Source organism: Leptodactylus fuscus, chromosome 4, assembly GCF_031893055.1.
Source record: "Leptodactylus fuscus isolate aLepFus1 chromosome 4, aLepFus1.hap2, whole genome shotgun sequence".
In the NCBI taxonomy this organism is placed as follows: Eukaryota; Metazoa; Chordata; class Amphibia; order Anura; family Leptodactylidae; genus Leptodactylus; species Leptodactylus fuscus.
In genome coordinates, this window is record NC_134268.1 from 9983900 (window position 1) to 10055988 (window position 72089).

Consider the following 72089-nt stretch of genomic DNA (forward strand, 5'->3'; position numbering starts at 1 on the left):
TGGTAGATGGTGGCTCGGGGGTTCACACTACAGATGTGTCCTCTTGGCTGGACATGCCATGAAATGAGCAGTGTTTTGTGATATAATTTCACAGAGTAATAGGTAGGGTTGAGCAATCGGGATCGGAAAAGATCGGATCCTGATCGGCGATCGAGCAAATTTCATCAATGGGAACGGCTGGAAAATGATCGGAAATCAGATTTTAAAATTGATCCTGAAATCTCAAAATCGGCTATCTAAAATTGGAAAATTTGTAGTAAATTCAACTTATTATGAACCAGTTCATTCAATTCTAATAGTGATTTGTTACCATAAGGTAGCCCTTGATGCTATTGGTTGTTATGGTCATGTATATGTGGTTGGCACTAAGCTCACTTATAGCCCGAGTGCCCTTGTTCTTCTAATTTCCTTCAAACAATCCTTCAGGTTCCTCCTTCTTCAGGCTTCCTTGCCTTAGTAAGGATGTGCTGGAATTACCAGCCATGTCCATCGTCTTCTCACTAATGGTTACTAGTCTCTAGTATTGGGGGTCGTTGATCATTGGTCATTTGCTGTACAATTATTCTACCTTCATGACTCTTGTACAACGTTCCACTAAGCTTGGTACCTGGGATGTTCCCATGGACATCACAGGCCACACATCATGGCTATAACACTGAGGACACCTTATCTTGATTCTAGGTTGCCTACAGGTCTCCATTCCTCCATTACCTATGCCATGATTAGTGCCATGATTGGGAATTAAATCCCAAGAGGAGGGAATCCTACAGGGGGACCAGCAGGGAGCTTGCTCCCTGATTGCTCCCTGCTGGTCCCCCTGTAGGATTCCCTCCTCTTGGGATTGAATTCCAAAAAAAGCAATCTAATAAAGTATCTCTAATATCTTAAGACGAATGCTTGGTGGCCCCAACCCTTACAAATGATCTGTGAAATTCTACGAATTTATTTTTGCAATATTTACTAATGAAGCGGTTCCAGCTCTAATTTTTTTTTTCCTCATCATGTTTCGAAGTGTCTTCATCGCTTTGAAAACACATCATAATACCAGGCTCTATTTTCCTGGATGCCAAGTGTATATTTTCACATCTCCTTAATCGGGTGCCAAAACGTCTTAAATATATTTTCGTAACACCTCATGGCTCCAGTTTGCGTTGCCAGACACATTTGCATTTCTATAAAGATCAAGCACTTACTATGGCTGAGCCAGCAATCCAATAAAACCTGGACTCAGTGACTGTGGCGTCCTTATCTCTCCGTTACCTTTCAAGTATTACACCGGGGTCGGCCGGTGAATCACAAGCGTGAAAACATTACGAATTATAGAGCGACACTAGAAAACCAAAAATCGGAACTGACGGCCTCCAATGTGGCTCGTACCATGTTTATCCTACTAATGATGATACCATATCCACATAATAAAGCAGAAAATTGCCCCCCGGGCTACTGAAACAGAACCGTTGGAACGCGTTGTAGGAAGTTTCCCGTTGCCGCATTTTTATCCTCGGTACATAACGCGCCGTGCCAATTGTAAAGCCGGCAGAGATTACAGCTTGGAAATACCAGGTTTGTGATGCTCAAATTCTGGATTCAGCGAGAAAGATTTACATGCCATTAAAAAGAAAAAAAATTGTTTTCTGTTTTCTCCTGAATTCATTTTTTGTAGAGGACCAGCGGCGGCGGCGGAGGAGTCTGCCAAATGGAAAAACGAAAGACAAGGAAACAAATAATACAAGGATAGAAATGGCAGCGAAGAGGGAGAGGGGTGCTGGTTTTACTGATGTGTGTTGGAGTTCGAGGATTTGGGTAAAAAAATAAATAAAATGTAACAAATGAAATACAGTATTTAAGAAATTCTGAGTTAATGTAATAATATTTTTCCGTTTTTTTAGGATTTTTTTCCCCATTTTGTGCAATAATATTTATAGCATTCAAATAAAATAATAAATTATGGAAATAGTTAAAGGGGTGGTCCAGGAATTGGAGCGACCCATGGGGAGGCCGGGGGAGGTGGAAAAAATAAAATAAAATAAAATACCAGCACAATACATCACAAAATAAAAATTTAAGAAAGCCTACCTATAGGGTGGGCAATACAAATAGCAAAAAAAAAGGGGGCGCTATAAATGTGTGAAAACCATAAAGTGCTCTAAGGAGACAACAATATTAAGAAAATGAAGAAAAATAACACCAAAGTATAGCGATGAATGAAAGATAAAGACCACAAGAAGCCTCGCACATATCGCTACTCAGCGCACCTTCATCAGGGAACCTTCTTATTTTTTTTTTTAAAGTAGATTATGAGCCCCATATAGGGATCACAATGTACATTTTCCCCCTATCAGTATTTCTTCGGAGTATGGAAGGAAATCCATGCAAACATGGGGAGAACATACAAACTCCTTACAGATGTTGTTTGTAGCAGGATTTGAACCCAGGACGCCAGCACTGCAAGGCTGTAGTGCTAACCACTGAGCCACCATGTCGCCCCGGACCCCATCCTATTACTCCACACCACCACATTCCTTAGGTGTCTGGCTACCATTACCAGCCCACAGTGTTACTCGCTAGGACTACGTCATACTCAGTCTACACAGTGATAAATATGCCGGCACGAGAAAAGTATAAGGCTCTCCAGAGACCTCAGAGTATAATGCGGAGCGATGTTATCGCACCCAAGACAAATCTCCATTTGTTCTGTTTCGAAAAAAAAAACTATTTGGAATATTTGGGTTGAAACTGGCTCGCTACAAGTTGGTTCGCCCATCTCTAGTTAAAAGGCCATTTCCAAAAAAAATTGAAGTCCATAATTTTATAATGAGATTGAAGGCAGTTGACAATCTTCCCAGGTGTGAACATCCCAGAAATTTCACCCCAAGATCAGAATGTGCAAGGCTCAGAGGATTTGTAGAAAACCCAAGTGCTACATCTCAGACTCTACAGACCTTAGTCTGCAGTGTAAATGTTCATGTGGATGACAAAAAGTCTGAACAAGTCTGGCTAGTGTGGAAGCGTTGTCAGGATGAAGCATCTTCTTCCTAAAGTACATGGGAGCTCGGCTGACATTTACAAAGTTGCAACTGAACAAACCACAAGACTTCTGGGACAATGTCCTTTGGCTAGAGGAGAGCAAAGTGGAGATTCTTGGCCATAATGTACAGCATAAGGTGAAAACCAAACCCCACATAGCAGCACAAACACCTCATACTGACTGTCCGACACAGTGGTGGAGGGAAAGGATTTGGGCTTGTTTTGTAACCACACGACCTGGACACCTTGCAGCCATTGAGTCAGCCATAAATTCCTCTATGTGCCAAAGTATTCTTGAGTCAAATGTGAGGCCAACAACTAATGGTTGGACAAAACTGGGTCATGTAACAGGACAATGATCCCGAACACAGCAGCAAATCTACAACAGAATGGTGACAAAGAAAAGAATCAACATGTTGGAATTTCAGACATTCCAGACCAGGAACTCAAAGAAAATGCTGTGGCCGAACCTTAACCTCTTTATGCACCAGGGCAGTTCACTTCTAAGCCTGCAAGGATATACCCATACGGCCTTGTAAGGTTAGCCTGCTGTACAAAATCACACAGCTGTGGGAGCAGGATACCAATTGTTAGTACAGCAGAACATCCCATAGGGAAGGCAGAGATGGTTTATCACTGTCCCTGCCTTCCCAATCGCTACGTACACAGCTATGAGATCCACCATAATGGGAACTCCAAGAACTGCTGGGCCATGGAAGATCCAGATCAGCTCTAGAGTACAGCATAGGAGACCACTGCATTCCTCCTGTAACTGGAGCGGTATATATCAGCCCCAGCCATAGGAGAAATCATCAGCACAAAAAAAAGTACCTGCCACAATCACACCCCTGTCGCAGGTTCTAGCCACGTCCCATAGTCACAATAGTAGATGGAAGTAAAAATGACCGTTATGAATAGGGAAAATTATTCAAACAGTTTTTTACACTTTGTGTTATTTAAAATAGAACACAAATAATATAAAGAGCAAGAAATTTTGCTACTTTTTTGTTTACATTTTATCAAATATTACAATAAAGAAAAAAATGTAAAAATAAAAACAAGATTTATCGCCGAAAAAAGACTCGAAAATTAACCTAATAACCCAAGGGTGTTGTACCACTCAAACTCGCATGGAGGAAAAAACTCAAAAATGTGTCCGGTACTGAAGAGGTTAAGAGAACGGTATAGAAGTGAATGGCCAAAATCTCCAATGAACTGAAGCTACGATGTAAAGAAGTGTCGGCCAAAATCTCTCCAGACTGATGTGAGGGACTAATAATGGTAGGAGTTTGGTTCCATAAGCTGTTGCTTCACGGGCAGGCACTTAGATTTTGCATACGTGACTTTTCTATTTTGGCTTTATTTTTGTTAAAGTGGAGTCTGTAGTTTGAGGTTATTCATCTTAAGGTTGGATTTCCCTAATTTTAAGACCTTTAAAGGGATACTATCATTTTATACCCTTTTTTTTCTCGATAACACGTCGGAAAAGCCTTAAGAAAGGCAATTCGTCTCCTACCTTTAGATGTTTTCTCTGCGCCGCCTTTTGATAGAAAACCGGGTTTTCTTCGGTATGCAAATGAGTTATCTCGCAGCACTGGGGGCAGACCCCAACACTCAAACAGCACTGGGGGCGTCCCCAATGCTGCGAGAGAACTCTCTATCGACGCCTCCATCTTCTTCAGGAACCGGTCTCTCTGCACATCTTCTTCCATTCTGGGTTTTCAATTTTCTAGGCCTCGGGCAGAGCCGACTGCACATGCCCGGGCCACAAGAGAATGGCCACTTACACAATTTACAGTGTCTGTTGTGATTCCTTGCTTTAGCTTTTTGTTGCTGTGTATGAATACAGCCCTATTCTGTCATCTCTGTAACTGATTTTCCACCACACCCATCTCCTTCTCCTTGGTTTCCCTTTAAGTTAATCTTAGCTATACCTGTGTTATTGATGACCGATCTACCAATCATGTCTGGGGCTGGTTCTGGACATCCTATAAATAGGTCATCAGTCCACTTCTGCTTTCCGGCTATTTTACTTTATTACTCTTGCTATTGTATTACTGACCTCTGACCTTTGGCTTCCCTTGTGACTACTCTTTTGGATTACTAGTCTGTACTGTTTTGTCTCTTTGGTTTGACCCTTGGCTTGCTGATTCCTCTTCTGTGTTGTTTGTCTTGTTCTATTCTGTGCATCACTTATTCACAGAAGGGACTGTCACCCAGTTGTCCCTGTCATTGGGACAGTTGTGCAAGTAGGTAGAGACAGGGGCTGAGTCAAGATTAGGACTTGTTGTCTCTGTCTTTCCCTTCCTTGGGTTCAGCAGCAGCTCTGGGGAATTGATCAACTTGCAATTCTCTTACAACCAAATGAGGGGTTTTTTTAGTCAAAGAGGTTGAACTTTTTCTGCAAACCTTCAAACTATTAAGCCCCTGTTGTTGTGAATTATTCTGAACCCCTGTCAATCAGACATGGATGGAGCTTGTCTGTCATGTGCCCCCTTAGAGTCCCCCTTTATGTAGCTTCCTACCTGCCGTCCTATATTCCGCACATTGTACTTGACTACAATATTCTTTTTCTTCTCTTCTTCTCTTTGTTCTATTTTATACATTGTCATTTTTTTTTTCCTCTGAAATTTCCAGGAGTTAAACAACTGTGTAATGAGAGCAATAAAAGGCATTTAAAGTGGGAGAAAATATAATGTTTCCATTAAAAAATCAAGGTGATTGGTTTTCTGCACATAAAGATTTTTCAGCAGCTTCCTAAACTTCATTTAATGGGGATCGCTCAATCTGAATTATTCATATTTAACTGGAAATAGACAATAAAACATATGTTCTGTGCCCTGAGATCTATGGATTGTATGGCAGTGTATTCAATACGTTCCCCAGATGTCTCCCTCTAAGGCCAGCTTCTCTGCCATATGGTCACCATACAAATCACATCTCTATTAAAGTCTCATTTTACTGAGAAGGTAAAATAAAATAGAAGTTACTTAATATTTCCTGAGGATAATCGAAATGATTTACACGACTTATTAAGAGCACGGACGTGAATGAGGAGGAAGGTGCGAAAGCTTCCAGCGCGAATTCAAAAAATCCTTCGAACAAAACACTTTCAAAAATGATGACAAAAAGCGGATACAAATCTGAAAAAATATAATAAATGGTTGTATCACATGACCTAGTTGGGGTTGGGAAACTCAGTCCATGTATCAGCCAGTAAATGTACAGATCCCAGAACTTCTGAGTCCGCAGAAACATTGTAACAGTTTAGAAGACGGAATCAGATCAGAAACCTGCAGATCCATCCTTGTAGAGATCTATCTATTGAAGTCAATGGATCAATAAGATCAATAAGCAGCTAAAGTTTCCAGATGGAACATAGAACGGCAACATGGAAGATAAAATGGAGGGAAAAACTTGATGTGAACGGCTCCTTACAAGGAGGATTGATATGGAATACAAATGGATGAGCTTTGAAGGGAAAGGCTCAGCAAAGGTCCAGGACATGAATATCTATGAATACTTAGTAATGGTCGGCTTTTATCAAAGGAACAGATTCAGAAGAGCTACAGTCTGGTCATTTACATGTCAAAGTGAAAGAGATGATAGAGATGAGCGAACAGTAAAATGTTCAAGATTCGATATTCGTTCCGAATAGCATCTCAATATTATACTATTTGAACGAACATGGAACCCCATTATAGTCTATGGGAGAAAATGCTTCGTTTCAGGGGATCCCAACATTCAACTCAGGAGGGTCACCAAGTCCACTATGACACCCCAGGAAATGATGCCAACACCTCTGCAATGCAACTGGGACAGCAGGGGGAGCATGTCTGGGGGCATCAAGTACCTTTATTATGTCGGGATCCCTGTCAGCTTGCCAAATGCCGGAGCTGACTTTTTCCCATAGGAATGCATTGACCAGCGTTGATTGGCCAGTGTACTGCATTCGGCCAATCAACGCTGGTTCTGCCTGAGGAGGTGGAGTCTAAAATCAGTCCACAGCAGTTTCCATTCTGGTCCGATTTTAGACTCCGCCTCCTCCGGCAGAACCAGCGTTGATTGGCCGAATGCTGTACACTGGCCAATCAACGCTGATCAATGCATTCCTATGGCGAGATGAAGCAGAACTAGCTGTGCGGTTAGCTCGGCTACTCCGGACACCGGAGATGAAGCAGAGCTCAGCTCTGCTACATCCAACCATCCCTCCAACTACTCCTCCTGTCACACACACAGCTCTGCACTACTGCCAACCATCCCTCCAGCTACTCCTCCTGTCACACACATCTCTGGTGTAACAGAGCTCAGCACACATTCAGCTCTGCTACATCTCTACACTCTGTTGTAGAGATGTAGCAGAGCTGAGTGTGCGCTGAGCTCTGCTACACGCGAGATGTGTGTGACAGGAGGAGTAGCTGGAGGGATGGTTGGGTGTAGCAGAGCTGAGCTAGGAGATAGATAGATAGATAGATAGATAGATAGGAGATAGATAGATAGATAGATAGATAGATAGGAGATAGATAGATAGATAGATAGATAGATAGATAGATAGGACATGGATAGATAGATAGATAGATAGATAGATAGATAGATAGATAGGACATAGATAGATAGATAGATAGATAGATAGGAGATAGATAGATAGATAGATAGATAGATAGATAGGAGATAGATAGATAGATAGATAGATAGATAGATAGGAGATAGATAGATAGATAGATAGATAGATAGATAGATAGATAGGAGATAGATAGATAGATAGATAGATAGATAGATAGATAGATAGTAGATAGATAGATATGTAGAAATAGATAGATAGATAGATAGATAGATAGATAGATAGATAGATAGATAGACGATAGATAGATAGATAGATAGATAGATAGATAGATAGGAGATAGATAGATAGATAGATAGATAGATAGATAGATAGGAGATAGATAGATAGATAGATAGATAGATAGATAGATAGATAGACGATAGATAGATAGATAGATAGATAGATAGATAGATAGATAGGAGATAGATAGATAGATAGATAGATAGATAGATAGATAGATAGATATGTAGAAATAGATAGTGACATATAAATATAGATAAGACATTTTACAGATGAGACATATAATATAATATAATATAACATAGAATGATATAATACAATATTCAGCATGAGGTTGGTTTATGTGATAGGAAAAGTTTTGAGAAAAATAAAATCCTGTCCCTTGTAAAACTTTTATTTGATTTCCTCCCTTAATAGATCACATTAAGCTTTTCTGACATCTGTTAAACCATTTATTTTCCTAAAAGCAAATGAAAGAGATTTGCTAATTCCACGCGCCACTTCATGAATATAAAACTCGTGAGAGACGGCGAACAAGGAGAGACATATTAAATCTCTGCGGCTCTTCAATGCTGAAGACTTTTCAGATCTTTCTTAAACTAATTTAATTCCTATTTGCATAATTTAAAATCTGACAGATTTTACAAATATTGACAGAGCATATCGGGAGGCGAGCGGCAGTGGACGGCGCCGCGCCACTTCAAACACTTATCCGGCACTTTCAGGAACACTTTAAGCTGCCACTAAGTTGCGAGTGAACATCACTAATGTCTGCGCTTCTCTACAGATAATTCTCTAATACATACACAGCATGGAGGAGCAAAACCACTGATGGCCCCAATATGGAAAATTACCATCTTATTAAAGGAGCTGAAACGCAGAAAGTGGCAAATTGTTACAAATCTAACATATTGGAGATGTAGAATGTGATGTATCAGAGCTTATATATGTTCATTAATCAGTTACATTGCATGGATCTATCTATCTATCTATCTATCTATCTATCGATCTATCTCCTATCTATCTATCTATTTATCTATCTATCTATCTATCTATCTATCTCCTATCTATCTATCTCCTATCTATCTATCTTTCTATCTATCTATCTATCTATCTATCTATCTATCTATCTATTTATCTCCTATCTATCTATCTATCTATCTATCTATCTATCTCCTATCTATCTATCTATCTATCTATCTATCTATCTATCTCCTATCTATCTATCTATCTATCTATCTATCTTCTATCTATCTATCTATCTATCTATCTATCTATCTCTTATCTATCTATCTATCTATCTATCTATCTATCTATCTATCTATCATCTATCTATCATCTATCTATCTATCTATCTATCTATCTATCTATCTCCTATCTATCTATCTATCTATCTATCTCCTATCTATCTATCTATCTATCTATCTATCTATCTCCTATCTATCTATCTATCTCCTATCTATCTATCTATCTATCTATCTATCTCCTATCTATCTATCTCCTATCTATCTATCTATCTATCTATCTATCTCCTATCTATCTATCTATCTATCTATCTATCTACTATCTATCTATCTATCTATCTATCTATCTATCTATCTCCTATCTATCTATCTATCTATCTATCTATCTATCTATCTCCTATCTATCTATCTATCTATCTATCTATCTATCTATCTCCTATCTATCTATCTATCTATCTCCTATCTATCTATCTATCTATCTATCTATCTATCTCTTATCTATCTATCTATCTATCTATCTATCTATCATCTATCTATCATCTATCTATCTATCTATCTATCTCCTATCTATCTATCTATCTATCTATCTATCTATCTATCTATCTATCTCCTATCTATCTATCTATCTATCTATCTATCTCCTATCTATCTATCTATCTATCTCCTATCTATCTATCTATCTATCTATCTATCTATCTATCTATCTCCTATCTATCTATCTCCTATCTATCTATCTATCTATCTATCTATCTATCTATCTCCTATCTATCTATCTATCTATCTATCTACTATCTATCTATCTATCTATCTATCTATCTATCTATCTCCTATCTATCTATCTATCTATCTATCTATCTCCTATCTATCTATCTATCTATCTATCTATCTATCTATCTATCTATCATCTATCTATCTATCTATCTATCTATCTATCTATCTATCTATCTCCTATCTATCTATCTATCTATCTATCTATCTATCTATCTCCTATCTATCTATCTATCTATCTATCTATCATATACAGTATTTGGTGAACCTGTTTTGTTACCTTATTGTATCAAACATCTTGAAGTGATTGAATGCGGTTTAATGGCCCCCTCCCCCGCACACTTGTATAATGTCATCTATCTGGAGCCGTCACTCATCCACTTTCGCTGTCTGCTTATGTTCCTGTGATTAATACTTTGTATTCAGTCAGGATTTGTTCTCCTATTAAATGCTGACCATCAATTATACACAATGTGACTGCTCGTCTGTATAAATTGATTTGTAACCGGCCATGAATTATTACAGCGGAAGCCTAAATACATTGTTTTTACTCTGATCGGTAAATTAATGAGATGATTTTCTGTTCCAGGTTGTACTAAATAATCTATGACATTGAAAACGCAGAAAAGTTCCCTTCCAAAATGTTCACCTCCTTCACCTCTGAAGCCGGAGAAGACTGGACGTCCTCGTAGCCCTAAGTGTGAAAAATTGATTTCATTTTGATTCTGTCACCGCGGCCGCGGAACGTACAACAGGAAACATCAGGTGATAATAACACAGGACCGGATGTGCGGGAAGTTTGTGTCCAAAAAGTTGGATATATGATCATAGATTTTAGTTGGGGCTTGTGGACGTTGCTACTTTACATCACAGAGGGTTCACCATAAGCAAGGTTTCCAAGATTGTCCTGGGCGTCCCCAACCTAAAGCTGGCCAGACATAGCAGATCTCCATTGGCTGTAATGGCCACGTGTAGAATACTGGGCATCATTTTGGGTACCTGTATATGACTGAACTAGATCAGGTGCAAAGGAGGCCACCAAGGTATGTAAGGGGATGGGTGGATTGGAGTATAAGACAGATTGTCAAGCTTGGGGTTGTTCAGTCTGTAAAAAAGACGTCAAATTATGACGTAGATATATACAAATGGACAGTCCAGAGATCTTTCTGAGAATCTCTTCACACTTAGGTTTGTAGGACAAGGCGGCATTCTCTGCACATCAAAGAAAAAAGGTTCTACCAAGTCGTAGGCAGGGATTCTTTACAGTAAGAGCGGACCATGGAGCTCACTGATGTCTGAGAACCTATAGAAGATGAAGAGGGTCCTAGATGACGTTCTTGAAAGTAACAATATTGGGGGTAATATTTTGGGGTAGAAATTTTTGAGATAAGATGTTGGTGCAGAGACTTAGTCCAATTCTCATATTTGGAGCTGGGACAGAAGTTTTTCCTCCGATGGGGCATTTGGTATCACTCTCGTGAAGTTTACTTTCCTTCTACCTGGATCATCTTGGTAGGTTTACAGATTGATGGACTTATATCTTTTCCCAACCTTATCTACTTTGTTACAGTGTAAACAATGGCTAGCCATGTAACTATAGACTTACTCTGCCAAAAACATTGGTCGTGCCGAATATTTTTGGGTGACTAACTGTGTTTGGGACAATTGGACACTTTTACTCATCATCCGCCAAGCAAATTCTTATTCACTGACTAGTCAATGGTTCTAAATCTTTTGTGTATGGCCGACCTCAACTTCTCAAGTCTTTCTAATTCAAGTAGTTGCCTCCTCCAATAAGATAAGATAAGATAATCCTTTAATAGTCCCACAGTTGGGAAATTTCAGCATGTTACAGCAGCCTTGTAATACAGATACAGGATAATACACAGTAATATATTACAGGACACACATAAGCTGAGAAGAGAAGATATACTAGGAGTCCATAGCAGCTAAGGAACAGAAGAAGAAAGAAGGAAGACTTCATAGTCATAATCATTAGTTCTCTGTGCGGAGTGTTTTCGCTTGGACTGATGTAGATTATACAGCCTGGTCATGGTTGGAAGGAAGGACTTGCGATAGCTTTGTCTTCTTTAATCCTCCAATAGAAGTGGCGTCAGGTGACAGCCTCTCAGGGCTCGTTCACATCTGCGCCCGGGGTCTCCACTTTCAGGTTTCCGTTTCCTGCCTGAAACTGGACAGGAGACAGAAACCTGCATGCATTTTTCAAACCCATTCAAATGACACAAAGTCGGACGGAGACAGGACGCTGGTATGAACCCAGCGTCAATTGCATTTTCCTGTCTTAGATCTCACATGCAATGGCACAGTGAAGGAGTGAGGATGTAATGGAAGTAAATAATACCAACATTATTGTAGCTGACTTTATTTGCTTGCATGGCCCAAGTTTCTGATCTTTGGTGGGTCTGTGCTCAACTTGGCCAAACCTAGGGAGAATTCACCGAAAATGCCATTATTATACTCCGGGCGCTCTTCAGACTGCACAGTATAATGGCCCAGGGAGTGGAGTGGGCCTTATAGGATAATACGAGAAGAGCCTTCTAAAGTTTTAAAGTTTTATTAACCCAAGATGGTCGATACCAGTCAGCCAGAAATACATAAAGATATACCCTGGCAGTTACAAGCTTATACGGTTACAGAAAGACATGATACAGTACAATAGGGTAACAAGACTAAAAGATTAGAAACAGAAACAGTCCTTAGGCACATGGCACTTCTGCAGCTAGCGCATGATATCTATAAGGCAAGAGATTACAGTCCAATAGTGCCCATGGTGGGGGCACATACAGCTCCACCACATAACATATAGCAATGAAGAGAGGTTTTAATCCATACCGGTATAAAAGTCCGTAAGAATTCATCATAGTCCATGATCAGATGAGAGTTACATCATATTCCTCATAAACCATAAATCCATGATTTTGCATTGTCCACTTCACCGAGCATTGTTTCCCCGGCTGCCGGACACTACAAGGCAGCATGCAGGTGAGGGCATCTTGTTGACCAGCAGGTATGGAGACCGCCAATCCACTGTGACGTCTGAAAGAGAAAGAAGAAACAGAGGCTGAAGCTAACCAAAGATAGGAAAGGGGCGAGGAGGTCGGAACGTTCCTCTCACCTTACTTCACAATGGCAGAAGGCTTGGCTGCCTACGTGTCCCTGGGGTTATATCACCTTGCTCCACCTCTTTCCAAACCAAACCTTATTGATACCCACAACCTGTTCCCCCCTCATTCCTAAAATGCTACCAGATTTATCTGCCATGTCATCGCTGGCCCTTTCCCTGTCTGTATCTGGTCCAGACCAGGAACTGAACCGGTCAAACCATCTATTAGGTGTGTTATGTGACTTATTACAAAATGCAGGAATGCTGAGACTTGGATTATTTTGTGCATTGAGGAATGTGAATAGACTTCTAGATGGGTCAGGCGGCCCCTGGGCCCCTGATCCAGATTTTCAATACTATCCCAATGATTAGTACGATACAGTCACAAAGGGTTAATGAAGATGGTGCTGAGTGACGAACATGCACTGTGGAGTTATTATGGAGCCAACCCCTGGAGAGATGTCCATGATATCAGTGACTAGTGGTGTAGGCTAATAGGACACGTATTGCTTTTTATACCATAATCACCTCTGGAGGTAACATGATGATGATGATGATGATGATGATGATGATGATGATGATGATGATGATGATGTTATAATTAACCAATACTACATGATCAGCTACAGTCAGCGAATAATGAAGTGGTTTAATATACTTGTTGCAACCGTCCATTGGATCACTGGCTACGCACGTCCACCAGCATGTGTAGTGTTGTTATACAGATTTATATGCATTTGCTGCAAAAACTGTGTCAATAAAGCATCAAAAATAAAATTAAAATAAAAGTCATTTTTTAGTGTTTCTCTGTTGTTGTATGTTCTGAGTGAGGGAGAGTATATATTTTAATATAGTCTAAGATTCACTTTGATATATACAAACGACTGCAATCCTCTGCACTGAGACTACAACCAACTGCAATCCTCTGCACTGAGACTACAACCAACTGCAATCCTCTGCACTGAGACTACAACCAACTGCAATCCTCTGCACTGAGACTACAACCAACTGCAATCCTCTGCACTGAGACTACAACCGACTGCAATCCTCTGCACTGAGACTACAACCGACTGCAATCCTCTGCACTGAGACTACAACCGACTGCAATCCTCTGCACTGAGACTACAACCAACTGCAATCCTCTGCACTGAGACTGCAACCGACTGCAATCCTCTGTACTGAGACTATAACCGACTACAATCCTCTGCACTTAGACTGCAACCGACTGCAATCCTCTGCACCGTGTGACTACAACTGACTGAAATCCTCTGCACTGAGACTGCAATCGACTGCAATCCTCTACACTGAGACTGCAACCGACTGCAATCCTCTGCACTGAGACTACAAACGACTGCAATCCTCCACATTGAGACTGCAAATGACTGCAATCCTCTGCACCGTGTGACTACAACCGACTGCAATCCTCTGCACTGAGACTACAACCGACTGCAATCCTCTGCACTGAGACTACAACCGACTGCAATCCTCTGCACTGAGACTACAACCGACTGCAATCCTCTGCACTGAGACTACAACCGACTGCAATCCTCTGCACTGAGATTACAACCTATGGCTGCATTCACACGGAGTAAACGCTGGCGTTTTTTGTGTGTTTTTTGCACATAGCGCCGCGTTTACGCCGCGTAGCGTCGCGTTAACGCCGCGTTAACGCCGCGCTATTTAGCGGTGGCGTTGCCCGGCGTTAACGCGCCGTATACGCGGCGTTAACGCGACGCTACGCGGCGTAAACGCGGCGCTATGTGCAAAAAACACACAAAAAATGCCAGCGTTTACTCCGTGTGAATGCAGCCTAACAGTAAGACTTTTACATTACATTTACCATGTATTTTTTACTAGTATATCAAACATTGTTTGTCGAGCTCTGGATCTTCTTCTTGATAAGTCCAACTGGCTTTCATGACTCAAGGTGCTCACAAGTGTCAAGAAGATCCCCAGAGCCAAGATGACTCATCTGTGATGGCGGCCTCAGTCTGTACCCTTGTTTTTTGGTTCTGGAGGAGGAATACAACCGAAAGATGAATGGACTGTGGCTGGAAGCAAGATGTAATATGATCCAAACATCCCACTCCCATCTCCAAGACTTTTCTTGAGCTGCACCAGTGCTCTGGAACACTTTACCCCAACAGTCATATTAATACCCCACTACAGATGCTTTATAACTGCCCCAAGGCGGCTTATCACATGACCTAATCTCATTGTCCTACACCTCCGCACACTACACTAACATGTCTTATTGCCTTCTATCCTTCCTTCTCTGTTCCTCAGATCCTGTCCCCTCCATCTAGAAGTTTCTCTGCCCTCCTTGCACTTAGTATCTGTGACGAGTTCATACATAAAGACCAAAAATATCTAGAGAGGCCAGTTCTGATGTCCATATTATACACTGCACGGATCCTGAACAACTGATTTGTGCAGGGATCGCCTTCCTACCCGCCAATCTGGATAGGTCATAAATAAAAAATTCCTGGTCAATCTTTTTTTTGGCTCTGTTCACACTGCCATTATTACAGTCTGTTGCTGTCAGCCTATGACGGATGACAGCAACTGACATTAGCGGTAGTAGTGACAGACGGGCCCCTCCACCTTTGTCCGTTCCCGTTGACTATAATGTAAACAACATGACGGGCCCTGTTTTCTATCATGTGGCATAAGATAAAGCCCGGAATGTTTTTGTTACATTGGAGTGACTACTGAGTGACATCCGGGGGAGGGGGCTCCATCTGCATCTGTCACTTAATGTCCGTTGCTCTCATCCTGTAACAAATGAGAGCAACATGCACTGAATAACCAAAGCCCAGCTAAGGTAAGAGCGGGCACATCCGTACGTATGATCTGTTGTGATGTGAACACAACCTCATCTCATTGCATTTATTGCCATCAGTGTTCTCCATAGTGATGACACTTCATTTGCCGCTTGACCATGACTAATTTTTTATTTTTTTGCCCCTGAAACATCAAATGCGCATTTATTCACTAAGGAAAGAGAAGAAAATTACAACAAGACCTTGAAATATGTTCCCGAGGTCCCCGGGAGGCGACACAAGCTCCGAAGCAATCAGCCGTATCACCACAAGTCCTAATGTCTTACCTGGAATAAATTAGTACAGTAGGAGCCCTGTATTTATTTGTCTGGCCCCCGCGTGACCTCGGCGTGATGAGACTTTATGATGGAGGATCCGGTCACCGCTGTGATTTATTCCCATTTCTGCTCCTGGTTTATGAGATGATTAATGGCGGAAGGAGTTAAAGCCTCCGGGAGATGGATGAGACATTAGACGCTCGAATTGTGAACCCGCACTTAAGATATTCGTCAAGAGGGAGCAGGTGGATTAATGAGAAAGTGACATCACTTCCGAGACGCTTAATTCATATTTATACCAGCGCACAAGATGCCTTAAAGTGAAGGTCCACCTGCAAATGTTATGAATACAGACGTAGCAAAGTTTAAAGGGGTTTCCAAGATTATGATACAAGATATCAGATCAGCGAGAGTCCGACATCCAGCACCCCGTAAACCAACTGATATCTGCACAGTGTACAGAGCCAAAAGAAGACTCCATATACTGGCTAGTGGCCATGCCACAATACTGCAGTTCAGCTCCCAATCCAGTGAACATCTTGACTTAGACCACCCCTTTAAATTGATACATTGTGATAACAAGCGGGTTCATAAAGTGCCAGGCTTGTTACCCATTTTCCAAAAATGTTGAGTTTGGTTGGACTCTATTATTTTACCGTCACACTCACCTTCCCTCTTGTCTCCTCTCCCTCAACCCGCAAGACTTAAGATCTGACCACTGAGCCTTAATCACATCACAGGACTCATCGAGGACCCAGGGCAGCCAACGTCACCCAAGAAGTCAGAAGATGCCGAGAACCCTGGATACAGCATAGTAGCTCAGGAGAGGTGAAGGAAGGTGAGTATGTCTGTTTTCCCCCCATGTGTCTCAGTTTATCACACACTAAGGTCTGAAGAGACTCCCGAGTATAATAGAAGCATTTCTGGTTCGGAATGAATTAGTGCATTTGGAAACAAAACTGAAAAGCGAAAGTTGTAACCAATCGCTAATGGAATCTTACAAGGTTTGCCCAGCTCTACTTATTAGGTAACACAACAAAAGTCAAGGCAAAACTTCTTGCAACAATGTATTTTAAGGGGTATTCTAGTAGAGCACACACTCTTTATAGTATACCATGTGAAGTGCCGTACACACAGTGTAGTTGTGCCTGGTATAGAGGCTTAGCCCCATACACAGTAGTTGAGTGAGTGCTCAGTGCCGTACACACAGTGTAGTTGTGCCTGGTATAGAGGCTTAGCCCCATATACAGTAGCTGAGTAAGTGCTCAGTGCCGTACACACAGTGTAGTTGTGCCTGGTATAGAGGCTTAGCCCCATATACAGTAGCTGAATGAGTGCTCAGTGCCGTACACACAGTGTAGTTGTGCCTGGTAAAGAGGCTTAGCCTCATATACAGTAGCTGAATGAGTGCTCAGTGCCGTACACACAGTGTAGTTGTGTCTGGTATTGCAATTCAATCCCATTTACTTGAAAGGGACTGAGCTGGTGAAGGATCATGTGACCAAGTTACGATCCTATGTTTGGCCAGTAATACATGTTCATTGGCATGTTACTTCTCTTAGAGGGCACAGCCACAAGCTTACCTTACTCTGCTCCTGGCGGCCCTGCTGCTCTGCTCCCACCATATCTTTGCACTTATTCCTGCTCCGTCTTTTCTGGACGGTGCCAGCACTGGATTTTACTACTTCTTAAAGGGCCCTTTCAGTCCCTGGTTGGCCCAGTCTATTCATATCCGTCATGTCTCTAGCAGGGCACCTGAACAATGGTTTCGAGTAGGTGACTGTCCTGCCCAGGGTGTTCTTTATTGTCCTCTATTGTTGATCCACTACCTGTCTACGGATTCCAGTTTGCTGTCTGACATTGTCACTTCCATCTATCCTGGCTCTGCTGATCACCTGAGTTTGACCACGGACATGTGCATGACCTCTGAACCCATGCTGCCAATCCTTATCTTCTTTTTCCTGAACGTTTGGAACGTACACTGCCAGTCCTGATTTTGACCTGTATCTGACCACTCTGCTTGCTGACCCTTTGATCATTTGTACAGATATCTTTTGGCCCTAAGCCAGCTGTCAGGTACTGATCCGGTGGTCTCCCTGCAGTGCAGATCCCTGGACCACATAGGCCATGCAGATAATGCCTTTAGAAGTGGCCCATACTTGTTTTGGTGACACAGAAGGTCCACAACCCAAGGATCAGATGGGATTCCCAGCAATCAGATGTCATCTATGGGTTACCCTCCCCACAGTGCCTCTGCAGGTGAGATGAGGCATTGCACAGAACTTACTGAATTCAATGCTCCTTAATCAATGTATGGATGTGGCGAGTCCTCCAAAGATAGAGACACTCTTTGTAGCTCCTTAGTAGTCTATTTAAAGGGGGTTTCCATCGCCAAATCAGTTTTTGATACCGAAGACACAATTCAAGATAGTTAATAAGTATCACAAATGTATTTGGGACTGTCAACCCCTTTAATAGCTGCAGAACCTCCGAGTATTAGATAACAAATTGTTTTTGTCAACCAGTCACCCTGTGCAGAATCCAAAGACATTCCCTTTACTGCAGCGTACCGTCCCTTTAAGATCCCTCCCGGGCCCGACTGAGGAGCGTGTCCTATAAAATACGTTTCTAAAGAGTTTCTCGAATTTCTATTCCAAAGTTACTAACTCCAGGCGTGTAAATGGGTCATCTGAATGGATTTGTAACTTTCAAAAGCCATCAGTATTCAGACTCGTCCCCGTTTATGGCTTATGTGTGAAATGATAGGAAAATGACTATTTATTGCTTTCTGAGAAATTAGCATTTCAACTTTCCTGATAGTTGATCCTTGACTACTTAATTTTTAAAAGAAATGGGTAAAATTCTAAAGGGAGCTGACAAGACGCCTTCCCGCAGGATTATGTTCCTTGTTAAACTTCATTCCACATCCGTCGCTGATCCTCTTACCGTATTTGTGTTGTGATTAAGATGAAAACACAAGTGAATGGACATCACATCGATTCCTCTCTTACCGCAGCCCCGGGGAGATTTACATACTTATTATCATTTATACCTCTCCCAATGGCGGCTTTATTATCCCTGATTTCTGATATTTTTTAGTTTGACTATTTTATACCTTTCTTTAATAGTTTGTCCAATAAAATGTTTTATTCTTTAGATATTGAAGAAATTGTGTTAGAATAGCGCCACCTGCTGCCTCTCCTGAACAGCCGTTCTGTGTCCAGCTATGTGGAGGTGGCCACACGCGCTCAGTGTTATCTTTCTTTCTCCGCTACTTTGGGTACGTGGAGGGATTCTTGGGGTGGTGATGAAGGAGTAGGGTTGAGAGAGTGTTTCTCTGACAGTATCTGCACTGACATCTATGCCAGCTCATATCGGGCAGATTTCAGGCTTAAATAGCCATTAACCATTCAGACATCTTAATCTCTTTTCGTAGATCATGTCAGTCTGGACTAAAATTTAATGTATTTTAATTATAAATGTGTCTGCCTGAAAAACCTCTCTAAAGTCCCCGCACTAGGTGTCTCCTTTCTATGTAATTTGTTTTTCACTCTTTTGTTAACAAGGCAGTCCGTCCATAGATACATTACATTTAGGGTTGAGCCGATCTTGACTTTTCAGGATCGATTTTGAAATCCGATTTCCGATCATTTTTCATTCGATCCAAATTTCAGTCCCAATTCCGATCCCAATGCAAGTCAATGGGATTTTTTTTACTAATCAGAGATCGGATTTTAAAAGCAATCCTATTCACTATACAGCATGGAATCTAACAAGTGAACACTTTAATTGTTAGAATCCGCGCTGTGTAGTGAGTTTTTTTAATCCTCTGGCTACTTAGTCCCCCCTGGTGTCCACTTACCTGCAGAGATGGCTGCTCCGGTGCCCGGTGTTCTCGTTCTTCTTTGCCTCGCTGCCCCCACCTCCCAGGTTAGGAGAGTGTGGGCGGGTACTGGAAGGGGAGACTTCACATCTCCCTGCCCTGTACCCGCCCACACTCTCCTAAGCCACAAGCCCCGCCTTCTTCCTAGCTCTTTAACACTAACCTGGGAGGCGGGGGCAGCGAGGCGAAGAAGAAAGAGAACACCGGGCACCGGACCAGCCATCTCTGCAGGTAAGTAGCTACTAGAGATGTTAGCTAGTCTCCCATTAGAATGAATGGACACAGTCGGCATGCAGGGGGTTTAGGCTGTGTGCCGGCTGCTTCCATTCATTCCTATGGAACCGCAGCGAGCCTTCACACTGAGTATACACTCCACTCAGAATGAGCGGAGTGTATATTCAGTGTGAAGGCTAACATTGTTAGCTTTTCCCACGATGCTTGGCCAGTAGCAAAGCATTGTGGGAAATAATCACCGATCTTGATCCCACCTAAAAAGATCATGTTCGGAATTCCGATCACGATCGTGAAATTTTCTCGATCGCCGATCGGAATCTGATTTTTTCCGACCACGATCGCTCAACCCTAATTCCATTCCATCTTTCTTATCTTTTCTTTCTTCACTCAGTGAATGGAGAGGGGAGGGGTTGATTCTCCTCACAACGTGAATACACACGTCTGCAAACTATTGCTGTGTGCAAAAGAATAAGGATTCTGCAAATCTCACATATTACAATGTAAGAGAACTCTCCTCTGTACTTGTATTTACTTTTGGCTTATGTGGCTACAGATGGGACACTATTCACAGACAATAACAGTCTTACTGACTAGGCTCATAGATTGATATTTTTCCTGTGTTTTGCTGCCTGGATTTGCCATGGAGGAGCAAATCATGGTCTAGTGAACAGGGTTATGGGTAGAGATTTGTTTTGATGAACATTCTTGAGATTTAACCCTCCAGTTCATTTTGGGCTGAACTTGGTTGACACAATGCAACAATATACTGTATATTGTTATATTGTAGGGACCTCAGAGTATAAGTGGAGTCCCAGGGGAGGTGAATACAAATTACAAACCGTTCCAAGCCGTCCTGGGCGTTCTTGCAGGCCATCCTCATCAGGTTACTGAATGACATCACGTGCCTTAGGGGTCTTGATGTTTTGAGGATGTAAGTGGTTTTCAAGTTACGGTTGATCGGTGTCACTTCTTATCACTTTCACCAAAAAGTTGCAAAAATTCTCCAAGGCCGTAGAAAAATACCCGACATCCCGAAGGCTAAAACAAGTCCCTTCCCTGAAGGGTTAAATCCGTCTCCTTCGCTGCATTGCACGGTTCAGATGACTGTCAGGACTTCCCTTTCATGCACATATGAGGAAGATTTACAAAGCGCTCATTTGACTAATTACATTTCATTACGGTCGAGATGAAGAAACGGCCGTGTAGTTTGTTTTTTTCCAGGAATTAATCTTATTTTGACATTAGAAACAAACAATTATTATATTGTGCTTTGTGGCCGCGCAGACCCCGCTAGAATGGAGTAGATTTCTTTCATCCTTTTAATGAAAAATTAAGTGACCCCCCGATGTGGTGTCCAAATGAGAGGCTGAAAAAGTGTAGAACAATGGGCAACGCCACAATACTGGAATCTACACTATGTCAGATACATTGAGATTGTAAGATATTGTCACATGTATGTTCTTCACTCCAGGCATATATTATATGGAACACATGGGGACGTTAACCCTCTGCGGCCATAAACTGGTTTGGTTGGGGTATTGTCTAAGTGACTTCCTTGTCTACTCTGTAGGGAACCGACAGGCGCTGTCCTCTATGAGCAGAACGGCGGTGGCCAAACCAGGGGGGTCAAGCAACAACGATGTGTGGAATAGAAATGGTCAGAGGACAAGCCGAGGTCAGGGCAGGCGGCACAGAATGAATAGATAAACAGGCAGAGGTCTGGACGGCAGAAACAGGTAGAGAGATCAGTCAATAGTCAGAGATCAAAGCACAGGCAACAGCAAAAAACCCACAACTTTGACTAGGAACCTTATTGCTCAGACACCTCCTAGAGACTGTAGTACAGCAGCCATGGTCTGAGAGATCAGTGCAGTGAGCAGGGAGAGGACACCAATAGCCATGGCCAGATATTATATTGTACAAGACACAGATACGCCTGGAGAAGAGGGCAAAACCTCAGGGATTTTGGAAAGTCTGACCTGGCTTTGTTCCTAGCTGGATGCCTTGTTAGTGAATCCAGACTATAGTCAGACAGTATTACTAAGTTTCCATATTTGTATGAATGGCAGAGCTCCAGTCCTGACAATACGAGGTGATCGGGCTGGTGTAGGGAGACTTACCGTCCATGCCCCAAGTGTGAAATGATCTCTCCTCCAGAAGAACAAAGACCATCTAGTGCCAACTATAGAAGCAGTTTCCTCATTCCAGTGAGAACTAATTTGGATACATTTTTCCCATGAAGCATTGCCTGTAAGAACCTCTACAACAGCTCAAACATATCCAATCTAGCTAACCAATACACAGAATTAGAGTTGAGCGATCGGGAAAGATCGGATCCCGATCGGCAATTGAGCAAATTTCACCATTGGGATCGGCTGGAAAATGATCGGAAATCGGATTTTAAAATCAATCCTGAAATCTCAAGATCGGCTCAACCCTACCAAGAATGTCTCAGATTTCCCTTGTCATATTTCAGGGCACTCTTATGGGATGCGTATTACATGAACACTCTATAGGGGGCACCAGAGAGAATGAATTTACTATTTAAGGTTTTTCCCAGGGATCATTATCTGTAATGCTACATACATCAGCTGGATCTCCTCAATGACTACGACTACTCCCTGGAGCTGTGTCTAAAGTAGTTACCTCTAGGTGGCACCAGAGAGACCGTGCACTTCTTTCCAGAATAGAGTTAATTTGCATATCATTTTCCCAGGGTGCATTGCCTGTAAGACATACAGTAACTGGAGCAATTACCCCCTGGAGCTATGTCAAAGGTAGCCTATAGGTGGCACTAGAGAGCCAGTGGTCTTCCATCTAGACTAAATTATGGTGGGTATTAACTTGCAGAAGATTTGTCTGCGATCTCAACAGGATTGGTAGACAAGATGGAAAGGAATCGAGAAATAACATACCCTGAACTAACCAAATAAGCCCCGACTCATGTTCAAGCTGCTAGAAACTACCTTTAGTCTGTCCATAAGAAAATCCCCATTGGGGTTGAGCCGATCTTGAGATTTCAGAATCGTTTTTAAAATCCGATTTTTGATCATTTTCCAGCTGATCGCGATTGTGAAATTCGCTCAATCGTCGATCGGGATCCGATCTTTCCCGATCCCCATACAAGAACTGCGTGGCCCTACCTGATGCTCGCCTCTCAGAGGGCACAACCCTGCATGACTACAATGTTTCTGTAGTCTGTAACGATGGAGACTCAAAACAATTTGAAATTTTGTTAAACAAATTTACAAATTTGCTCCATTTTTAAGCCGATGCATTAAAACAACTTGGAAAAAAAAATTCTGCAAAAGTATTCACACCTTTTAAACAATGTTGCACACTTATTAATGGGGGTCTAATGATTTCCCCCGGAGATCTCTCCCAGTCATTTGCATAATTCCAGGCGATATAATTTTATGCAATCTTTACACTGGAGGAGACGATAATGACTTTGATAGCCCAAATGATTATTTTCAGGTTGGAGTCATTTCTGCCACCGAAAGACGCTGCCAGCTCCGATTTAATAACCACAGTCAATTTTTTTTTTTTATTCCTTAAGGCAAAGCAGATGAAACAATATATTCCGTAAATTTAAATGAATAGATATTTTCTCGTAAAAATGTAATCTGCGTTATTATTATGTTTTATGAGGATTCATATGTGAACAGAGCAATTCTCCGCAGTAAATTCCTACTGAAAAAAAAGAAAAAATTTAAGTTATTGTCGCGGAAGAGACTTGTACTGCAGCGGTGTAATGAGGTTTGGTGCGGGCTACGATATTGCTGATCATTGATACTATAGATGGGTGGAGGTCTGACCCCCAGGACCGCCGCAGATCAGCTTCTCTAACAATAGGTCATCAGTAGGAGGTTGGATGGAGACACATGACCATCAAGTCATTGACTGGCTACATGAAAACTAGAGCGCCTCCTGGTGGTTGGTACCAGTATTGCTATAACCTTATCATCTTATATCTCAGTCCTGGGAAAGTGGTTTAGGTTATGGCCACACATACTGGCCAGTTCTCCCCTTGCAAACCGCTACAGAATCAGCAGTAATATTTGACATGTCGTGAGTTCCAAATCTGCAGCACAAAACTCATTGCATTGCAGTCTGTAGATGTAAAATCCTCTGTAGGGGTCCATAGTAATTGTAGAAATACAGACGGCAATTGAGACCCCATGTAAATGCATCAGACCCCCTTGATGGCTCCCTGCAAAACCGAGCCTCCTGCATCGTGTCTACTATAACAAATCCTTGCAATAGTTTCACATCCATTTTTGATGCACACGACATCCAAAGATACAAATGCATGAGTTTGATCGTTAACCTTGTCCCGACCCAATCCTTCTAGTTTCTTCCACTGGATACTGTACAGACGGACGGTATATTTGGTTCCAGATACCAGACAATACACAGCCTCGTGTCAATACAATCCGTCCAGGTATCTAAGCAGCGGATGGATTTTGTCTTGTGTGTATAATGAGAGAACATTAGTCTGATTAATGCAGATGATAATCCATCCGGGATCGATCAGGGATCCCGTCATATCGTGGGGGCTGAACCGTCCATTCACTTTATTCCTCCTCGCCATCAATATTCTGGACTTACAAAATACAGAAGATGCAGATGAAGGTTTCTTCATCCTTCTGTCTCGTCTCCTTGTGAGATTTACTCCTTACATGTTAACCCTTTTAGAACTGGAATGTAAATTTGCTTTTGAAGTTGCCACAATTTGCTTAAGGGTCGTGTGTAGAGATGAGCGAACAGTGTTCTATGGAACACATATTCGATCGGATATCAGGCTGTTCGATGTGTTTGATTCGAATCGAACATCACGTGGCAAACTCCAAAAAAATTCGATTCCCCTCCCACCTTCCCTGGCGCCTTTTTTGCACCAATAACAGCGCAGGGGAGGAGGGACAGGAACTACGACAACGGGGGCATCGAAAAAAATCGGAAAAAGTCATTGGCTGCCGAAATCAGGTGACCTCCATTTTAGACGAATAGTGGATTTCAAATCCGGGTCATATGAGAATGTGAACTTTGTGACTGTGAGACAGGGATAGCTGTACAGGCAGGGATAGCTAGGGATAACCTTTATTTAGGGGGGGATGTTATTAAAAATAACTTTTTGGGGCTCTATCGGGTGTGTAATTGTGATTTTTGTGAGATAAACTTTTTCCCATAGGAATGCATTGGACAGCGCTGATTGGCCAGAGTACGGAACTTGACCAATCAGCGCTGGCTCTGCTGGAGGAGGCGGAGTCTAAGATCGCTCCACACCAGTCTCCATTCTGGTCCGACCTTAGACTCCGCCTCCTCCAGCAGAGCCAGCGCTGATTGGTCGAATTCCATACGCTGGCCAATCAGCGCTGGCCAATGCATTCTATTAGCGTGAGCTGAGTGTGCACAAGGGATCCAGTGCACCCTAGGCTCTGATGTAGCAGAGCTGAGTGTGCACAAGGGTTCTGCTGATTCTGTATACTGATTCTGTATACTGGCCAATCAAACACACTGGCCAGCGGTGATGCAGAGCTGAGTGTGTGCTGAGCTCTCACAGCAGGGCTGACCGGCACATGGTGTAGTTGAGCAGAACTGGCTCAACACTGCTGAGTCCCATAGGAATGCATTGGCCAGCCTTCGGCCAATCAGCGCTGGCTCTGCCGGAGGAGGCGGAGTCTAAGGTCGGACCTGATTGGAGACTGGTGTGGAGCGATCTTAGACTCCGCCTCCTCCAGCAGAGCCAGCGCTGATTGGTCGAATTCCGTACTCTGGCCAATGCATTCCTATTGGAAAAAGTTAGCTTGCGAAAATCACAAGCTGACAGGGATTTCCATGAAATAAAGTGACTTTTATGCCCCCAGACATGCTTCCCCTGCTGTCCCAGTGTCATTCCAGAGGTGTTGGCATCATTTCCTGGGGTGTCATAGTGGACTTGGTGACCCTCCAGACACGGATTTGGGTTTCCCCCTTAACGAGTATCTGTTCCCCATAGACTATAATGGGGTTCGAAACCCGTTCAAACACATGAACAGTGAGCGGCTGTTCGAATCGGATTTCGAACCTCGAACATTTTAGTGTTCGCTCATTTCTAGTCGTGTGTCATCCTTTTGGAGTTTCACATCAATGGCCTGTTTTTGGGATTGTCATCAATATGAGATTGGTGAAGACCCGTCACCCCTATTGATCAGCTGATTGAAGGGGGCCATGGCACTTATGACATGCTGGGATTAGTTGTCGGACTCCAGTTGACGACCACAGGTTAGGAAATACTGGATCAGTGACAAAAAAACCAATGCACCCAGATACAAATTTCATATTGCTGCAAAACTGGCCCTACAGTTCTGTCTTGAGCAGATATGTACCGTAAATTATCTCAGATGAGGTCTCATTCGACATTGAACCACAAGAGGGCGTAAAAGTGCTTCTCCTACTGCCTATAAAAAAGCTCCCAGAAGCTACTTTTGGGTAGTGTACCTCTTGTGAGAGATCTCTACAATGCATTTAATGACATTTTGCCCAGTTGTCCTCTATATATATCGGCTATTACCAGATCCCCCTATCAAATGAATGGAGGGAAGTCATGTATTCTGTGTCTGCTGATACATTCAGAGCCGTTGTAGAACCCCTTTTGCTCGCGATCAGTGGAGGTCTCAGCAGTCGGACCCCACAGATTAGAAGTTCATCCCCTATGCTATTGATAGAAGATAAATCATTTGTGTGACATAACCCCATATATTATTATTATTTGCTTGCACATCATAGTCAGTGAACGAGGGGGCACATACTTTTTCCCAGCCTTGTAGCCTCTCTGGGGTCTTCAATAATTTATACCCAGGTGTGTTACTTCATTCACTTGTTATTTAGGATCTGCAGCAAATGACAAATCCCCAGCCTAGAGTTTATCTATACATAAAAAGCAAGAACAATTCTCATCAAAGACTAAGTATTCCCCAGTCCGGGGCCATAGACAGACAATTGTATCTCTGTGCATAGAACTCCAAATCTTACATTGTCGTATCAGTGATCTAGAACCTTCTGATAAGGTCAAAGCCATGTTTCCGACTAATTGAGCAATAATCCCGGGTAACTGACGTCGTCATAATTAATTAGACTGAGTGCCAGCAGTAAGGTAATGACACCAGACACACAATGTTGGGATTAGATCCTCTCTCAACCAAGGAGGAAATACTGAGGAACTTTTATTAAAACAATGTGGGGTTAAATAGTATCAGAAAATTTAAGAGAGATAACAACAATGTAAGTTTTCATATTCATTCCTGATTGGTATGGGACATCTCAAACAAACAGAAAAAGTTTAAGCAGTTCCATATGTAGCCAGCTACTCCCGGTCCTGTGTGGTGACCTTGGGGAGATGTCTTGTGGCAACAAGCCAAGCATTTGTTTTTCTTGCACCCATCTTGGATACAGGCGCCATCTTATCTTATAACATTACTAGCAGTTACCTGTGACTTCGTCTGCGGGTTGACGGTGGCGCTAAACCGCTTATATTTCTTGTCCCCCCATCTCTTCCCCCAGTTTCTTGTCCCATCTCTGCCTCCAGTTTCTTTTCCCCCCATCTCTTCCTCCAGTTTCTTGCCCCCATCTCTTCCCCCAGTTGCTTGTCCCCCATCTCTGCCCCCAGTTTCTTGTCCCCCCATCTCTGCCTCCAGTTTCTTGTCCCCCCATCTCTGCCCCCGTTTCTTGTCCCCCCATCTCTGCCCCCAGTTTCTTGTCCCCCCATCTCTGCCTCCAGTTTCTTGTCCCCCATCTCTGCCCCCAGTTTCTTGTCCCCCTTCATCTGCCCCCAGTTTCTTGTCCCATCTCTGCCTCCAGTTTCTTTTCCCCCATCTCTTCCTCCAGTTTCTTGCCCCCATCTCTTCCCCCAGTTGCTTGTCCCCCATCTCTGCCCCCAGTTTCTTGTCCCCCTTCATCTGCCCCCAGTTGCTTGTCCCCCCATCTCTGCCCCCAGTTTCTTGTCCCCCATCTCTGCCCCCAGTTTCTTGTCCCCCCATCTCTGCCTCCAGTTTCTTGTCCCCCCATCTCTGCCCCCAGTTTCTTGTCCCCCATCTCTGCCCCCAGTTTATTGTCCCCCCCTTCATCTACCCCGTTTCTTGTCCCCCCATCTCTGCTCCCAGCTTCATGTCCCCCCCCCTACATCGGCCCCAGTGTAGTTGGACTCACCCTGCCGCTCTCTCCGCTCGCTCACTGCACATAGCTGTCGGACGGCTGGCTGTATGTGGCATATATGATGCAGAGCGGGGGCCGGCGTCAGGTTTCTATGACAGCTGGGAGCCTTGCGCTGCCTCCCTGGCCTGTCAGTCTTTCATTTCTATTGCAGCCTAGGCAGGTAGACTGCAATAGAGGCGCCGGTATTATACAGTGCATTGCCGATTACCGGCGTCTCTATTGCAGTCTACCTGCCATACGCAGCCAGCCGCCCGACACCTATGTGCAGTGAGCGAGCGGAGAGAGCGGCGGGGGAGCATGGCAAGGTGAGTCCAACTACACTGGGGTCAATGTAGGGGGGGGGGGGACATGAAGCTGGGGGAAGAGATGGAGAGGACATGAATCTGAGGGCAGAGATGGGGGACATGAATCTGAGGGCAGAGATGGGGGACATGAATCTGGGGGCAGAGATGGGGGACATGAATCTGGGGGCAGAGATGGAGGGACATGAATCTGGGGGCAGAGATGTGGGACATTAATCTGGGGGCAGAGATGTGGGACATGAATCTGGGGGCAGAGATGTGGGGACATGAATCTGGGGGCAGAGATGGAGGGACATGAATCTGGGGGTAGAGATGGAGGGGACATGAATCTGGGGGCAGAGATGGAGAGACATGAATCTGGGGGCAGAGATGGGGGACATGAATCTGGGGGCAGAGATGGAGAGGATATGAATCTGAGGGCAGAGATGAGGGACATGAATCTGGGGGCAGAGATGGAGGGACATGAATCTGGGGGCAGAGATGGAGGGACATGAATCTGGGGGCAGAGATGTGGGGACATGAATCTGGGGGCAGAGATGGAGGGACATGAATCTGGGGGCAGAGATGTGGGGACATGAATCTGGGGGCAGAGATGTGGGGACATGAATCTGGGGGCAGAGATGGAGGGACATGAATCTGGGGGCAGAGATGGAGTGGACATGAAACTGGGGGCAGATATGGGGGACATGAATCTGGGGGCAGAGATGGAGAGGACATGAATCTGGGGGCAGAGATGGAGGGACATGAATCTGGGGGCAGAGATGTGGGGACATGAATCTAGGGGCAGAGATGGAGAGGACATGAATCTGGGGGCAGAGATGGAGAGGACATGAATCTGGGGCAGAGATGGAGAGGACATGAATCTGGGGGCAGAGATGGAGGGGACATGAATCTGGGGGCAGAGATGTGGGACATGAATCTGGGGGCAGAGATGTGGGGACATGAATCTGGGGGCAGAGATGGAGAGGACATGAATCTGGGGGCAGAGATGGAGAGGACATGAATCTGGGGGCAGAGATGGAGAGGACATGAATCTGGGGGCAGAGATGTGGGACATGAATCTGGGGGCAGAGATGGAGAGGACATGAATCTGGGGGCAGAGATGGAAGAGGGACATGAAACTGGGGGCAGATGACGGGTGTATATGAAACTGGGGGAGAGATAGAGGGGGGACATATAATTTATGGGTGACTGTAGGAGGATTATACTGTGTGCGGGCACATGAAAAATTAGCGAGTGGGCGGAGTCAACACAAAAATGGGCGGGGCTAAATTTGCCGCGGCACGCTACGCGCGCCGCACATTTTGTCCCTCTTTCGGTTCTTCAAAAGTTGGGAGGTATGTATATACACACACACAACCTGTACATATACCTGTATACTACACCTCATATATATGAGTCCGTATTTTTCGGACTATAAGATGCACTTTTTTTCCATCAAATTTGGGAGGAAAAGAAGGGTGCGTCTTATAGTCCGAATGTGGCGCCTGGCATCCGCTGTACTAGAGAGACGGATGCCGGCAAGGGATAGATGCAGGTGCCGGGGCCTGAGACATTGCTGCGCTCCTCTGCCCTGCATGAAGCCAGCAGCTGCAGCGACGATGCTATTCCGCTCCTCCGTCCCCCGCCGCTGGCTTCATGCAGGACAGGGCAGCGATGTCTCAGGCCCCGGCACCTGTGCTGGCGTCTATCCCTCCCTGGCATCCGCTTCTCTAGTACAGCGGATGCCGGGTCAGTATCGGCGGCCCCTTCTCCCCCGGGGCCGGTCCCCACCGGCCCCATACCTGTAAAGTTGCAGGCCGGCTCCTGCGCGGCGATATCGCAGGAGCCGACCTGTTCGGGTGACAGCCGGGAGCCTAATGAGGCTCCCCGGCCTGTCACTGCTATATTAGTATTACGGCTGGGTCTATGACCAGCCGTAATACTAATATACAGAATGGCCCATAGACGGCAATACAGTTGTATTGCCGTCTATGGGACTTGCAATCAAGTGACCGCAGGTTCAAGCCCCCGGGGGGGAATAAAATAGTATAAAATAGTAAAAAAAAAAAAAAAAAAAAAGCTTTAAAAATATATAATAAAAATATTAAATAAACGTTCTAAATCACCTCCTGTCCCTAGAATATATATAACAGTAGAAAATCATATATCATAAACCGCCGGGTTTTTTTTCAATACAAGGTGATCTAAGCAATAGATATTCCCCAAAATGGTATAACTAAAAAGTACATCTGGCCCCGCAAAAAAAAAAAAACACTCTATGCATCCCCGTACAGCTGCAGGGTCACCTGTCAATGTGGCCTTGCAGCTGTTGCAAAACTACAACTCCCATATATTAAATATTTTACCATTTTTTGCTTCAAAATTTGTTTCCCGTATTTTCCTCCTCTAAAACCTAGGTGCGTCTTATAGTCCGAAAAATACGGTATATATAGACACTGCTCAAAAAAATAAAGCCCCCCCCCCCCCCCCCAATAACACCTCCTAGATCTGAATTGAATCCTCTCATTGACTACTTTGCTCTGTACAAAGTGGAATGTGATGACAACAAAATCACACAAAAATCATCAATGGAAATCAAATTTATTAACCAATGATGTCCCAGATGGGATCAATCGGATTGAGGTCTGGGGAACGGGCGGGCCAGTCCATAGCTTCAATGCCTTCATCTTGCAGGAACTGCTGACACACTGCGGCCACATGAGGTCTGGGTCTTCATTAGGAGGAACCCTGGGCCAACCGCAGCAGCATTAGGTCTCACAAGGGTCTGAGGATTTCATCTCGGGACCTAATGGCAGTCAGGCTACCTCTGGATGACCCACTGCCAAACCGGTCATGCTGAAGGATGTTGCAGGCAGCTGATCGCTCTCCACGGCGTCTCCAGATTCTGTCACGTCTGTCACATGTGCTCAGTGTGAACCTGCTTTCATCTGGTATTCCGTGGCAAATGTCAAGCGTCCTGCACAGTGTTGGGCTGTGAGCACAACCCCCATCTGTGGACGTCAGTCCTTCATACCATCCTCATGGAGTCGGTTTCTAACCATTTGTGCAGACACATGCACATTTGTGGCCTGCTGGAGGTCATTTTGCAGGGCTCTGGCAGTGCTCCTCCTGTTCCTCCTTGCACAGAGGTGTTTGTATGTGTGTATGAGTGTGTATGTGTGTACGGCTATGGCTGTACGTGCATCCCTCTCCATGCATTCATCTCCATGCATCCCTCTCCATGCATCCGTCTCCATGCATCCCTCTCCATACATCCGTCTCCGTGCATCCGTCTCTCTGTACAGCCATTTCCGTATATCTGTCCGTGTCTGATGAAAGTGCTGAGTGTGAGTGTGAATGTGGACGTGCAGGTTGTCAGACGTGATGCAGCAAAATAAACCTGTAAAAAAATAAATAAAAATGTAAAGCCGGCCGTACCTATGAGAGTTGACGTCTGAACAATAGCTGTGTCATCTGCCCCAGTGTGTGAATAAGGCCTCAGCATTGTGTGAACAGCTACATACCTGCACCGACCGTCAACTTCAAGATGTCAAACTCAAATGACACAAGATGGCTCACGTAAAGAACTGTACACATTCCACACCCATAGTGACATCATGGAACGTTGGTGATGTCATGTGGCATCTATAATACAGAGATCTGCATAAAAGCTTCATGTACATGATGACATCACAGATATGTAACAGTGACCGCATCCATATAAAACTACATCAAAGTGCAACATGGAAGAGCCCTGATATATCGGGACACATATAGAGTAAGAGCCCTGATATATCGGGACACATATAAAGTAAGAGCCCTGATATATCCGGACACATATAAAGTAAGAGCCCTGATATATCGGGACACATATAAAGTAAGAGCCCTGATATATCGGGACACATATAACGTAAGAGCCCTGATATATCGGGACACATATAAAGTAAGAGCCCTGATATATCGGGACACATATAACGTAAGAGCCCTGATATATCAGGACACATATAAAGTAAGAGCCCTGATATATCATAACACATATAAAGTAAGAGCCCTGATATATCGGGACACATATAAAGTAAGAGCCCTGATATATCGGGACACATATAAAGTAAGAGCCCTGATATATCGGGACACATATAAAGTAAGAGCCCTGATATATCAGGACACATATAACGTAAGAGCCCTGATATATCGGGACACATATAGAGTAAGAGCCCTGATATATCGGGACACATATAAAGTAAGAGCCATGATATATCGGGACACATATAAAGTAAGAGCCCTGATATATCGGGACACATATAAAGTAAGAGCCCTGATATATCAGGACACATATAAAGTAAGAGCCCTGATACTGTATATCATAACACATATAAAGTAAGAGCCCTGATATATCAGGACACATATAAAGTAAGAGCCCTGATATATCGGGACACATATAGAGTAAGAGCCCTGATACTGTATATCATAACACATACAGAGTAAGAGCCCTGATATATCGGGACACATATAAAGTAAGAGCCCTGATATATCATAACACATATAAAGTAAGAGCCCTGATATATCGGGACACATATAACGTAAGAGCCCTGATATATCGGGACACATATAACGTAAGAGCCCTGATATATCGGGACACATATAAAGTAAGAGCCCTGATATATCGGGACACATATAGAGTAAGAGCCCTGATATATCGGGACACATATAAAGTAAGAGCCCTGATATATCATAACACATATAAAGTAAGAGCCCTGATATATCATAACACATATAAAGTAAGAGCCCTGATATATCGGGACACATATAAAGTAAGAGCCCTGATATATCGGGACACATATAACGTAAGAGCCCTGATATATCGGGACACATATAAAGTAAGAGCCCTGATATATCGGGACACATATAGAGTAAGAGCCCTGATATATCGGGACACATATAGAGTAAGAGCCCTGATATATCGGGACACATATAAAGTAAGAGCCCTGATATATCATAACACATATAAAGTAAGAGCCCTGATATACCGGGACACATACAGAGTAAGAGCCCTGATATATCGGGACACATATAAAGTAAGAGCCCTGATATATCGGGACACATATAACGTAAGAGCCCTGATATATCGGGACACATATAAAGTAAGAGCCCTGATATATCGGGACACATATAAAGTAAGAGCCCTGATATATCGGGACACATATAAAGTAAGAGCCCTGATATATCGGGACACATATAACGTAAGAGCCCTGATATATCGGGACACATATAAAGTAAGAGCCCTGATATATCGGGACACATATAGAGTAAGAGCCCTGATATATCGGGACACATATAGAGTAAGAGCCCTGATATATCGGGACACATATAAAGTAAGAGCCCTGATATATCATAACACATATAAAGTAAGAGCCCTGATATACCGGGACACATACAGAGTAAGAGCCCTGATATATCGGGACACATATAAAGTAAGAGCCCTGATATACCGGGACACATATAAAGTAAGAGCCCTGATATATCATAACACATATAAAGTAAGAGCCCTGATATACCGGGACACATACAGAGTAAGAGCCCTGATATATTGGGACACATATAGAGTAAGAGCCCTGATATATTGGGACACATATAGAGTAAGAGCCCTGATATATCGTGAGACACCTATAAAGGCGATAACCTAATGCTTCACCCCCCCTCCGAGTGCCCTATTAGACTATATGGACAGATTTTTGCACATTTTGGAAGGGTAACAACCCTTTCCCCGGGTGTGCACATGGTCATAGATTGAGGCATTTCTAAGAATTGTCTGTCCTGTAAAGAATTGTCCTGACAATCACAGCAGGAATCACATCGTACAGAGCTACAGATTTTGGCAATGCTGATGGAACAATCCCGAACAGACCCCCTCCCCCCTCCCAACAATACAATGTGTGGAGTCGGCACTAAGTGAAGAGCTACTTACCTGCACGTCTGTCTTTGTCAAGCTGTGAAGCACTAGTGACACAAGATGACTGACGTTGAGAACTTGACACATTCTACACCCAGTGTGATGTCACAGGGTTCTATGATGTCATGCACCTTGCAATGTCACATGTGTGTGTATGATGGCAGGGGTTTTATAATACATTTACCTGTAGAGATGATATTTAAGTAGTTTTATCCAGAATTTACCATCCTACTAATATAAATGTGACAGTTTGGATGTTTTTTCCTCAATCACACAAAAACGACTGAACGGGTTTGGATGACATTTGTCCCATAGATAGTTTGTAACCTGGAGTAACACATCAGTTACATTTTATCCCGGTAAATGACATGGCTTCACGACTGTTATGAATTTATGTTCATATACTATATTACACTGCAGGAGATTACAGCTATTGCTATTTTGCTGATAAAGCAGCTCTGTTCTCTCTCTATGTAACACACAGATAAGACAGAAACTGCTCAGACACTGAGAGGGAAAACCCCTTTAATCTAAATTGCCAGATGTAGCAGAGCAGGGTATGCTGTGCCTATGCAGAGGTGTACTAGGGCTGGGCATGCTGTACATATGCAGACATCTAGCAGAGCTGGATATGCAGACATGTAACACAGTTGGGTACACAGACATGTAGGACAGCTGGATATGCAGACATGTAGCAAACCTGGGTACACTGTGCCTATGCAGAGATGTAGCAGAGCTGGGTATTTTATGTCTATGCAGAGATGTAGCAGAGCTGGGTATGTTGTGCCTATATAGAGAAGTAGTAGAGCTGGGTATGCTGTGCATATGCAGAGATGTAGCAGAATGCTGGAGCAGGCGGATCATAGACAGCAGCAATTTGCTGAATATAGGCGGCTCATCGATGCCAACTACACGCAGACAGGCAGAGGCTAGTATTTGTACATATGGACGGTATACAGTACTATTTTTCTTGTGCTGTACACTGGCTGTAATTTTCGGTACATTCTCTTATTCTGACTACAGGGTCTATTCTAGGTAAAAACAAAAATGACACCCCCACATGCGGTCCCCTCAACTGACCCCCTCCCCAATATATGTAACTCATTTCTTCAATATCCCACTGGTGCCTTCTAGTCTTTGCTTCCAGTTCTACAACACTGCTATACTGACATTCATGGGACCACTATAGCTCATTTATATATCCCAACTCTCCAAGCTGCTCTGGGTGTTTCCCCCAAAAAGTGGTGACCATCCAGATTCCTGGAAGAGCAGGTTAATCTTCCAGGCCACCGGGGGAGCAGTCACATTATATGTTCCTCGGGCACTCTGTGTTCTATCTCACCGACGTGGTCTCAGCAGAAGATTCTCCTACTGCCTTCTAAGCAGCCAAGGTCTCACACAATACAGGCAGCTGCTCCATGAACATGGCGGTCATCTCTGGCATTTTTTGGCTGCCTCCATGGCACACTGTTGACGCTTCTCAGCATCCAGCTGGGCCTGCCCAAGTAACTTAATCAAGTCCTCCATGGTACCAGTGTCCTTTTTGGGCCTTCACCCAGGAAATAAGATGGTGGAGGAAAAAAATGGAAAAAATAGGTGCCTGTCTCTTTAAGAATAACCAAAAAAGCTGCACCTAAAAAAAGCAAGAGCCAAGAAATCACATAGCTATATAGACCTGTTTAAACTGGGTTTGCCCACATCCGGAGCACCAAATGTGCGAGGATTGGCTCAATGGTGGCAGCGGCGGACCCAGACAGTCAGAGAAAGACACAGAAATCACACCTCCCAACCATCCTGGATTCTGCGGGACATTCATGGATTCGGTGTCCTGTCCCGCGGTCCCGGTCGGCGGGAAGTATGTCTGGTTTCCACTCATCTCCATGAGTTGAATACATAGGCTCCTGCTTCAACGTTGTGTTCCGGCTCCTGCATGTGTAGGCGCGATATGAGTGAGTGAGACTGCGGAGAGAGCGGCGGGGGAGCGTTGGAAGGTGAGTATAAGTGGGGGACGACATGAAACTGGGGGCAGAGATGGGGGGACATGAAACTGGGGGCAAATGAAGGGGGGGAATGGCATGACACTGGGGCAGATGAAGGGGGGAATGGCATTAAACTGTGGGCAGAGATGGGGGGACATGAAACTGGAGGCAGAGATGGAGTTGGGACATATAATTTACAGGTGACTGCAGGAGGATTATACTGTGTGGGGGCAGATGAAAAATGAGAATGGGCGGAGTCAACATAAAAGTGGGTGGAGCTCAGTTTGCCGCGGCACGCATTTTGTCCCTCTTTCTGCTCTTCACAAATTGGGAGGTATGCCGGTGACCCAGGTCGCTGATGTCACACTGCAGACCAGAAGAGGCTGGAAGGTTGTAAGGCAGTAACATCAGACACCACGAGGGGGCCCTGGAGAGGAGACGGAGGGTGAGTATGAGGGTTATTACTTTCCTGCACCTTCCCTGGGCCTCCAATTCTTATGCTCGAGGGGTCTCTTCATTCATGGGTGGTGAACCCCAAAAATGAAAACGGTATTCCCAGGTATATTACTGTATGCTTTAAAGGGGTCTCCCCAACATACAACCTTTTTTCTATGACGCCTGCCCTAGACCCCTCCAGAATTTTCCAGATTCCTTGGCAACTCCTTGAAGTCCATTGTTCAGCGCACTGCAGTTGCTGTTAGTCCAGAATTTGCTGGAACTGTCCCTGTATTTTAAGGATAATCGCAGCCATTTTCTGGGCAGAGTCCCATAGTTTCTGATGCTATCTACTGAATCCACCAGGACAAGTTGTCCTCACTCCTGGCTCCTCTTTCACTAATGACACTGGTCGGCATCAGGATGTCATGTATAGGGAGCCAGGCCTGCAGATATGGAGCTGGGACCCTGTATAAATGTCACTGGGAGGCTTATGAGGGTGGGAGACTCTGGGAGTTGTGATTTACCCCAGCATCTAAGGGTTAAATCGGGCAATTGCTCATGGCTACTGGAAGAACTGGATCCCAGCATGTAGCCCGGCTGGCTTTAAAAAGTATATACAGTGCAGACAAATACAGTCTGGAAAATCCAGAATGTATATTCTCCACATTTCTGGATGTGATCCAAAGACTGGGACTTGTTGTATTATAATCATTGTCTTATATTGCAGCTCAACTCCATTGAAGGGAATTGAGCTGCAATACCACAAATGACCTGTGTACAAAGGTGGCGTTGTTTCAAAAATTAATACTTCCATGTTTTTTTTTCTTCACCAGGGATGAATATTCATGCATTCCCTACTGGGCACCCATGATTTACCAGTCACCCCTTTCCCAAAGGAAAAAAAAAAATCAAAAAGTGGCAGAAAATTGATTAAAGGAAAAAAAAAAATTGTTTTGCATATAGATTAGTACAGTCCCCCATGTCCTCTGGTTCTTGGCAGCTAGTCAGTTCAGAAGCAGCAGGTGCAATAAGGAAGGGGGTTCTGCAATTTTTCAAGATACAGAAAGAACTCAGAGAGTGGACCTGAAGTTGACCGCTGAGTATTGGGGGGGGTGACATATAAAGGAAGCCAGGGACATAGAGAAAGTACGTGTCAGTGCAGAGGACCGGCCCTAGGGGGAGACTCATGACGTGTGAAGAAAGGAGCCATCTTCTCCCAGTGCGGTGAGTGGGCTAGGCTCCAATAGGCAAGGCGCGAAGCGGCAGAGAAGAGCACGCAGCACTGCAGCACCTGAAAAAGTCAGAACTAGGGTTGAGCCGATCTTCAGATTTCAGGATCGATTTTAAAATCCGATTTCCGATCATTTTCCAGCCGATCCCGATCATGAAATTTTCTCGATCGCCGATCACGTTCACTCAACCCTATTAATGACATATTTATGTGAATAGGGTTGAGCCGATCTTGAGATAACCTCCGACCTCAATCCCGCTGGAAAATATCGGGATTGGAATTCCGATCGCGAAGTTTACTTGATTGTCGATCGGAATCCGATCTTTTCCGATCCCGATCACTCAACCCTAGTCAGATCAGCTATTACTGTTTGGAGGTTCCTTTACTGTTATAGACAGTTCTATATAATGCACCATGTCAGGTGTGTTCTTGGCAATGTTGCTGAGTGTTCACGTTGTTGAGAGCCATTGTAGTTATTCACCAGTCCATCAAGTATCATCTTCTGTATTATTGGGAGATTTGGTGTGAGAGGAGGAGGAGGCTTCCTCCCCACGGGCGGCCGCTGAACACTGGATATCTACATAGGACCAGCTATTTGCTGTCTGCCAGCTCCGTCCTGTATACTATTAGATACATTCCAGAATATAGACATACAAAGCACTCGGCTGTCATCAGAGTCACGCCATGACATGCGAACGGACTGAAACCTTTCACATTCTAAAAGCTTGACAAAAAAAAATGAACCTTTAACGAGCCTTTTGCAAAAATTCCGCTTGCCATGTCAGATAATCGCTCCATTTCCAATGCTTCGGCAGAAGCGGAAACAAGGCCACGTCGGCCACTTGACTCTGTTTGTCAGATTGCTCCTCGTCTGGTTCAGTCGAGTCTTTGTAAATCTTCGGCAGGCTTTCAGCGGCACGCTCCCCGCCTATAATACACATGCAAATTTCTCTCTATAAAACTCATTTGATTTCTTTAGCTGCTCAACTACATGGAAAATAATTTCATTTACAGCTGGAATACTTACAAGTGACAGATAAACGTATTACGGAGGAGGCTGTTTTCATAAATAGACAAGCAGGTGTCAGCCATGTATGAAACGCTGGAACGTCGCGGTTTTCTCACCTGCAGAAGTGAAGGGATTAGCCGGGGATTTGCTTGAAGGATTTTCTCCGAGCGAATTTTTTTTCTTTTTTTTTTTTTCTTTTAATTTTTTTGATTTTTTTTTTTTTTCCATTTCTATACCCCGACACTTTTCTTCTTTAATAGAATCTTCTCGGTTCCATTTAGTTATTTATTTATTTTATTTTATTTTGTGATCACTCAGGAGGAAAATGCATTTACTTGGCGGCTCCTATCTCCCAGAAGCAGGAGACTCGAAAGACTCGTCCCCACAGAAGTTTGCTTTCTCTCCGTCAAAGTCAATTTCTCCGGTTTGACTTATTTGTTTCTTTTATGCCTGTACGTTGCGGCTGGCGCCGCGTGCACGGTGCTCTGCTATGTGCAAAAATTCGGCTACACGAAAAAAATACTTTGGGAGAGAATCCTCCGTACGAGAGAAAAAGGAGCCTGTGATATTATCTCACACGTTCCCTGGGTACCTTGGAGTGCTGGGAAAATTATTGGGACCTCCTGCATTTATTTAATTTTTTTATCAATTTTTTAAATTTTTTTGGAACCAGCTATGTATAGGACACAGCAAGAAAAACAAAACAATGGCCAAATAGAACAAAGGGCTCAGAATCGCAACGTCTTGCAAATTTCAACCAAAATAGATACATTTGTTTTCAAAGTTTAATAGAAGTCGGAGGGAAGAAAGGTATCAGAGGGGGTATCCAAATACTAGAGATGAGCGAACACATTCGATGGAATATCAGGCCATTTGAGGTCTTCGATTCCAATCGAATACCACGAGGCAAACTCACTAAAAATTTGTATCCCCTCCCACCTTCCCTGGCGCGTTTTTTGCACCAATAACTGTGCAGGGGAGGTGGGACAGGAACTACGACAATGGAAGCATCGAAAAAAAATCAGAAAAAGTAATTGGCTGCCGAAAATAGGTGACCTCCACTTTATACGAATGGTGGATTTAACATTCGGTTAATTTGAGACTGTGAACTATGTGACTGTGAGACAGGGGCAGATCTACAGGCAGGGTTAGCTAGGGATTACCTTTATTTAGGGGGATGTTACTCACACAGCTCTTTGGGGCTCTATCTGCTCGGGATCCCTGTCAGCTTGCGATATGCCGGAGCTGACTTTTTCCCATAGGAATGCATTGACTAGCGTTGATTGGCCGAATGCCATACAGTGTACAGCATTTGACCAATCAATGCTGGTTCTGCCGGAGGCTTGTCTGGGAGGAGGTGGAGTCTAAGATTGGACCAGAATGGAGACTGCTGTGGACCGATCTTAGACTCCGCCTCCTCCAGCAGAACCAGCGTTGATTGGCCGAATGCTGTACTCTGTATGGTATTTGGCCAATCAACGCTGGTCAATGCATTCCTGTGGGAAAAAGTCAGCTCCGGCATATCACAAGCTGACAGGGATCCCGACATAATACAATGACTTGGGCTTGTTAGATGCCCCCAGACATGCTTCCCCTGCTGTCCCAGTTACATTCCAGGGTGTTGGCATCATTTCCTGGGGTGTTATAGTGGACTTGGTGACTCTCCTGAGGCAGAGTAGAGTCAGAATGAATGGCAAAAATAACCAGTGCCCTTCTATAATTGCTTACATTGTATCGAACCTTTCAGTTGATTCCGGGTGAGTTGCCGTAGGTGTGATAGACTATTTCTGGACATTGTCTGAGTTGTTTTCTGCATTTTTGCAGTTTTCCTCTCTGCAGACAATTTCTGTTATTCTCGGTTCTCCCTGAGCTGTTAGATAGAGACTAGTGGCCATGTCTCATGTAGACAGCACATGGAGTATACAGGAGATTCTGATCCACAACTCTCTCTCACTCAGGAGCAATAACAGGTTCATATAGGAGAATACACAGAATTCCTGAGCCGGGATGATACAAATAAAACACTTGGATCAAATAGAACACTTACTATTAACTGCAGCAGCGTGTCTGTGCCCGTGTCTCTGCTCACTCATCTCATTCTTCAGTCCTCCACCTTTCTTTCTCCATAGACTTCTATGGGATGACAACCACCAAAATTTCATATTATTTTTTAATATTCTGTGAGTTGACTGTCTGTCTTGGGAAGCCAAGACGGATTCAGTATAGATTTCAGAGTGAATGAGCAATTTAGGATATTGTTACATCTGCATGATTTTAGTTGGTCCTTCTGTTCTGTTGTAGGAACAGAAGAGCAGACTAAGGCTCCGTTCCCACGGAGTAACGTGCCGCTCATTTAGACACGTAAACGTGTCAGAGTGAGATCCCATTGACTTCAATGGGTGCGGGCTTATACGCACTACACATTAAAATCAATGGGTTATGTAAAGCCTCCCATTGATAGCGCGCGTAAGCCGGCACCCACGAGTCTAAATGAGCGACACGTTACTCTGTGGGAACAGAGCCTTAATATTAAGATGGAGCCATTTACTGATGGACATCAATGAATCCTGAGGGACCCCATTGACTATAGTGAGGTCTGCCAGGTCTCCATTGTCTTCTCCCTGATTTCATCCAAAAGTTGATTTTAGATGGACTCAGACGGGGACTCAAAGTGGAACCTCCAATGCAGATATGAGCATAGCCTTAGGAGGATGGAAAAAGATCAACCGAGCCTTATAAGTGGAGAAAGAGGCATTTTTCACTGAAAGTGTACTGATCTAAAATTATAGGCGGGTGTGGAAAAAAAAATTAGGTTTAATAAGTGAATAAAGAAAAGAGAAATGTAAATCCCATCTATATATACCCCTGGAAGTGATGATCCGGCCCCTATAGATATAGCTCCGATCTCATCATCCTCCAGTCTGTCTGGGATGACACGAAGAGACAGACGGATTGGAGCAACATCCACAGGAGCTCTAATGGAACGCAAAGGGCAAAGGTCACACCAAAGATGGATTTTCATTACAATTTTGCTCAATCACTTAATTTTGATACATTGCATGTTATTTTACATTACAAAGTTTCTTCTTCTCCCTGTAACTATAAATTGACACAAATGTATCTTTCGCGATATTCTGAACGTCTTTATTTTTGATTCCATTGCTTTCGTTCAGCGCGTTATTTACGGCACGTCTCACTGTTACAGTGTTACAATCTCAATGGTTTTTCTTCCCCCTCTCCAAATCTCCATACAATCCCGGTGATATTGCTCGTGCAGAAACCACGTCACCGCCCTCTCCAAATCGCCCACTCCAGCGGGAGAACCTCTACTCCTCTCATTACGGACACCTGAGTGGCAATTTCTCTCGCCTTACAGCTGTTTTACAAAGTAAATGACAAACATCTTAAATCTTCAAACTGACAAGCCCCGCTCCTCAAGATAATGGTAGCAGGGGGGGAAAAAAAAAAATCAAAGGCAAACCCGCAATTTGCCGGCGTTGCGTGTGTGTATATTATACTTTGAAATGATAATTTGCCGAGTCTCTTTGAGATAAAAATGCAATTACAGTCGGCTTTCATTTCCCTTCTGTCGACACATAAAATGATCACGTCCTTTGCCGTCTTATCGAATTCAATATCGTTTCATTTATTTGCAGCCGAGGTTCGCGGTTTGTATTGTCTTAGCGTCGCGTCTTTACATTAAGGACGGCAGAGTTCACGCGGTAACAATTAAAAGATGTTACATTGTTAGCTCTGAGCGTTCGCGCTATCTCCAAGACGAGTAATTGCCGAGGATGAATAGAAGATGTTCACAGGCAAATTTAAGATGATGAATCGCACAATTTTTTGTAATTTTTTCCCCCCTCTCCATTGGAAGAGGACGGAATATACAGATCTGTAGTTGTTTTTTTTTTTTTCCAGCTTTGAACGTTCTGTTTAATCAAAGCCTGATGGCGTTTGTCAGAGCCCGCTGTGTCGCAGACTTGGAAGATTCATTAAAGAAAGTCAGACTTTCTTAGGGAGCGGTGACTATGCCGTTTGCCGTGTCTATTGATGTCTTCTCAAAGGAGATAGATATTTAAAGATGGGTTTGGAACAATTTGTCAGCTCTGTGAACTTTACGCTTTCTTGGGGAAAAACGGCATGGCGTGTGAATGGCTCGGGAAAAAAAAAAACGCTCCTTTGAAAAATCTTATTAGTTCAAGTTGGAGATGGCTGGGTTCAATAGAATATGCAGAAAGGCTGTTCTGAAGAGATTCGGGATGGAGGGGGATGGAGAAGCGAAAAAAAAATTACACGTCATTGTTACTTATCTGGTCCCGGAACAGGTTCCCTATAGAAATGTGTTGGGTTTGATAAGGTGGAGCATAAAGGGTTAAAACGTTCATATTACTTTGCTGACACCGCTCTCGCCGCCTCTGCTCGTGTTGTCCACAGCTCTTACATCTGGTTCAGGGCGTTCTGATCATAAGCACAATATATTTAATGTACTATTGTCTCCTATGGTATAGCAATTCGGATTGGAACAATAACTTGAAGGCATCATTCCCATTGGTGAGTTGTAAGGCCTCATCTTATAAAGTGAGGTTCTGTATATCAAGACTTCATGCACATTCTAGGAGTCCTTCATCTGCTTTCTTGTTCGGTGAGACTTTTTCTTTCCTCCAAAAGTACCTAAGAAGTGAAAGCTCACAGACATTGAGGTGATGTCCCCAGTTTGGGGGGCATAATGACATTCAGTTCTATTGCCTATCTCTGTTGGTTTTCATCATGATTAGGAGATCTCCTCTCTGCTAACACCAATAGTGGTCAAATTTGTTCTTCAAGATATCCCAACATTGTACGTCGTGCAGTCTGCAGGGGTAATCCTCCACAGGATAAGTGCCCATTTGTCTAATGACTGGGGGACAGACTGCAGGGGTCCCCAGAGATAATGCGCCCCAATGTATATGGAGTACTAACATTACCCATGACTTCGTCCACGCTACCCTCACTCCCTGCGCGAATCACCTCCTCCGCGCACCCGTCCTCCTTCCCCCTGCATGCGCAGTTTCCCCGCCCTGCTGCAACCAAGGATGCCACTCCCATCCATGCACAGCAGCCAAGCCGTAACAATGCCCCCCGCTAGTGCTTTACATACAAACTCCAATGGGTGGCCCCACTACCAATTCCAAAGACCTGCGCTGGCGTAATGCCAGGTCCTACAGCGGAGCCGGAGTGAACTTTTGATGGTTGCAGTGGTGATTTGGGGTGAGTGACCCACATTTAGAATAGCCTTCCTTCCTGGGCAATATGTTTGAAATTTCAAAAAAATCCATTCAGCCATTTGGCTGTGATTGAGGAACAAACATCCAAACACACAAACTTTCACCTTTATAATATTAGTAGGATTAGTCCACACACCTGACCACGACTTCATTCACTTCTCTTTGACTAAGGAAACCTGCACATGAACATTGTAAAAAATTGGCCGTTACAAACTCATGAAATGGGCTCCATCTTTGTCTCAGATCTTTCTTCCATGTCCTGGTCGCCTGACAGACATTTCTCATTCTATTATCATTCACCTTTAACTGTCCAAAATTCATCAGTCTTTTTTACCCATCTCAGTGGTCCATTGGGTCATCAATAAGACGCAAATCTGCTCTGACGTTAAAAACAAACCCAATGACTTGTATTAAAGGATTATCTTATCTTATCTTATTGATTCTATCATTCCATGAAATTGTTGAAATATAGGAAATGACCTGTTTACAGTTTGTTAAAGAAAAAAGGCGTGTGAATACTCCCATAGACTTTCTTTGCAATGCGAATGGCCGCCACGTGCCGCTCATGTGCTGTAGTCCTTAAGGATCTCACAGATCATATAGCCCTATGGCTAGCTCAGTATACACGGACCGTGGCCTGGAATTAAGTGCAGCTTTACACCGTCTACCAATAAGTATTTGGATACCGATGCAAATGAATTCTCTGCACTCGTGATGTACATCGCGCCCTCCGCCATTAAATAGGAAACGGCATTGGCATTAGTCGCATTAAAGATGGGGTACCACAGAAATGGTTGATCCCTAATTGCAAGGCATTTGTCCTTATGGCTGTGCAGTCACATAGATCATATAGCCCTATGGCTAGCCCTGTCTACGCTGCAGCTTTAGTAGTAACTATTGCAGGGCATTTGTCCTTATGGATTTAGTTTTGAAATCTTTCCTCCCACAAAAGTAATGTCTTTCAGAAAGCCTTCCTCCCTTCTTGTGCTGCTGATAGATGGCACCGATCCCATTAGCGATCCATCTCGGGCCTTGGCTGTAATTAGAGTCATATGTTATTATATGTTATTATGATGTGGGCGCTGTTATTATGTTGCATTACAATGTTTTATGTCGCCTTATAATGTTTGTGTTGTTATTACGGCTCTTATGGTAATTGACTGCGTTGTTATTGTGTTATTATCGCGCTTTATATTTATGGCTTTATTAAAACCGCTGCAGTCATTTTATTTAAAAAGCAAATAAAAGACATGTCTGCATCCATCTGACGCAACGCGGCAACATGCAAATTAATCTCCCTGTTAATTAGATGCATTCATTTCCAGAATATGCATCATGAGACGCATGCAGCAGGACGGGGAAATGAGAATGTGCGGAAAACACAAGAGGGAAATGTGACGTGCAGGCGCCTACTGGGTCTGTTACCAACTATAGAAGGGAACATTAGGATCAGCGCTCTAATATATTATACAGTAAGGCATAGAAAGAGCCTTGTAACACAGGGAGAGATTGTGCGGGGTTAGGTAAGCATGGTGGTTTTCTTCCAGAAACAGCACCACTTCTGCCCAGAGGTTGTGCCTGGTACTGCAGCTCGGGTCATTAGAAGTAAATGGGATTGAGCTGCAATACCAGATGCAACCTGTGGACTGGTGTGGCGCTGTTTTGTGAAAGAAAGCTGTCATTAAAAGATTGCACCAGTTATGCCACTGGCGTGAATACATACTCATAATTAGAGATGGTGAAACGAATATTCAGAAGCCTCGTCCGCAACTTTTGGATCTAACCAACTAAAGGTGCTATTAATATACAGTGTGGTCTCCTTACACCCCTATGGGGAGGGGGAGACAAAATAAAGACCACAGATACTCACCTGCCGACAGTCGTCTAGTATTCTCTGCCAGCGTCTGGTCCAGGGCCATTGTAAGACATTGGTGGCCCCAGTGCAAAGGTTTCATAAATGGGCCCTCCATCACCACTCCTTAGAAATACCTGACCCACACACATTATAATAATGCCCCCTAGTGACTCCCACATGGTATATTGCCCCTTAGCAGCTCTCATCCTATTAATATTATAAATGTGAAAGTTTGTGAGTTTGTGGGTTTGTGTGTTTGGATATTTGGATGTTTGTTCCTCAATCACGCAAAACCCACTCGACCGATTTGGCTGAAATTTTCCACAAACAGTCACTACACTCGATTGCGCAATAGGCTACTTTTCGTCACAATAGCGCACATATGTTTGTGCCAGGACCCCCACAAAACCCAAACTCACACCACCATCTCTGCAATCTCACACACTTTGGACCATAGCAAGCCCCAAAATTCCTATTGCCCTCTGCAGCCTCGCCCCTAACCCCACACAATCACATATACATAGACTTTACCACTTTGCCCCTCACCTTACCGATACTCCAGGAGGCGCTCTTTAACGCTCCGGAGCAGCCATGTTTGCCGACCCCCACCGCTCTGACAATCCGCGACACCGCCCACCCATGTCAATACCCCTAGGAAGTCTAATAAATGCAAAAAAAAAGTTTAAAAAAAGTAAAAAAATATAAAAACAAATAAAAAGGATTAAAAATTCAAATCACTCCCCCTTTCCCTAGAACACATATAAAAGTAGTTAAAAACTGTGAAACACATACATGTTAGGTATCCCCGAGTCCGAAATCGCCCGCTCTACAAAGCTATACAAATATTTTTCCTGTTCAGTAAATGCCGTAGCGGGAAAAATGGTCAAAAGTGCCAAACCGATGTTTTTTCACTCTTTTGATTCTGATAAAAATTTGAATAAAAAGTGATCAAAGCAATAACATTTCCCGAAAATGGTAGAACTAAAAAGTACACCCGACCCCGCAAAAAAAGATGCCCTATACATCCCCGTACACGCACGTATAAAAAAGTTACGGCTGTCGGAATATGACGACTTATCAAAAAAAAAATGTTTTAACACAGTTTTGGATTTTTTTAAGGGGTCAAAATGTAAATAAAACTATATAAATTTGGTATCCCCGGAATCGTAACGAAACACAGAATACAGGGGACATGTCATTTTGGTTGCACAGTGAACGCCGTAAAACCAAAGCCCCTAAGAAAGTCGCAGAAATGCATTTTTTCTTCAAATCCACCCCATTCTGAATTTTTTCCCTGCTTCCCAGTACATTATATAGAATAATTAATGGCGGCATCATGAAGAAAAATTTGTCCCAAGAAAAATTAAGACCTCATATGGCTCTGGGAGTGGAGAAATAAAAAAGTTATGGGGTTTAGAAGGAGGGGAGTCAAAAATGAAAAACCAAAATCAAAAAATGCCATCGGCGGGAAAGGGTTAACTTCAAATACTTCTGTCCCAAAGTCACTATGTAAAGTTTATACCAACACCGTATATATAGCAGCTCTAATACAAAGTAACTGCAACACAAAAGTCTCACGTATTCTCTGAATTACAGCAAAAACAAGATACAAAGTTACATTTCATATCCCAGACCTTATACACAGTACGAAAACCTTACCCGCGCCTGTATATACCCACTGCTACAATCACCGCAGACCAAGTCGCGGGTACCAGCTAGTACAGTATAATGGTCCCATACAATGTAATGACCCTCAATGGACCATCACACTATCAAATTCCCCTGCAGAGGTATCAGACATCAACAGGTACCCGACAGTGGACCCTCATACATTAAGCTGTCCCATCCCAGTGGATCCTCAGACATTATATTATAATGACCCCCTCCACATTACCACCACAGTCATTGGCGTAACTTTTCAGGTTGCCCCCCACCCCCCTGTATAATGTTCCTTGTCCACAAATTCGCTGTATGTGATTACCAGGGATACAAGGAGCAGCAAGTAAAATAAAGCCAAGCAAAGGCTGCACAAGGGCACAGTGAGGACGTAGCATTTCCCAGCATAGTAAGAGCAGAGATTTCAATGTATTATTGGCAGGTCACATGAAATATTTTCCCAATCCGCTCAGCTCCTCCTGCTCTATAACATGCTGCACATCGCACTACATTGGTTACATTTTGTTACATGTTGATCGATCCGATCCATCCAGTACATTGCGCTCACTTTGGCAATTCAGTCCTGGCACTATTACTGTCCATATAGTCATAAATCAGAGTAATTACGCGGGATCTTCGTGTTTTCAGCGGCGCCGGACGTTGTATCCCCGATTACATCATTAGAAGCTTAAGCTGTGACAAACGATTGGACAATAGTGAGTCAGATCTATAATAGAACAGAATAGAAATGTAAAAAGAAACATTGTATAATAATAACAGGGACTCAATATAAGAAAGAGCAATGATTGCTGGGTAATTATAGCGGCAAACTATCGTATCATCGACCACCATGTACGGGAAAACGCCGGCCCTGCTCGATTATTACATCGACAATGTGACACTTCTAGCGCAGGTTTTATAGGAATGTATTGGTTACAATTATTTATAGTAAAATGTTTAAGGAATTCTAATCTGATTATATATGTAATAATATGGAGCTCAGTGTATAAATAGTCTGCAGTCAGCTCCCCCTAGTGGTGGCCGCAGGAACATAGAATGTAATCATAGCAGAGAGTATTAGTCTAATAGGGAAGTGCTTTATATATACAGTATATTGTATGTCTCTGTATATTGTATGTCCCTGTATATTGTATGTCCCTGTATATTGTATGCCCCTGTATATTGTATGCCCCTGCAAATTTAGCCCCGCCCACTTTTGTGTTGACTCCGCCCACTCGTTAATTTTCCATGTACCCGCACACAGTATAATCCTCCTACAGTCACCCGTAAATTATATGTCCCCCCTCTATCTCTCCCCCAGTTTCATATACACCCTTCATCTGCCCCCAGTTTCATGTCCCTCTTCCATCTCTGTCCCCAGATTCATGTCCCCCATCTCTGCCCCCAGATTCATGTCCCCCATCTCTGCCCCCAGATTCATGTCCCTCCATCTCTGCCCCCAGATTCATGTCCTCTCCATCTCTGCCCCCAGATTCATGTCCTCTCCATCTCTGCCCCCAGATTCATGTCCCCCATCTCTGCCCCCAGATTCATGTCCCCACATCTCTGCCCCCAGATTCATGTCCCCCCAGATTCATGTCCCCTTCCTCCAGCTCTGCCCCCAGATTCATGTCCCCACATCTCTGCCCCCAGTTTCATGTCCTCTCCATCTCTGCCCCCAGATTCATGTCCCCACATCTCTGCCCCCAGTTTCATGTCCTCTCCATCTCTGCCCCCAGATTCATGTCCCCCATCTCTGCCCTCAGATTCATGTCCTCTCCATCTCTGCCCCCAGATTCATGTCCCCCATCTCTGCCCCCAGATTCATGTCCCCACATCTCTGTCCCCAGATTCATGTCCCCCATCTCTGCCCCCAGATTCATGTCCCCCATCTCTGCCCTAAGATTCATGTCCTCTCCATCTTTGCCCCCAGATTCATGTCCCCACATCTCTGTCCACAGATTCATGTCCCCCATCTCTGCCCCCAGATTCATGTCCCCCATCTCTGCCCCTAGATTCATGTCCCCACATCTCTGCCCCCAGTTTCATGTCCACTCCATCTCTGCCCCCAGATTCATGTCCCTCCATCTCTGCCCCAGATTCATGTCCTCTCCATCTCTGCCCCCAGATTCATGTCCCCACATCTCTGCCCCCAGTTTCATGTCCCTCCATCTCTGCCCCAGATTCATGTCCTCTCCATCTCTGCCCCCAGATTCATGTCCCCACATCTCTGCCCCCAGTGTCATGCCGTCCTCTCCATCTCTGCCCCCAGTGTCATGCCGTCCTCTCCTTCATCTGCCCCCAGATTCACGTTCCACCTCCACATTAAACTTACCTTCTCCTCCGCTCCCTCGCCGCTCTCTGCGCGCCTCTCTCGTTGACACATGCGGCTGAAGCTGCTCGCGTGCTCGCTTCGCCGCTGCGTCTCTCTCTCGCTGATACATGTGGCTGAAGCGAGGAGCTGACCTGTGTCAGCTCCTCGCTTCGCCGCTGCCGCCGGCTCCTGGCTTGTACATCGCGTCTACAAGCCAGGAGCCGGCGGCAGCAGCGAACAGCTTCAGCCGCATGTGTCAGGGAGAGAGGCGGGCAACGGCGAAGCGAGGAGCTGACCTGTGTCAGCTCCTTCCTTCAGCCGCATATGTGTTCAACTCAGATCTGCGTCCTCTGGACGTAGATCTGAGTTGAAATCGGGACATACCTCCCTCCAACCGGGACCGCGGGACATGTCACCCAAATCGTGACTGTCCCGCGGAAATCGGGACGGTTGGGAGGTATGTTGTATGCCCCTGTCTATTGTATGTCCCTGTATATTGTATGTCCCTGTATATTGTATGTCCCTGTATATTGTATGTCCCTGTATATTGTATGCCCCTGTCTATTGTATCCCCTGTATATTGTATGTCCCTGTATATTGTATAGCTCTGTCTATTGTATGCCCCTGTCTATTGTATGCCCCTGTCTATTGTATGCCCCTGTATATTGTATGTCCCTGTATATTGTATGTCCCTGTATATTGTATATCTCTGTCTATTATATGCCCCTGTCTATTGTATCCCCTGTATATTGCATGCCCCTGTATATTGTATGAGCCCCCTCTTCTAATACCTTGTATATAACACATTGCTTTGATATTGTCACAGACTAATCCTTGTGTTTGGCTCTAGTGTCTGCGGCTACAGATAAGACACAGGTACACAGGTTATATCCCCTGAATCTTCTGGAATTAAGGAACCTATTTGAAGATATTGTCTCTATATAAGCTAGCACATTATTACTAGGTCACCCCCGGGTAGACGTGTGCTTAAACCATTTTACCTGGTTTAGGAATGGACACGTGGGTTTTTGAGGTTTTTTAGATTTGATTTTAACATTTTTTTCATTAAAATTATTTATTTTTTATTAAACTTTTTTTGCCTATTTATTTGTTATTTCCCATTTAGTGGGGCTGATCTATTAGCTCCAGATGAATGAGTAACACAGCTATGGTGCCTGGCCCTAGTGGATCACATGGCTCATACCTTATGAGTAGCCTATTAGTAAGCCTCATACCTTATGAGTAGTCTATTAGTAAGCCTCATACTTCACAGGTAGAGTATTAGTAAGCATTATACTTCATAGGTAGAATATTAGTAAGCATTATACCTAATGAGTTGTACAAGCTGGCTCATGGAAAAATGTCCTGAGCAGCTCCCATTGACTTAAAATAAAACTCCATGTGAACTTGCCCTCATACTTCATGAGTAGTCCATTAGTAAGCCTCATACCCTATGAGTAGAGATGAGCGAATACTATTCGAAACTCCCGTTTCGAATAGTACGCACCCATAAGAATGAACGGACACAGCCACGCGCATGAGGTTAACCGGCCGCTGCGTGCTGGCCGCTTCCATTCATTCCTATGGGTGCATGCTATTCGAAATGGCTGTTTCGAATAGTATTCGCTCATCTCTACTTATGAATAGCCTATTGGTAAGTCTCATACCTTATGAGTAGCCTATTAGTAAGCCTCATACCTTATGAGTAGCCTATTAGTAAGTCTTAGTAGCCTAACTGTAAGCTTTTTACCTTATATATAGCATGCATTAGGGCTAATGTATGACATTACTGAGTAGAAGTTTTTATTGCTTTACCCCGTACAGGCTGTATGATAAGCGCGGCCTATATAACACATAATACCCCCTCTAAAGAGATTCATGCATTGTCTATAAATCCATATTTACATGCAGGCTTAGTAGGCGCAGAGATCTGATCGGCATTCCACTTACCTCTCCTCAAGTCTCCAGCAATCCATCATTAGGGGGCAAGAAAACCAAATATTGCGGAGCCGCTATGGTCGTTTTTGTCACTTCCATAGTAAATTCATCCTTCATGTATGTGATGGATCTACAGGACACTTCATCATCCTGCACTTGGGTGTTTGCTATTCTGCCTGGGTCCCCTGATCTGTATTCTCCGGTCAGATATCCCCTCTGTCCCTGAGTGCTGATGAATACGCTATATACCATCGGTCACACAATCTGCCATAAATCAATGCAAAATGACCCATGAAGAAGACGGAGAAGATAAGACCCCCGAGCTCCATATGATACTTGAGAAACGGCCAAGAAGAAGAAAGTGATAAGTGCAATGTATATAATGTATATGTATGTATTTACTGCAGCACAGTCACGTTATATACAGTGTAATAAGAATGGGGTGTGGGGGAGGGGGGAAGGAAAGGGCAACAAAGATCACTGGCCCTGAACGACCTCTACCGCATATCTGTCCTATGGTCAGGCCCGTGTCACCTCTCCTGTATGTAGGTAGACGTGACAATCCGGTGACAACTCCCTTTACACAATGCGGTCACAGGGTGCTGACGGGTTGTCACGCTCCAGTCTGCCATATGTTTGAGCCTAATATGCTTTCTGTCGGTGTAACCCCGAGAAGGATATTACACTGCCATACAGAAGGAATGGAGTATATTGTAGGAGAGGTTGTGTATAGGAATAAGGAATAAGTGCACAGAATTGGTGAGGACGAGTGACCCGGCTCAGATATTATAATTAAAAAGAATGAAGTTGTCCTGCAAAAAATAAGCCCTCATTAAACATTAAAAATGGCAAAACCAATAAGAAGAAGTCCTGCATTATGGAGATTCCAGGATAGACATGTGATTGATATGTATGGGATAAAAATAGAAACAAAATATTCAGCACATCTGGATTTATTCAGTATGGAATGTGAGCGCCCCCTACAGGAATCCCCGCACTTACCCGCCTGGACATGGTATCAATGAGGTTATTAAAGGGGTTGTCCCATGAAAAGTATCCTACTTATACTGCTAGTTTGTGTGGATTTAAGACTTTTCCTAAATACATTGCTTTATCAAAAGTGCTTTGTTTGGCCGCTATCTTAATTTATTCACTTCATTGTTGACCCTGCATTTCTATGGCCACTGGGCTTATCTGCTCATTTCCCAAGGGGGGGGAGGGAGGGGCTGACAAACAAGGGAGCTCCTCAGATAGGGGAGGGGGGGAGGTGAAAGCTGCAGGATTACTGTGCTGTCTATCTTCAGCTTTTCCTCTTATCAACCAGTTTAATTGAATTTGGCTGATAAGGGCTGAGATAAGGAGTCCGTTATCTCTGTATGTAATGCAACCCGACTCAAATCCAGCTCTGCTACATCAATTTCCACATCAGCTTTATACTGTGGTAATGCATTACTGACTGCAAACATAGCAGATAGCAGAGCAAGTGAAACCCCGCCCACCAATGTGCCGAGAAATCCAGGAAGTGAAGAGAGCACAGAGCCCTGCAGGCTGCAGAACCAGAGTTATGGGAATACCCCTTTAATGGTGGTCTGAGGAATATTACACCACACTGAATGCGCTTGGACCACAAATCATCCAGATTGGCCTTTACAATGGAGTCCAATGGGAGACAAGTGGAATAAAGTCAATTTCACCCCAGTAACTGGGCGCCTTGCTCGTAGCCCAATCTCATGACTTCTGATGGTGGTGTCCACACTGTTTGGCTTGGGATGTGATGGCCAATGTCACTTCTAGTACAGACTTGAACACTACGTGCCATTCTTGAGGTCAAACGATCCATCTATAGTGAGACTCGCCTCTGGGCATCTCTTGTTGCCGTTCCAATTGATCCTTGGAAGCACCAGGGCTCAGCACATTGGCCAGCGCTGACATCTTGGCCTAGGCCAGGGTAAAACACTAAGCTCTATCAGGTCAAGGATTCTGTCCTCTCATTGTGTGACATATGATGGGAACTGACACATTGATGATCAGGAGACATCGTGCAATCGTCACACACACAGGGATCCAATATTTGGCTAAAAAACATTGCTGTCTGATTTTTATGCCACATATTGGTGCAAGGGGCTTTAAAAATCTCATGATTTGCAGATCTCAGCGACACCAGCCACTTTCTCTATTTGTATAATCTTATGGTTTGTCCTTCTTGGTGTGATATATATCGTGTGATATCCTTCTTCTTTCTTCCGTTCCTTAGCTGCTATGGACTCCTAGTATATCTTCTCTTCTCAGCATATGCGTGTCCTGTAATATATTCCTGTGTATTATCCTGGATCTGTATTACTAGGCTGCTGTAACATACTGAAATTTCCCCAATGTGGGACTATTAAAGGATTATCTTATCTTATCTTATCTTATATAGATGGATGTACCGATAGATTTCAAAATTTTTTTTAAAGTGTTTTCATTATAAGAATTGACACATAAAAGAATTGTACAAAATGTATCACCGTGATAATGTATCACCGCGATTGTAACAACTTGTACATAATGTATCACCGCGATTGTAACAACTTGTACATATTGTATCACTGTGATTGTAACAACTCACAGACTACACCTGACAAGTTTTTGGAGACCTCCTAAGCACTGGGCTGTGACATTCCTCTGACATTCAGGATCCGACTCCTTTTTGAGCACCACTTTACACCCCCTTTTAATATTGATCACCCGATGGCTAATCTCCAGCGCTCCCTCCTACCCCATCCCATCCGTAGCGCCAGAACCCACCGGGGCATTGTTATTTTATACATTATCCAGGCAATAAAACTGATCTGAGACATCTAAAACTTTCCCTGCACCGGGATTATATTGACTCGCCTTACAGACTCATTCTGGCTCATTACCTTAATGGTCCTATCATTGCAAGAAGTTTTGTTGGCAGAGCGTGGATTGATGTAACCCGGTATTTTTAGAAACGACGTTCGATAAACAGCATTAAACTTGTGGAGGAGAGGAAAAAAAAAAAACTTCTGTGTTCGATTTATCCAGATAAAGAATCATGGAAGTCTGACTTATCTGCAAAACGGCTGAAATGTAATCGCGTCACCCAAGACATTGCTCGGAAACGTCTGCGCCCTGGTTATCTCCAGCTTGAAAGGAACGAATGAAATCCAATCTGATCTATCGAGCTGTGGTGTTGACCAGACTCCTTATTATCAGGGGCTTCTTCCGTTTACCTCCTGAGACCTTTATTGATGTTGCTGTCAGGTTGGGTGGTCAATGGCGTCAAATTAAGAGAATCATAGAAATGACAAAAAAAATCTAATTTTATGAAACGCGACTTCTCTACGAGTATTAAGAGTCTTCCACAATGAGATGTAAAAGGATATGTGAGACGATCTCACCAGTCGACTGATGGAATGGAGTTGAGATCTTCTCCGTTTCCAATATGGTGGGACCAAGTCAACCGAACTGAACCTGGATCACATTGGCACTGGCTAAATGATAATATGGAGTCTGAAGCATCCCCACAATGCTTCCTTCCAGAGCCCCCACAAGGAGGAATGGACTTTCCCAGTCCGCGGGGTCTCCACATTGTGGTCATGTATGGGCTGCTAGGAATGTCCAGAGTTGAAAGGCAAGATCACGATCCAAAGCCGGACGGTCACCTGGAGCTCGGTCAGGATCCTTGAAATGTGAGGATGAGACAAAAAACAGAACCAGAAAACAGGACATAGGAGGTTTCACTGTAAGTGCTGAGCATGGTCAGATTAAAGGGGCCGTAGGTCCTAGACTGCTCACCACACAGTGCCATACTATAACAGTGCACGGACGGACGGAGTCTGTATTCCCTGCTGTCCTTCTATGAATTCATTCTATTACTGATCAGTCTGTATGTATTCCTAGCTGTCATGGCGGTCTGGGCCCAGAGAGAGAAGGAAAAGGAAATGTAAAGGCTGTTACTGTATACAGATGTAGCGGGTGGTCGTGATAAAAAGCTGTGCGGGGGGGGTGTCCAATAGCATAGAGCAGCCTCAAAATAATTCATCTAAATTCGACGAGACTGCATGACTGCGCCCGAATTATCATTATTATTATTTATTCATAGAGCGCCATTAATCCCATAGTGCTGTACAATATTATATTAATCCCATGGTGTTCTGTACATTATTATATTAATCCCATGATGCTGTACATTATTATATTAATTTCATGGTGCTGTACATTATATTAATACCATGGTGCTGTATATTATTATATTAATTCCATGGTGCTCTGCACATTATTATATTAATCCCATGGTGCTGTACATTATTATAGTAATCCCATGGTGCTCTGTACATTATTATATTAATCCCATGGTGCTCTGTACATTATTATATTAATCCCATGGTGCTCTGTACATTATTATATTAATCCCATGGTGCTGTACATTATTATAGTAATCCCATTGTGCTCTGTACATTATTATATTACTCCCATGGTGCTCTGTACATTATTATATTAATCCCATGGTGCTCTGTACATTATTATATTAATCCCATGGAGCTCTGTACATTATTATATTAATCCCACGGTGTTGTACATTATTATATTAATCCCATGGTGTTCTGTACATTATTATATTAATCCCATGATGCTATATATTATTATATTAATGCCATGGTGCTGTACATTATTATATTAATCCTATGGTGCTGTACATTATTATATTAATCCCATGGTTCTCTGTATATTATTATATTAATCTCATGGTGCTCTGTACATTATTATACTAATTTGATGGTTCTCTGTACATTATTATATTAATCGCATGGTGCTGTACATTATTATATTAATCCCATGGTGCTCTGTACATTATTATATTAATCCCATGGTGCTCTGTACATTATTATATTAATCCCATGGTGCTGAACATTATTATATTAATCCCATGGTGCTCTGTACATTATTATATTAATCCCATGGTGCTCTGTACATTATTATATTATTCCCATGGTGCTCTGTACATTATTATATTAATCCCATGGTGTTCTGTACATTATTATATTAATCCCATGGTGCTCTTTACATTATTATATTAATCCTATGGTGCTGTATATTATTATATTAATCCCATGGTGCTGTACATTATTATATTAATCCCATGGTGCTCTGTACATTATTATATTAATCCCATGGTGTTCTGTACATTATTGTATTATTCCTATGGTGCTGTATATTATTATATTAATCCTATGGTGCTGTATATTATTATATTAATCCTATGGTGCTGTATATTATTATATTAATTCCATGGTGCTCTGTACATTATTATATTAATCCCATGGTGCTGTACATTATTATATTATTCCTATGATGCTCTGTACATTATTATATTAATGCCATGGTGCTCTGTACATTATTATATTAATCCCATGGTGCTCTGTACATTATTATATTAATGCCATGGTGCTCTGTACATTATTATATTAATCCCATGGTGCTCTGTACATTATTATATTAATGCCATGGTGCTCTGTACATTATTATATTAATCCCATGGAGCTCTGTACATTATTATATTAATCCCACGGTGTTGTACATTATTATATTAATCCCATGGTGTTCTGTACATTATTATATTAATCCCATGATGCTATATATTATTATATTAATGCCATGGTGCTGTACATTATTATATTAATCCTATGGTGCTGTACATTATTATATTAATCCCATGGTTCTCTGTATATTATTATATTAATCTCATGGTGCTCTGTACATTATTATACAAATTTGATGGTTCTCTGTACATTATTATATTAATCGCATGGTGCTGTACATTATTATATTAATCGCATGGTGCTGTACATTATTATATTAATCCCATGGTGCTCTGTACATTATTATATTAATCCCATGGTGCTCTGTACATTATTATATTAATCCCATGGTGCTGAACATTATTATATTAATCCCATGGTGCTCTGTACATTATTATATTAATCCCATGGTGCTCTGTACATTATTATATTATTCCCATGGTGCTCTGTACATTATTATATTAATCCCATGGTGTTCTGTACATTATTATATTAATCCCATGGTGCTCTTTACATTATTACATTAATCCTATGGTGCTGTATATTATTATATTAATCCCATGGTGCTGTACATTATTATATTAATCCCATGGTGCTCTGTACATTATTATATTAATCCCATGGTGCTCTGTACATTATTATATTAATCCCATGGTGCTGAACATTATTATATTAATCCCATGGTGCTCTGTACATTATTATATTATTCCCATGGTGCTCTGTACATTATTATATTAATCCCATGGTGCTCTGTACATTATTATATTATTCCCATGGTGCTCTGTACATTATTATATTAATCCCATGGTGTTCTGTACATTATTATATTAATCCCATGGTGCTCTTTACATTATTATATTAATCCTATGGTGCTGTATATTATTATATTAATCCCATGGTGCTGTACATTATTATATTAATCCAATGGTGCTCTGTACATTATTATATTAATCCCATGGTGTTCTGTACATTATTGTATTAATCCTATGGTGCTCTGTACATTATTATATTAATCCCATGGTGCTGTACATTATTATATTATTCCTATGGTGCTGTACACCGAGTGTCATCTGGGTAAGGGCTTACTAAACTGTTACTTAAACTTCTGCCATCATTATCTAGTTGGTGGGTATCCAAAACCCAGCCCCTGCACTAGAAGCTGTATATGGGGTATACAGACAGAATCCCCTCTGCTCCTCACTGGAATATTAGCAGGGCTGGTCTAGGCGTATACTCATACACAGCTTTCGTCCTCTGGTCAGTGTCAGGGTGTTGGACCCCCAACAGATCCTAGGAATAGATCACCCATCTCCAATATCACATGGGGTCTCTGAGAACCCCTTTAAGGCATCACCACCTTTGCTGCACATGTTCATACATTACATACATTAAGGATTTAGCACGACCCTGGACTGAACCTTGTAACTACTTTCACTGCTAGTCCTTAGGGCAGACATTTCGGAGACACTCTCACTCATAATGGATTATCCGCTCCTTTAGGCCCTTATATACAATGCAGAATTATTCTAATGAAATCATAAACATTTCCCATCATGCCCATAAAATATACATCTAGTCCCCTGAATATTTCAGGCCTGTTCTTAGATAGCGGATTCTCCTCTTTGCTCAAATTAATTTTCGTCCCCGTGACAATTTGTGAGAACCTGCACGTTTCCACCCGTATGAGGAATAGCTCGTCCTGGGGACGTTCCATGAATTATACATCCCCACTAAACGGAGATCCAAAGCCCGTCACTCACTGCTCAGTTTGGCCTAATAGCTCGGTGGGAGGACGTTCTCCGAGGCTTTGTTACATGTGCTGGAGGATGAAATATCAGGAGAAATCCAGAAGACAAGAGGGACAGGAGATGTAGGGGCAGGAGAGGTCGGGATTAGAGAGGTCGGGACAGGAGAGGTCGGGGCAGGAGAGGTCGGGGCAGGAGAGGTCGGGGCAGGAGAGGTAGGGACAGGAGAGGTCGGGGCAGGAGAGGTCGGGGCAGGAGAGGTCGGGATTAGAGAGGTCGGGGCAGGAGAGGTCGGGACAGGAGAGGTCGGGGCAGGAGAGGTCGGGATTAGAGAGGTCGGGACAGGAGATGTCAGGGCAGGAGATGTCGGGACAGGAGAGGTAGGGACAGGAGAGGTCGGGACAGGAGAGGTAGGGACAGGAGAGGTCGGGGCAGGAGAGGTCGGGGCAGAAGAGGTCGGGGCAGGAGATGTAGGGACAGGAGAGGTAGGGACAGGAGAGGTCGGGGCAGGAGAGGTTGGGGCAGGAGAGGTCGGGGCAGGAGAGGTCGGGGCAGGGGACGGAGGGTGATGAGAGCAAGAAGAAACAATGGAACTCTCACATTAATATTCATAGAACTGCTGGAAGTTTCAGATTGTTTGACTTAATGGAAAATATTGCATAACACCTCTAAAAGGGGCGGTCCAATAAATAGTCATTAAAGGGGTTTTCCTATTAACATACCGAGAGTAAACAAAATGCCAACATTGACTGTACACCAGGTGGTCGGCACCAAGCTCTGCAAGGACAGGACACTCAATAAGCCCCGTGTATTTGTGCTCTGCCACCATCATGTGTTTCCCCATCCAAACTAGTGTTCATGTGATCTGATGAGGTCAAACAACTGTATCAGCTGCCACGTCATCAATGTATCATATATCTATACACATAAAGAGGAGAGAGAAAGGAAAATGATATAAAAAAATATTTTAAAAAAAATACCGCACCCACATCACAGATTCTAGCCTTGTCCCTGGAGACACAACTCTATTTATAAAACATTCCAAAAATGTGACAAATGTGACAGTGATCAGGATTAAGGAAGTATGTCTGATGGCTAGAGAAGTGAAGAGGTTAATGGAAACATCCCTGGTGGTCTAGGGCAGCAAAGAGGTCAATATAAGAATCACAAGTGGTCTAGGGCAGTAGAGAAGCGAGTATAAGGATCCCCAGAACTGACACATTCCCCCTCCTCTTTATTAAAAAAAAATTGCAAAAAAACCCCCAAAACAACAAAACAAATAAATCACTAATAAAGGATGCAAAAATTATTTTCATAATCCGAATGATAAAAATGTAATAACTCTCAGTAGTGCATGTATGGAAAAATATATAAAAATCTGTTCCTAAACCAGAGAAAATGGCCTCAATCCAAAAGGGTTAAATTTATGGATAACTAAGAGGTAAAGGATGAATAATTTAGAAGATTTTTAAAGAGTTTCTCTCAGTGGAAACAAAATTCATGTAGTAATCGTATGCCAATGGATATAACCATGAATGCAGGAACTGTCTATGGTCTAGGACGTCAGGGGTGGTATAGTGAGATGTGTAGTTATATTCTTGTACATAGGAGTAGTATTATAATAGTTATATTCTTGTACATAGTAGTAGTATTATAGTAGTTATATCTTTGTACATAGGAGAAGTATTATAGTAGTTATATTCTTGTACATAGGAGCAGTATTATAGTAGTTATATTCTTGTACATAGGAGCAGTATTATAGTAGTTATATTCTTGTACATAGGAGGTAGTATTATAGTAGTTATATTCTTGTACATAGGAGGTAGTATTATAGTAGTTATATTCTTGTACATAGGAGTAGTATTATAGTAGTTATATTCTTGTACATAGGAGCAGTATTATAGTAGTTATATTCTTGTACATAGGAGTAGTATTATAGTAGTTATATTCTTGTACATAGGAGCAGTATTATAGTAGTTATATTCTTGTACATAGGAGCAGTATTATAGTAGTTATATTCTTGTACATAGGAGGTAGTATTATAGTAGTTATATTCTTGTACATAGGAGGTAGTATTATAGTAGTTATATTCTTGTACATAGGAGGTAGTATTATAGTAGTTATATTCTTGTACGTAGGAGGTAGTATTATAGTAGTTATATTCTTGTACATAGGAGCAGTATTATAGTAGTTATATTCTTGTACGTAGGAGGTAGTATTATAGTAGTTATATTCTTGGACATAGGAGTAGTATTATAGTAGTTATATTCTTGTACATAGGAGTAGTATTATAGTAGTTATATTCTTGTACATAGGAGCAGTATTATAGTAGTTATATTCTTGTACATAGGAGCAGTATTATAGTAGTTATATTCTTGTACATAGGAGCAGTATTATAGTACTTATACTCTTGTATATAGGAGCAGTATTATAGTAGTTATATTCTTGTACATAGGAGCAGTATTATAGTAGTTATATTCTTGTACATAGGAGGTAGTATTATAGTAGCTATATTCTTGTACATAGGAGTAGTATTATAGTAGTTATATTCTTGTACATAGGAGTAGTATTATAGTAGTTATATTCTTGCACATAGAGGGCAGTATTATAGTAGTTATATTCTTGTACATAGGAGGTAGTATTATAGTAGCTATATTCTTGTACATAGGAGTAGTATTATAGTAGTTATATTCTTGTACATAGGAGTAGTATTATAGTAGTTATATTCTTGCACATAGAGGGCAGTATTATAGTAGTTATATTCTTGTACATAGGAGCAGTATTATAGTAGTTATATTCTTGTACATAGGAGCAGTATTATAGTAGTTATATTCTTGTACATAGGAGGTAGTATTATAGTAGTTATATTCTTGTAAATAGGAGCAGTATTATAGTAGTTATACTCTTGTACATATTGGGCAGTATTATAGTAGTTATATTCTTGTACATAGGAGTAGTATTATAGTAGTTATATTCTTGTACATAGGAGTAGTATTATAGTAGTTATATTCTTGTACATAGGAGCAGTATTATAGTAGTTATATTCTTGTACATAGGAGCAGTATTATAGTAGTTATATTCTTGTACATAGGAGGTAGTATTATAGTAGTTATATTCTTGTACATAGGAGGTAGTATTATAGTAGTTATATTCTTGTACATAGGAGCAGTATTATAGTAGTTATATTCTTGTACATAGGAGCAGTATTATAGTAGTTATAGTCTTGTACATAGTAGTAGTATTATAGTAGTTATATCTTTGTACATAGGAGAAGTATTATAGTAGTTATATTCTTGTACATAGGAGTAGTATTATAGTAGTTATATTCTTGTACATAGGAGCAGTATTATAGTAGTTATATTCTTGTACATAGGAGCAGTATTATAGTAGTTATATTCTTGTACATAGGAGGTAGTATTATAGTAGTTATATTCTTGTACATAGGAGGTAGTATTATAGTAGTTATATTCTTGTACATAGGAGGTAGTATTATAGTAGTTATATTCTTGTACGTAGGAGGTAGTATTATAGTAGTTATATTCTTGTACGTAGGAGTAGTGTTATAGTAGTTATATTCTTGTACATAGGAGGTAGTATTATAGTAGTTATATTCTTGTACATAGGAGCAGTATTATAGTAGTTATACTCTTGTACATATTGGGCAGTATTATAGTAGTTATATTCTTGTACATAGGAGTAGTATTATAGTAGTTATATTCTTGTACATAGGAGCAGTATTATAGTAGTTATATTCTTGTACATAGGAGCAGTATTATAGTAGTTATATTCTTGTACATAGGAGGTAGTATTATAGTAGTTATATTCTTGTACATAGGAGGTAGTATTATAGTAGTTATATTCTTGTACATAGGAGCAGTATTATAGTAGTTATATTCTTGTACATAGGAGCAGTATTATAGTAGTTATAGTCTTGTACATAGTAGTAGTATTATAGTAGTTATATCTTTGTACATAGGAGAAGTATTATAGTAGTTATATTCTTGTACATAGGAGTAGTATTATAGTAGTTATATTCTTGTACATAGGAGCAGTATTATAGTAGTTATATTCTTGTACATAGGAGCAGTATTATAGTAGTTATATTCTTGTACATAGGAGGTAGTATTATAGTAGTTATATTCTTGTACGTAGGAGGTAGTATTATAGTAGTTATATTCTTGTACATAGGAGTAGTGTTATAGTAGTTATATTCTTGTACATAGGAGGTAGTATTATAGTAGTTATATTCTTGTACATAGGAGCAGTATTATAGTAGTTATACTCTTGTACATATTGGGCAGTATTATAGTAGTTATATTCTTGTACATAGGAGTAGTATTATAGTAGTTATATTCTTGTACATAGGAGCAGTATTATAGTAGTTATATTCTTGTACATAGGAGTAGTATTATAGTAGTTATATTCTTGTACATAGGAGCAGTATTATAGTAGTTATATTCTTGTACATAGGAGCAGTATTATAGTAGTTATATTCTTGTACATAGGAGCAGTATTATAGTACTTATACTCTTGTATATAGGAGCAGTATTATAGTAGTTATATTCTTGTACATAGGAGCAGTATTATAGTAGTTATATTCTTGTACATAGGAGGTAGTATTATAGTAGCTATATTCTTGTACATAGGAGTAGTATTATAGTAGTTATATTCTTGTACATAGGAGCAGTATTATAGTACTTATACTCTTGTATATAGGAGCAGTATTATAGTAGTTATATTCTTGTACATAGGAGCAGTATTATAGTAGTTATATTCTTGCACATAGAGGGCAGTATTATAGTAGTTATATTCTTGTACATAGGAGGTAGTATTATAGTAGTTATATTCTTGTACATAGGAGCAGTATTATAGTAGTTATATTCTTGTACATAGGAGCAGTATTATAGTAGTTATACTCTTGTACATATTGGGCAGTATTATAGTAGTTATATTCTTGTACATAGGAGTAGTATTATAGTAGTTATATTCTTGTACATAGGAGGTAGTATTATAGTAGTTATATTCTTGTACATAGGAGTAGTATTATAGTAGTTATATTCTTGTACATAGGAGTAGTATTATAGTAGTTATATTCTTGTACATAGGAGGTAGTATTATAGTAGTTATATTCTTGTACATAGGAGTAGTATTATAGTAGTTATATTCTTGTACATAGGAGTAGTATTATAGTAGTTATATTCTTGTACATAGGAGCAGTATTATAGTAGTTATATTCTTGTATATTGGAGTAGTATTATAGTAGTTATATTCTTGTACATAGAGGCAGTATTATAGTAGTTATATTCTTGTACATAGGAGGTAGTATTATAGTAGTTATATTCTTGTACATAGGAGCAGTATAATAGTAGTTATATTCTTGTACATAGGAGCAGTATTATAGTAGATATATTCTTGTACATAGGAGGTAGTATTATAGTAGTTATATTCTTGTACATAGGAGCAGTATAATAGTAGTTATATTCTTGTACATAGGAGCAGTATTATAGTAGTTATATTCTTGTACATAGGAGCAGTATTATGGTAGTTATATTCTTGTACATAGGAGCAGTATTATAGTAGATATATTCTTGTACATAGGAGTAGTATTATAGTAGTTATATTCTTGTACATAGGAGTAGTATTATAGTAGTTATATTCTTGTATATAGGAGGTAGTATTATAGTAGTTATATTCTTGTACATAGGAGTAGTATTATAGTAGTTATATTCTTGTACATAGGGGCAGTATTATAGTTGGTGTATTCTTGTATATCGCAGCATTAAGTAGTGAGAATATTCTACAGATGATTTACTTTAGTAACAATTAGCTTTGTGACCTTTGCTCTTTCTTGTAGTGTAAACACTTTGCTCATTAAGAGTCAGTAATTAGTAGAGATAATTGGATATTATAGTGTTTTTCCTCCATACCTTTGTCCTCTGATGTGGTGACATGACCTGATAGTACAGTTGGAGGTGTCCGGTAGTTCTAGTCATGTTTACTTCTCCATATTCGGAGATAATACTCCCGGGTAATAAATATTCTTTTATACAAACTTTTTTTTTCTCATCTGACTTTTACACCAAACTTTCCGATCGCCGCTCGCCCTCTTCGGGAGACATCAAGAGCGGCTTTCTTTCTACTTCTCCAATTATTGAGCCTGGTCTCTCTAGGGTTCATGTCGTCCGCTCTGTGGTGGGAGATTTCCGCTCTACACCGAGGTTTGTCATCATGAAAAATTCAGACATACATTTAGAATGGAAAATAAAGACCCCGGTCCCAAGAGCTTTCACTCCAGAGGAAAGTGGTGGAAAATGAAATCTTGTGTTTCCTCTGGGAAAAGTCTTTAAGGAGAGCACAAGGCGAGACTGTTTCTTTGAAATAATACCTGATTGGATTCCTGAGCAGGTCTGTGGCTTTGTCACATTTTCAGAAAAGTGGAAATGGGAACTTTCTGTAGTTTCATCAGAGTTTGTATCTCAATCAAATTATTAAAGGGGCTCAATCAACAAAATGTTGCTGTATGAGCCACACAACTCTGCATTGTTTTTTTCATATTGAAGAAATGATATGTACACCCTATGACGTGATACGGGGAGGGCGGGAATGAGCTACTGAGCATGCTCAGGATACTCAGTTCCCCTTACAACTTCTTGAGCATACTGCACACGCTCAGTACACTCGCGAACTGCCATAACAAAAAATGGCGCCAAAGCCTGCACAGTCGCGCTCCGGAGGGAATCACTACTACACAGGCGCGGGATTTGAAGCATCACATCGGAAGAAGAGGACGCTGAAGAGCCAGGACCAGAAGGCATTGCTGCAAGAAGAAAGAAGAGGTATACTTGGGGTTACTGACCCCAAATCCTAGGAATAGATCAATAGTTTTTTTTAAATAAATCTATTTATTAAATCTAGAAATAAGCAAACCAGTTCATAACAAATTTAAAAAAAAATCAAGAGTTTGGCCGAAACAGAGATTTTGGGGTTTACCACTGATACATCACTATTATACTCAAGTCTTAGAGGCCCAGGGGAGGTCAAATACTAAGCCCCTTCCTCCTTCTAGGGTTCCTTGTGGTGTCCGGTGCATATTTGGGCTTCCTCCAGTCTCTTCTGTGATGTTGGCCTTTAGAGGTCAAGTGAGGCTGGCCGATGTCAACGCGAAATTTGACCGCACCTCACCTGGACCTCCATTTGGGGTCTGATGAGACACTAAAATATCATAAAAGAAGGTGACGTAAATGAGTAGACTGCTGCAAAGAAAATCCCTACAGATCTTGCAAAGGCGCCAAGCTATTAGTTTAGCATCGAGAAAATCGTAGAATTGAGTAATTTTTTTAAAAAAAATTAAAAAAAAAATCCAAACTTTTTTCAAATATGTTTGGCATAAAAACTTGGTTAAAAAAATAAGTCATTTTCTGACTCATTCCCTTTAAGTATCACCAGCCCTGACTACATCAATGGCAAGGCGTCTCCCTGCACCTATTACACTTTGCATAAAGAATCTGTAACTTTGTTGAAGTCCCGGAAGAAAAAAAAAATAATAAAAAAAAATCCTGAACTCGGAGAAGATTAGAGACAGGTATCGTCTTCCTACATAAGTACATGACAAGATTAAAATAGAACCCGCGATTCCGAAGGTGAAGGTAAAGAAGATTTATAAAACAACACGGAACAAAGTCGTCTGGAGGTGCCGAACGCCAGCATTTCATTTGAAGAGCGCCTTAGATTTTCCTTTTCTCGAGCTCCCGAAATCAGACCTGTCATTTTTGTTAATGATGATTTACTTGGATTTCAAGGAGTTAGACATCCTGGAAGCAGAACACAGAGACGTCTTTAAATGTTTCATGAGTATTAACTTTGACACTAGACCAGAGGCTTCGAGGAGGAATGAAGCGATTTCTTTCAACAAGCTTAAAAGAGCTACAAAACTCCTGCCTGGAGTGCTTGAGGGGGATAGGAAGGGAAATCTTTATTTTGTGCTACCCAAGTAGGTGTTAAAATGCTTTGATCCTCGTTGACTCCTTGTCGGGTATCAAAGTAATGAGTGTCTGGTACGACTTGTGAACCGGCCCGCTATTGTAGACTTCAATCACTTTTGTCAATAGATAAATTATTAATCCTATAGCTCTGCGGGGATTTGCAGTTAATGATCGCGGGGAGATTTTTTTTTCCTGGCAAGAAAAATTGATATTTTCATTCCGTCTCGTAGCTTGTTAGGTAACGGGATATGGAGTGAGGCTTAAAAATGAAATGTATCCTTGGCGGACACCTCAAGTCCTCGCTAAAAATTTCACGGTGGCTACTAAATGAGCTACGTTTAGGAGGTCCATGAAATTGTCCTCATCTCATTTTAATTTTTTTTTCTCTCTTTTTTATGAATTGACCATAAAAATTGCTGAAATTTCAGTTTAGAGATTCCTGGCTCATTTAATCCTGCAGATGATTATCATTATTATTTTCTTCTGGAATACACATATTGAAACTAATTAGCTACAATGCATTGCTGCTCTGGCGATAAAGTCGTTGGAGGGTGCTCTGCTCTCGCAATCTATTAGCTGAAAATGACCTATTTATTTTTAAAGTTCACCAAGATTTTTACCAATTAAGGGGGTGTTTTCTTTTAATTTTTCATGTCGCTGCTTTGACAATAAAATCGTTGGAGGGTTCTCAGCTGTAGGAATCTATTATCCGACAATGGTCTGTTTGTTTCGAAAGTTCACCAGATTTTTTTCAAATTACATAAGAAATAGTTTTTTTATTTTAATGATAAAGTTGTTGGAAGGTGTTGTCATAAAATTACCTGTTTTTTAATTTTTTTGGAATTTTTTTAAATTATGTGGAGTGTTTTTTTTTTTTTAATTTTTCATATCTATATTTGCTTCCTATAATACACTTCCTTGTACAGATGTTAGACACTTGACCTCGCAACACAGCATAAAATCCGGTGACAGGTTTTCCAAGTGTCAGTGTGAATCTGCATTACATGGGAAAATCCATTAATCGAAGTCAGTTTTTAACAACCTGTTAAACCCAAGTACCCCCTTGTCAAACAAAAATTCCAACCTAGTACCCCCAAGGACCACAGTGGTGTCCCATCATGAGACAGATCCTGCTTCCAATTTCAAGTGGGACACACTCAATATACAGTATGAGTGTTGGGAGATCATTGCAACACAACTACGCAACTAGCTCACTACATCACCCAACTGGGCGGGTGTTCCACAATGGTGTGGAGAGTAAACCAAGGTTGGTGTGATCAAGATGAAGCATCCAGTGAGAGGTGAGGCTATACAAAGAAATAAGTGATGATGAAAGGATCAGAGGAGGACGTCAGGAGTGGAGCTGCAACTAAACATAGCGCTGGTTTCTGACTAAAGTGTCCAACTGAGCATGGAAGGACTACAACAGAAGCGACCAATGTGAGCAAGTACTGTTTAAGGGAAACAGAAACACTAGGGGGCAAAAGAGTAAACATAGTATCACTGAGCAGAGGGGCAAATGGATTGGTCAGATGGATCCAGATTTCTGGAGGTCATGCAGATGAACCCTTCTTGTCATGTGTCCATAGTTTTTGGGACCCTCGGTCCTTTGTTACCTGTGGGTGGACATTTGGACAGTAGGACTTGCTTCAATTCTCCCTATGCCTTATGGGAGGAGGACACGTTCAACAGGACATTGGAACATGTTCTATGGAGTGTATAGTCATAGATTGTTCCAGGAACATTGAGTGCTCTTTGCTTCTCTGACCTTCACTTTCCCCAGATCTTAAAGGTCCGGTTACATCAAACAATATCATATTATACTAATAACAAATTTTGATTGCACAATTAAAAGTTCTAAGATTGTTCAGTTTGTAATGAAACAGACATTGTTAACCCTTTCATTGCCAATAATCTAAGTTTGATCTGTGACTGATCTTGGAGTTTTTCACTGAAAAACTGTTAGCAAAAAATCTTTAATTTTAGAGTTTAATTTTTCTCATTAAATACCAACAGACTGCAATTCTAATGAGAAAACACTGATTCCACCTGTGCTAATCTGAAAAATCTCCACGTTTTAAAGTTTTTTGGTTGCCCAATAAACAGTTATGCAGCCCAATAATCTAAAATAAAATATCTCTGTTAATGGTTTGTTTGTTTTTTTTTATTACCAAATACACAGTGACACAGGCTGCTAATCTGAAAAGTCTTAGTTTGTAAAGTTTTTTATTTGCTTTGGTTACTCAATCTTCAGCCATTGTAAAGGCACAAAAAAACAAAAACAAAAAAAAAAGCTGACTGATGTATTTCTAGTGTATTAGTCAATGATAAGGTCACACTTTTAGTGCTTTGCTACTTTTCTTAAAATACTGTTTTGTATTAAAAAAAACAAAAAAATACATACACAGTGTCAGAATTACTTTTAATCACTATTATAATTAAGCAGGATGCAGAACAATGACTAGAAAAAACAGGGAGTTGAACAAGCTAAAGGAAGGGGATAAGGAAACACTTGTGCAAGAACTAACAATAAGAATGTGGGTAGAAACAGCAACACTGCTTCTAGTACTTCTATTTTTTTGTGCCTAGCGACTAGCTACTGATTAGCTATTTTTCCTAGGTAGAGGCAGTAGGGGAAAATCTGGAGGTAGAAATTATGATGGTGTGGAGGAATCTCATGGCCATGATGAGTCAGAAAAACCAGGGAAAGGCAATGACATTGCCAATGAGGATTCTTTTGCAAATAGGAACTGGCAAGTGGGTTAGGGTTACAAAGTGACATCAGACGAAGAGGGCAGTGGTAGTGGTGATAGTAACAATTCCAGCCAATGTGAAGCCCAAACCCAAAAGCCTGGGGGTAATCTAGGAGCAGCCTCTGGGGTGGGCGTGGCATTAGCACTGGTCATGTACCACGTGGGATTTTTTTTTTTTAACTTTGCCAATTCATAAATAAGTGGCAATGTACAAGATTTGCAAGCAGAAAAAGCCATGGCTATGCAGGTACAGATGTGGGAAGAATAGCTCTATGTACTCATATGAAAATCCATTAACAGCTTATTTAGCAAAATAGCCTTGTCTGCGGCACTAGCTGGGGAAGTGAAGAAGACCATCCTACACCTTCTTCCTGTGATCTTCCTTGTAGACAGGCCACATCTAGACATAGTCCAAATTATCATCATTATCACCAACTTAACGTCCTCTTTCATGCCAATGTCAGTCATCCATAAGGGACTGTGTGTCCTGGAAACAGCAATATGCACCCTGTCACCTGGCAGTTATGCAACTTACCTTGTACTTGGCCAAGCTGCTAGCGATGCAGTCGCTGTCGTACCAGTTAGTACATTCTACTGCATTTGGCCAACTGATGGCATGTGCTCAACCTCAATGGAGGACACCTGGCTACTTAGATCCTCGCTATAAAGCTAAACTGGGGGAATTCCTCCCTGCCTTCAAAAGGGAAGCACATTTGGAATATTATCAGGATAGGCTGGATACTCAGCTTGCCACAAATTTTCGAGAGATCACTGCAAGTGCCAGTTGCATGCATGCCCAGGTGACTTCTCTCAGCCCACAATGCACCTCTTTTACCAGTGCACAAGGAGTATCTGAAACATAATGAAACAGAAGTGTGCCTATATTCTTTTTTTTCCCTCCCTATCAGTATGTCTTTGGTGTGTGGGCAAAAACCCACACAAACGTTGTCCTTGGTTGGATTTGAACCCAGGACTCCAGCACTGAAGGCAACAGTGCTAACCACTGAACCACCATGCTGTATCGAGTGCACCTATATTCCAGCAGATTAATCTGACTCCATGGAATTCTAGGTCAATAGGTTAGAGCAGGGGAAGGAGTTGGCCCAGTTTGCCATGGGAGTTTTATCTTCTACAGCCTCAAGTGTAATGGCGAAGAGGGTGTTCGGTGCTGTCGATGGCGTTGCAATACCTAGAAGGACCAGACCGTCCACAGGTAGTGTGAAAAAAATGACTTTCATCAAACTGAATCAGGTATAGATCTGTGAGGATGGTGATACACCTCCGACAGGTGCCTCTGGATAGTGATATCACTGTCTCCCATTATCATGTTCCATTTACTGTAATGCTGATGCTACTTCTAAGCAGCCAGAAATCATCTGTCAGGACTGGTCCATCACATTATCCCAATTCTGTACTGCACTCATGTTACCACAACTGCCACCACTCAGGCAGATATGGCCTATCACCTACACTACACTATACTATATAGCCTATCACCTTCTAGTATACTACACTGTTGACATAATAAAAATAAGTTACTTGAAAAAGGTCCCCACATGCGGTGCCGCTGCATCTTATGATGTCAATGATATTTTAAATTCACATCTGCTTCCACAGAGATATTTTATCGCTTTTTGTTATAGAAAACCAATTCTTCTTCAACATCACTTTTCAATTAGACACAAAT